Here is a 71,903-nt window from a genome sequence, read left to right on the forward strand (position 1 = left end):
TGCACATTTTTGGTGCTGTTTGTTGGTGTGACAGTTGCTTTTGACAAGAAAAGGTGCAAGGAACTTGGGTTAGCAATGGTGTGTGTTGTGGTGGCAGGGGCCATGGCATTGGCTGTGTTTGTGTCCATTACAGTTACTGGGCATGCAGGCTATGGAGGTGTTGGCCTGAACCCAGCAAAATGCTTGGGCCCTGCATTGTTGGAAGGAGGGATATTGTGGCATGGGCATTGGGTTTTCTGGGTTGGCCCCTTTTTGGCTTGCATTGTTTACAAGGGTTACTATACAAACTTGCCTAGGGAGTAGTAAGGAGGATTTGGTATGACATTTGGAGCTAGGATAGATGGGGCTTGTTTTGGGGAAGATGGCAATCCTACTTAATTATCTTCTAAGAAAAACTTTAGGTAATGTAATTTGAGTAGTCGTGGAGTGAATAAGAATCTCTTACAATTGGTTGCTCGAATTGTATGTAATTCGAACGGCTGTTACAGAGAGGAGGAGTCCACTTGTCCGGCTGAGGCAACTCTCCTCCTTTTGGGAGTGTAGCCATTTGTTGGGAATTTAATCTTCATGTAACTTGTAAAATAATGATGTTAGGGGTTCGGGGTTCGTGCACCTATTATCATAATAATAATAATGGGCACATAAAAATAGTGATGAATGATGATGGTTCTAAAACTGCCAAATTCTTACTGAGTATTTTTATCTATATGAAATTTTATATTTTAACAGATTCGTTTGAAAACGAGGGCTTTCTGGTTAAGTGGCTTTTTTGGGTGAGGAAAATGGCATTGCAAGTAGTCAAAACCTCAAAAAATTTATTAACGCGACATTCCTATGCAAGTATGGGGGGTGGTCGGCCGCCCTCAGGGACAGAACAAGAAAATTTTATTCCAATTCTTTTTTTTTTCTCGGTTCTTTAGAATTTATTTATTAAGAAAAAACTATTTTGATTGTTTTTTATGAACTAAAGACTACCGTAAGGACTAAAAAAGTGGGCATTTGAAAGTAAGGGCCAGCCGTAAGGGCCAAAAATAAAAAAAAAAACTTAATGGGTAGGCTCAAAAATAAATTAAGAATATGACTTTATTGAATAAGGCCGAAAAATTAAAAAATAGGACCAAATTGGGCCAAGTTTGGCCCTATTTTACTTCTTCTTTTCTTTTCTTTTTTTTTTTTTTAAAAAAAAACTTATAAATATTTTTTCCTTAATTTTTTTTGGGGGGAGGCTGGCCTATGCTGGTCCCCCTAGTTCCGTCATTGGCCACCTTAATCATATTTCTTAGGATAATTGCACTACTTCTAAAGTTATTAGGGGTGGTCGCAACCGCCCTCGACGTTGGTTTTGGTGGTTGCAACCTCCAATCTCACAACGGGTGACAAAGATAATGGTTCGAGAAGGGGTAAAGTATCCCCTGTACAGTATCCACCCAAATATTATATATACACCATACATACAAAGCTGTCTTGCCCACTCTTGAACAAAAATTGCTCATGTGATTTGAGTGCTGACATCATATATTTAAATGCCTTAGGCCTTAGCTTATGGACCTTGACGTAAGTAATTCAAATGACCTATTTTTATATTAAAACAAAAAAGTAAAGGAAAAAAAAAAAAAAAACCATGACAAAATAAAAACGTGTCAATTGTCGAAAGTAAAACCTGACGTGAGTATAAAAGGTGTTGGAAAATTAAAATGACTTTCAATACTTGTCAAAAGTAAAAGTCTACCTAGCTTGCCTTTGTCATAAAAAAATAAAAAAATAAAAAATAATAAAGGCTACAAACAATAAAGAAAGTATACAACGATTTCAAAATAACTAAATAGATTAAAGCTATGCAAGTCACATTTATATGTTTTAAACAATAGATAAATTTTATTAAATTTTGTTAGTTATATTTTCTAATATTTTTAATCAAATTTTGTTTAACCCAATTTTTTAACCTTGCCCTTATGTAAACCAAAATTCAGATTCCATCACTTGTCGTGACCACCAAATGGGGTGTCGCCACCACCCCACGTGATGATTGGGGGTGATGCCAATCAAGAGAAGATGTGCAAATTTTTTAGCTGAGGTGACACCCTCACATCTAGACATAAGGAAAGAGCGTAAAATAAGAGTATGCCTAGCATTTAGGGGTAAAAAGACAGTTATAGTTAGTGGTTATTGGTTAAAACTATTAACTATAACTGCTTAGGTGGTTAGTGAAATTCACTAACAGCTTCTGCTAACCGCCTAAGCGGTTAATCGGTAGTTAGTGGTTAATAATCCTAATAACCGCTAACCGTTTTTTAAAAGAAAAAATTTAAAATAAATGTTAAAAAAATTAAAAATTAAAAGAAAAAAACCAAAGCTATATTGTTTTTATGGTAATACGATACTACCCTACTACATACGACATCGTTTCTAGATTTTTATATATTTTTATATATATTTAAACATAAAAACATACATGTACACACACATATAAGCAATTGGCGGTTAGCAGTTAACGGTTAGCGGTTTTTTCTAACTGCCTTCAAAAGCAGTTAACAGTTAATGCGATTAGCGATTAGTGGACGGTTAATAACCGCCCGCCTTTTCACCCCTAGGTCCCCTAGCTACTAGCATTACTCTTTGGCTAAAGCCACACCCGAGTTGCCATTTATTCATTTAGTGGCCTTTGGTAAAGGCCAATATACTCCATGGGAGTAATATATATATACCTGATATAGTTTTTTTTTTTTTTTTTGGTCATTTTCTTGAGCTAATCTAATTGCCAAGATGTCTTCCTCTCAATTTATGTATACGTTAATTACTAAATTATTAAGTAAAAATATTGTCCTTTGGCCGGGCTTTATACAAGGTGGCCGGATGCATGTAGGTTAATTTCTATGACCAAACCATCTCAACATCCTGCATTATTTATCTCTATTATTTCTCCACTATTTTCTCTCTATTTTATTTTATTCTTTAGGTTACTATACATGTACAACAATTACTCACTAATTATTTAATTAATTAATGATAATATATTTATATATACTTTGAAAATTATGATGTTCTTCTGACAAGGAACTTTAATTTGAATTGAATATGAAAAAACTGGTTATGGTGACTCTTGACAAATTTTGGTGGCTTTTGGAGGATTTTCATGTACATATTGATCCTTTGCTCAAGAAAATGAAAATTATGATGTGATCTTTATAACAATCAATTAGCTGAGCGGCCGGAAAGGTCACATTAAACAATTGAAGGGGTATATATATAGAACACAAGCTCGAAAGGGTGGTCCTCAAGAAGTAGCTCAACCGAAATGGGACTACACTTAATGAAGCAGAAGTTACTAGTTCGAATTTCCCTCCCCCTCTTATATGGACATATAAAAAATAAAAAATAAAAGCTCGAAAGGAAAAAGAAAAAGAAAAAGAAAGAAAGAAAGAAAAAACTGAATTTAATTTATCCAAAAGCTAGCTAGGCAAATTAAACTGAATTTAATTTATTTGTACGAAGAAATGTAACAAAATTCAGAAAATTTCAATGAGATAGATTCCTCTCTCTAGGGAAGAAAGATTCTTCTAGATTATAATTGAAGACTATAAATGTTGCTTTGATCTTACCACTTAGTTCCAAGCAAGCTAGTAAAGATATTGCTTCCTATACACTGTAAGCCTTTTAGGTTTCCATTTTTTTCTTCTTTTTTTTTTTTTTAGTGAATTTTTTTCATAATTTTTTGTTTCACACCCAATTTTTCCTTTACCAACATATTACATTTCTTCATATTTTTTAGCCAAATTATCACATTTATTAACACAATTGGTATTTCTGCTGGGATTATCTCATGTAGTCGGGTTGCTTCATGTGAGAAAAGAACTTATTAACCCATATCATTTCTTTTCTTGTTTTTTGTTTTTTTTTTTGGCCCTGTGTCAAGCTAACTCAGATTAGCCTTTATGGCAAGAAGATATTGGCGGTGATGTTCATGTTCACCCACGTGTCACGGTTTCCATTAGAAAAAGTAATAGAAAATGAACAGAGGGATCAATTTGATACAAGAGGTTATTACAAGGAGTTTTAAGTTAACTTATCTATTCCAAGTATCATTTGATATAAACATAAACCTCATAGATTAATTTAATAATTTTCCCTTCATGTTGTTGTAATAATTTACGATACCAAGGTGCAGCAGTGTACATATTGACTCTAGTTTTGATGGGTGCAAGGTGATTATTAATAATTATATTAATTTATTTTAGAGTTTATTACCTTTAATCCCCTCAACTATCACTCATTTACATATTGCTCTCATGAACTACCATTTGTCATACTCAACCCTTTTTAATTAATTATCAATTGTTAGCAAAAAGCCTTATTATTACCAAAAAAAAAAAAAAAAACAAATGTGCGCGTCACATGTGCACTTTTCGGGCTAGTTTAACAATCTCGAGTTCTTGTGTGTGTGCCAATAATTGATAGTTGGAGGGGGTTGAGTATGAAATGTGATAGTTCGTAAGAGCAATGTGTAAATAAGTGGTAGTTGAGGGGGGATTAAATGTAATTAACCCTTTATGTAATCATAGAATGAAGTATTCTAAGACAGGCATCCTTGTTTATGTATAATGAATATTCTTGCAAGCAAACCTTATTTGATCATATGGTATGAGTTATTCTAAGACAGGCATCCTTGTTTTAGAGTTATCCTTCATTTCGACTTCCACGCCCTCAATCATGAGAAAATCAGTTGGATAAATTATATGCTCTCATTGTCTTCTGGGTAACGCCAGAAACATGCATCATGGTCATTTCCAAAAAGCATGGGTGGAAGCAGCCAAGTTTTGCGTTGGCAGTATTTTCCTATTCTACTATAAGTTTTGGATGAAAGATTTTTGACTTGATAGATCTCTTCACTTCCTCTAGAACTTAGGTCATGGCTCGTAGGTTTAGTTGCCAGGTGATACAAATTTTGGGTAGAACTCATATTTGAAAACTGGTTTGCAAAAGGAGGGTGTCCAAGAGTTTATATATATACATACGGTTAAATCTATGTGGGACACAAGGATCGTAACATACTACCATACTTCTGCAATCGATGTCCATCGCGGCTCACTCTATCGACAATATTGACTTGATGATAGTCATTTCTCTTTTGGTGGCTCTACTCACCTATTAGTATTTGAATCCAATTCATAGGCTGCCCGAGTCGCCCCCTCGGTGACTCAAACTCCTGAAGTAGTGTTTGACCTTAGTGTTTGACCTGATGATAGCTATTTCTCTTTTAATGTTTTGTTTCTTGTTTTATGTTTTGTTTTTGAAAAAGTCAATGTATCATAAACTACTTCAAATTGACAAATACTGACAAGCCTCTTTTCAAACTTTTAATAATTAAGAAAATATATATCCTTTAAATTACTAAAAAAAAAAAAAAATGAATGTCTGAATAACAAAAATACTCTTAACAAGAAAAACAAAGAAATTTTAAAATTTCTGAAAAAAAAAAACGAAAAACGAAAAATACCTAGGGTGCATGGCAGGGCATGCCACCAAACAAGAACTTCAATTCGTCATAGCATTTGATCTATTTTTTCTCCTCTTCTCTCTCTCTCTCTCTTATTTTTTTGAGAAAATTGCTTCAATTAAAAATTTATGGAAAACAATGTTAATTACGTAATAGTTTGAGCCAAATATGTAGACCTTTTTTTTAAAATTTTTTTTTTTTTAACCACGCTGCTGGTGACATCTACACGTACCCTGTTGGTTTCCATTAAAAAAATACTAAGAGTGGTGATTTTTGGCACACCGGCGTGCTTGAACAGTAAGCATGCTGGTGTTGTGGTGATTTTTGGCACACCGGTGTGTTTGAACAGTAAGCATGCTGGTGTTAAAATATTATTTTATTTTATTTTATTTTATTTACTGTTTAAATATTATTTTAATACCGGCGTGCTTACTGTTCAAGCACGCCGGTGTGCCAAAAATCACTACTCAAATACGTACTAATAATAGAAAGTAAGCAGAAAGAGGTTATCACAAGAAGTTTCAAGATAATTTTTTAATATAAAGATAAACCTCAAAGATTAGTTTGATAATTATATATGCCTTCATATTGGTATAATATTTACGATATCAAGGAGCATCAGTGTAGAGATTGGCAACAGGCATCCTTGTTAATGTAAAATGAATGTCCTTAATTGATCATAGTATAAAATATTATTCTAAGACAGGCACCACTTCCATGCAAAAACATGTGGATCGATGTTCCAGCTTGTTCGATAATTGACTAAACTTTTAATTTATTCTAATATGTATTAGAATATTATTAGAATATTATTCTAATATTCTTGCAAAATTTAAGCTGGTTTTGTCATCATGGCCACTTACAAAAACATGGGTGGAAGCAGCCAAGTTTGGCGTTGGCATTAGTCTCCCATTCTCTATAAGTTTCCATGAAAGATTCTTTGAATTGGTACTTACGTACGTAGTTCTATCTCTTCACCCCATCACTTCAAAAAACGAAAGAAAAAGAAAAAGACAAAGAAGTGATCATCTCTTCACTTTCTCTACAAGTCATGGATATGGTTGTCAATGGACAAGCTGATCACGATCAGGAATTTCCAACATCATTCGAGAAATGTGAAGCACAAAATGTTACAAGGAACTCTTTCAGAACAAAGTTTCTTGTTTCCATAGGTGCCCATGAATATTTCTCCCCTGAAGTAAGCTTCTTTTGTTGTTGTTTTTGTGTTCAGATATATATAGTTGTTTGGTCCTTAATTAATTCCTGTTAAATTTCTCAAGGGCTACCGGGTTGTGAAAAAAAATGGTAATAAAGTTGTTAAACATGATTTACATCCCTTAATTTTATATATTTTATGTGGAATAGAGATAGACTTTAGGGGAAACTCAACTTACCTCTTAAACTATGTACGTAGTATTCCATCCAATTTGCAATGTTCCTCCAAACTTCAAAAATTTGCAATGTATACTACCAATTAATAACTCAAGAACCACTTAGGGTGTGGTCCAGTGGCGGAGCCACATGGTACCTTGGGGGTACCGTGGCACCCCCAAGGATTTAATTTTTTTTATTATTATTTTAAACCCACAGCACCCTCAAACTTAACACACATCACATGTTTGATGTAATATCTCAATGATGTGTAGTTGGTCAAATTTTCCTTGTTTTTCTTGGAGTGATTATGGCCAGAGACTGTAAAGTGTAGTTCTAAACACTTTTTTTTTTTTTGTATTTTTATCTTTTTGATATAGTGTCGACATGTTACATTTCTAATATATCAATTTCAGCACATATTTATGAACTTTTATAGATATTTTGTGTGATGTATATATTGTGTGAATTACCAAATTTTTAGGGTGAAGAAAATTTTTAGGACGCAAAAAAATTTTTAGCGGTACCCCCAATATAAAATGGTTGGCTCCGCCATTTGTGTGGTCTAATGGCATTCAGGTTGTATCAATGGGGGCTAAATCCCAAAGTCAAATCCCACCATGGGAAGCACTTGGGATTATTGGCTTATCTATTGGTTTGGGTGCTGCTAGAGTCGTTGATGGGGTTGATATTAAGTTATGACTCGATCAGTCTTGAGAGAATGGCTACGATTCTCATTATCTATGCCCCTTTTTAGTGATACTCAGCGATCATGTACTACTATGATCATACTCAGGTAGAGGCGTAGAGTAGTTATTATGGTAGCCTATCCTTAATTCCTATTTTAATTAGAAAAAAAAAATTAATAACTCGAGTTTCTTTTTTTTTTTTTGAATTTTTTATTTGGAATCCCCCTAGTATTACTATTGGCCCAAGGATCAGTCATCCAAATATGATCTCCAATTACATTCATCATCTCTAATTATTTCACTTATATGTGTTATGCCAATACTTTATTATCTCATGGAGAAAATATATGACAGCCCCTAACTAAACTACCACCGCATTTTCATTTACGCTTTCAAACTTTAAAAAGTAACATCGAGACTCTCTGAACTGTTGCAACGTGTTAAATTAGACACTTCTACCCATCTCACTGCTTCTGAAAGAATGGGATATATATATATATTGTGTGTGTGTGTGTCAGAATATATGCTTTCGCACTGTCTTCTAAGTAACACTAGAAACATCATAGCAGCTTCCAAAAGCAAATAACTTTGATACAAGACATAGGAAATCTATCACGGTGAGAAGCCAAAAAAAAAGAAAAAAAAGAAAATTATAAATACAGAGATTTACGTGGTTCAACATAAAGGCTTGTTAATTTGTACGTATAATTAATATGCTTGCAAGCAAAAGCTTAGTGTTACCCTTCATTTCATTTCGGCTTCCTCGCCTCATTTTGGATAAAGCGTATAACTCTATCTACATATATATGCTTTCACACTGTCGTTTAGGCAAAACCACAAACATCATGTGGTCACTTCCAAAAACCATGGGTGGAAGCAGCCAAGTTTTATCGTTGGTAGTATTCTCCCATTCTCTTCTATAAGTTTCCATGAAAGATTTTTGAATTGATAGCTCTATCTTTCCACCACTTCTTCCTCGATCTACAACTAATTAATATAATTAAAGGTCATGGATCATATGGTTAATATTCCGGCAGGACAAGCCGATCAGGAATTACCCAAATCATTTGTTTTTTATTTGGTTTTCCCCGGCCAACCTGGCCAGGAATTTGCAAGATCATTTGAGAAATGTGAGGCACGAAGTTTTGAGAAATTTGAAGAACCAAGGAATTCCATAGGAACAAAATTTCTTGCTTCCATTGGTGCCCATGAATATTTGTCCCCAGAGGTAACCTTCTTTTTTGTTTTTGTGTTTGCATGTAGTAGTTAAATAATTAAATTCATCATTTTTCATCAATTTAAGTTTTTGAGATAAGTAATGATTTAATTTGGTATCAGAGTAAGAGGGTTTTTGAGTTCAAACCCTAATTCTACAATTTACCCTTATTTCAGCTAAATATTATACGTATTAGGTCTTATTTGTTAAGAGAGAGTTTGAATTCACACGGGAATGTTAAAAATATTAATTAAACCCACCTACATGTATGCGAGGGCTGGGAGAGCATTCAAGATAAGTGACGATTTAACAATATAACGTTACATTTTTCTAAGCCTTTAATTTTCTATATGTAATCATGTGAAATGGAGATAGACTTTACTATTGGCCCGAAGATCATTCATTTACATGTTTATACCACAATTATTCCACAATGTTGATGTAAACACTCTCAACGAACTCTTAATTTTTTTGTTTTTTTTAACAAGAACTAGTAAAACGTTTAGTTGGAACTGCTATTTCTTGGTTACGAGATAATTATAAGATAAAATATGATCTCCAATTATAGACCTTATCTCTAAATTGTTTCATTTATATATGTTATGCCAATATTTAATTGCTTGATATATATATATATACATTTGATTTCAGATGTGGAGGGGAGCCCTCACAGAATTAATAGCAACTGCCTTCCTTGTGTTCACCCTAACCTCTTCTGTCATCGCATGCTTGGACTCACAGGAGGTTGATCCCATGCTTCTTGTCCCATTTGTTGTCTTCATTATATTCTTCCTCTTCCTCATTATGACAATTCCCATTTCTGGCGGCCACATGAACCCAATCTTATCATTCATAGCCTGGCTCGAGGGTCATGCAACTTTTGCTCGAGCCTCCATCTATGTCATAGCGCAGTGTCTTGGCTCAATAATGGGTTTTCTTATAATGAGAAATGTGATGGACCACCAAACAGCAAGCAAGTATTTCTTAGGTGGGTGCACGATTGATAGCAATGGAGCTGCATCTGCAATAAGCCGAAAGGGTGCGTTGATTTTGGAGTTTTCTTGCACATTTTTGCTGCTGTTTGTTGGTGTGACAGTGGCTTTTGACAAGAAAAGGTGCAAGGAGCTTGGGTTAGCAATGGTGTGTGGTGTGGTGGCAGGGGCCATGGCATTGGCTGTGTTTGTGTCCATTACAGTTACTGGGCATGCAGGCTATGGAGGTGTTGGCCTGAACCCTGCAAAGTGCTTGGGCCCTGCATTGTTGGAAGGAGGGATATTGTGGCATGGGCATTGGGTTTTCTGGGTTGGCCCCTTTTTGGCTTGCATTGTTTATAAGGGTTACTCTATAAATTTGCCTAAGGAGTAGTAAGGAGGATTTGGTATGACATTTGGGGCTAGGTTAGTTGGGGCTTGTTTTGGGGAAGATGGCAATCCTACTTGACTATCTTCTAAGGAAAACTTTAGGTAATGTAATTTCAATAGGGTCGTGGAGTGAATAAGAATCTCTTACAATTGGTTGCTCCAATCGTATGTAATTCGAACGGCTGAGAGAAGTCCACTTGTCCGGTTGAGACAGCTCTCCTCCTGTTGGGAGTCTAGCCAATTGTTGGGAATTTCAATTTTCATGTAACTTGTAAAATAATGATGTTAGGAGTTTGGAGTTCGTGCACCTATTATCATAATAATAATAATGGGCACATAAAAATACTGTTGAATGATGATGGTTCTAAAACTGCCAAAATCTTACTGAGTATTTTTATCTATATGAATTCTATATTTTAACAGAAATTCGTTTGAAAACGAGGACTTTTTGGTTAAGTGGCTTTTTTGGGTGAGGAAAATGGCATTGCAAGTACGTCAATATCTCAAAAAGATTTATTAACGCGACATTCCTATATATGCATGGTAAGGGGGGTCAGCCATCCTCGGATACGAAACTAGAAAATTTTATGGGAGGGGCTAGCCAAATTATATATATATATATATATATATATATATATATATATATATATATATATTGGTTGTTTTTTATGAACCAAAGACAGTAAGGGCTAAAAAAGTGAGCATTTGAAAGCAAGGACCAAAAATAAAAAAAAATAAAAACTTAATGAGTATGGCCAAAAAAAATTAAGAATAAGGCCAAAATTTTTTATTGGATAAGGTCAGAAAATTTAAAAATATGACCAAATTGAGCCAAATCTGGCCTTGTTGTTATTTTTTTTATTTTTTAAATTATACATTTTTTTTTCCTTATTTTTGGGGGAGTTTGGCCTATGCGGGTCCCTCCTAGTTCTGTCATTGGCCACCGCCAATCTTTAAATCAAATTTTTTAAGATAATTACACTACTTCTAAAGTTATTAGGGTGGTCGCGACTACCCTTGATGTCCATGTTGGTGGTGGTTGCAACCTCCAATCTTGCAACGGTGACAAAGAGAATGGGTCGATAAGGGGTAAAGTATCCCCTATCCACCAAAGTATTATACATACACCATACACACAAAGCTGTCTTCCCCACTCTTGAACAACAATTGCTCATTTGATTTGAGTGCTGACATCATATATTTAAATGCCTTAGGCCTTAGCTTATGGACCTTGACGTAAGTAATTCAAATGACCTATTTTTATATAAAAACAAAAAAGTAAAGAAAAGAAAAAAATAAAAATAAAAACCATGACAAAATAAAAACGTGTCAATTGTCAAAAGTAAAACCTGACGTGAGTATAAAAGGTGTTGGAAAATTAAAATTACTTTCAATACTTGTCAAAAGTAAAAGTCTACCTAGCTTGCCTTTGTCATAAAAAATAAAAAATAAAGGCTACAAACAATAAAGAAAGTATACAACGATTTCAAAATAACTAAATAAATTAAAGCTATGCAACTCACATTTATATGTTTTAAACAATAGATAAATTTTATTAAATTTTGTTAGTTATATTTTCTAATATTTTTAATCAAATTTTGTTTAACCCAATTTTTTAACCTTGCCCTTATGTAAACCAAAATTTCAAATTCCATCACTTGTCGTGACCACCAAATCGGGTGTTGCCACCACCCCACGTGATGATTGGGGGTGATGCCAATCAAGAGATGATGTGCAAATTTTTTAGCTGAGGTGACACCCTCACATCTAGACATAAGGAAATAGCGTAAAATAAGAGTATGCCTAGCATTTAGGGGTAAAAAGGCGATTATGGTTCGTGGTTATTGGCTAAAACCGCTAACTGTAACTGCCTAAGTGGTTAGTAAAATTCACTAACAGTCTCCGCTAACCACCTAAGCAGTTAATCGGTAGTTAGCGGTAAATAATCATAATAATTGCTAACCATTTTTTAAAAGAAAAAATTTTAAATAAATGTTAAAAAAATTAAAAATTAAAAGAAAAAAACCGAAACTACCCTACTACATACGACATCGTTTATAGATTTTTATATATATTTAAACATAAAAACGACGTCATCTCATGTATATGTACACACATATATATATAAGCAGTTGGCGGTTAGTAGTTAACGGTTAGTGTTTTTTCTTAACTGTCTTCAAAAGCGGTTAACGATTAATGTAATTAGCGGTTAGTGAATGGTTAATAACCGCCCGCCTTTTCACCCCTAGCTACTAGCATTACACTTTGGCTAAAACCACACCCGAGCTGCCATTTATTCATTTAGTGGCCTTTGGTAAAGGCCACCATGGGAGTAATATATATATATAGTTTTTTTTTTTTTTGGTCATTTTCTTGAGCTAATCTAATTGCCAAGATGTCTTCCTCTCACTTTATGTATACGTTAATTACTAAATTATTAAGTAAAAATATTGTCCCTTGGGCTTTATACAAGGTGGCCGGATGCATGTAGGTTAATTTCTATGACCAAACCATCTCAATATCCTGCATTAGTTATCTCTTTTATTTCTCCACTATTTTCTCTCAATTTTATTTTATTCTTTAGGTTACTATACCTGTACAACAATTACTCACTAATTATTCAATTAATTAATGATAATATATTTATATATACTTTGAAAATTATGATGTTCTTCTGACAAGGAACTTTAATTTGAATTGAATATGAAAAAACTGGTTATGGTGACTCTTGACAAATTTTGGTGGCTTTTGGAGAATTTTCATGTACATATTGATCCTTTGCTCAAGAAAATGAAAATTATGATGTGATCTTTATAACAATCAATTAGCTGAGCGGCCGAAAAAGTCACATTAAACAATTGAAGGGGTATATATATAGAACATAAGCTCGAAAAGGTAGTCCTCAAGAGGTAGTTCAATCGAGATAGGACCACGTCTAATGAAGCGAAAGTTACTAATTCGAATCTCCTTCACCCTCTTATATAAATGGACATATCAAAATATATATATATATATATATATATATATATATATAAAAATGCTCAAAAGGGTGAAAAAGAAAAAGAAAGAAATGAAAAAAAAAAAAAAAAAAAACTGAATTTAATTTATGCAATAGCTAGCAAGGCAAATTAAACTGAATTTAATTTATTTGTACGAAAAGAAATGTAACAAAATTCAAAAAATTTCAATGAGATAGATTCCTCTCTCTAGGGCAGAAAGATTCTTCTAGATTATAATTGAAGACTATAAATGTAGCTTTGATCTTACCACTTAGTTCCAAGCAAGCTAGTAAAGATATTGCTTCCTATACACTGTAAGCCTTTTAGGTTTCCATTTTCCTTTTTTTTTTTATTATTATTTTTTTTTTCTCTTTTCTTCTTTTTTTTTTTTTCAGTGAATTTTTTTCATAATTTTTTTTTTTGTTTCACACCCAATTTTTCCTTTACCAACATATTACATTTCTTCATATTTTTTTTATCACATTTATTAACACAATTGGTATTTTTGCTGGGATTATCTCATGTAGTAGGGTTGCTTCATGTGAGAGCATGCTCGGGCTCTATATTCTCGTGCAGGTATTTGGGCAACTCGAGTATGTGAGGTCTGGACTGCAACAGGACAACCCTATTACACAATATCTAAATTCCTCTTTTGTACACTTGAATAATTTTATTTTTATTTTTATTTTTTTCCTTTTTTCGAAAGGAAAACTTTCTTACCTTTTCCTTGTCTAGGACTATTCCAGCCATGGATATTGATTTATCCCTTAATGGCCATGAAGGTGACTCAGATTTCTCAAGATCATGTAAGAAAGTAGGACAAAACTCCATATGGACAGCTTTTCTTGCCTCCATTAGTGCCCATGAAATTAACTCATCCGAGGTAAGCTTGATTTAGTTATCAAAAGTCGACGTATCTAACGGTATACATGATTTCACATTATTTAAACTTTTTAAAAAAGACATACTAACATTGACTTCGTATACATCGTTAGATACACTATAACTTTAAATCCTGATCACCGTAACATGAATATTATCCATTTCACCCAGACAAACCTTAAGACTCCTTTGTCATATGTTTTTAGGAAAACTTCACTTTAAACTCCTAAACTACCACGTGTTTTGAGAAGGCCTCTCTAAATTTTAAAAACTTTCAATTTCACCTCATGAACTTTCAATTTGATGCAATGTACCCCCCTCCATCAATTTTTAAACGTTAAAAGTGATAAAATGACCATTATACTCTTGATCTTTTTATAAAATTCTAAATTTACGCTTAATTTCAAATTATTTATTTTTTCCTTTTTTTTTTAATTACGAAAATTGAAGGGTGATTTGATCTTTTTAAGGGTTACCGTTAAATTGACGGAGTGGGTAAATTACATCAAATTGATAGTTGGAGGGGGTGAAATAACAAATTTTTGAAATTTGAGGAGTCTTATCAAAACGCGTAGTGTTATGTTTTTTTTTAATGCTGCATATATATATATATATATATATATATGTCCTGTTTTGGTTAGTTAATGAATCTAAGTTGTTGCATGTTTCAGCTGTGGAGGGCAGCAGTAACAGAGACAGTGACAACTGCCTTCCTCATGTTCACACTGGTTGTTTCCATCGTCTCATGCACAGAATCTCACCATCCCGATCCCCAGCTGCTCATCCCTGGTGTCGTCTTCCTCATTGCCTTCTTCTTCCTCCTGGCAATATTACCTCTATCCAGCTGCCATGTGAACCCATTAATCTCCTTCATTGCGGCGCTCAAAGGTGTGATAGCCCCCGTGCGTGCGTGCGTGCGTGCGTATATATGTTGGGGCAATGCGTCGGCTCCATAATAGGATTTCTGTTGATCAAGAGCGTGATGAGCCCTGATGCAGTAGCCAAGTATTCGTTAGGCGGCTGCAGAATCAATGCAAACGGGGATGGGATAAGCCTGGGAACAGCGCTAATGTTGGAATTTGTGTGCACTTTTTTGTTCCTCTTGCTTGCCATGACGGTGGTGTTCGACTCTAAAAGGCACAAGGAGCTTGGAATGCCCATGATTTGTGCTGTCATAGCAGCGTCCAGGGCAATAGCTGTTTATGTGTCCATTGTGGTCACCGGAAAGCCGTGCTACGCCGGTGCCGGACTGAACCCCGCAAGGTGTTTGGGGCCGGCGCTGCTGCAGCATGGAGAGTTGTGGTATGGGCATTGGGTGTTCTGGCTTGGACCCTTTTTTGCTTGCATTCTTTATCATGGTTTCTCTGCTACCTTGCCCAAGCCGGGGGGTTGATCATTTCAGTGATGGTTAATTACTTAATTATGTGGTTTTCGTTTGATGTGTTGAACTGAACTAACGAGTAACGCTATATTTGCCCAATAAAATGAAGGTGTAGTACTATGTAACATTATTAAAAATAAATTAATTAAAAGTTGATTGAAATAGTTGTGGAATAAAAAAAATGCTTACTTATCCCAAAAAGTTAATTAATATTCCACATCTATTATATGTAAAGCTGAGATAAACGGATTAGCACAATGAAAGTAGGGATGGATATCCATTGACAACTAGTAATCATTACACAACTTAAAGACTCCATTAAACGGCACGATACACAACTTAATTATGCTACTAATCATACCCTAACAAAATTCTATTGTTATTTTTTTGACCCTTGATATATTTATTTAGACAGCTAGGAAGATGGCTGCAAAAGTGTAGAAGCAGAGGCAAGGGGCTCGTGCACCACTGAATTTGTAGAAACTGAAATGGGGTTGCCCTCTAGTTGCAACATGATGCTCCCCAGGATTTCAGTCAATACTTTCTTGAACTCATCTTCTTTAACCATCTTCCCCGCATCCGCATCCATCATCTTAAACACATCGCCAACCACCTTGTCCATCTGTTATTTTAACACCAAATACATCAAATATTTAATTGAATTGAGAGGTGAGATAAAATTCAAATGCAGAACATTTGCTCTAATATCATATTAAAGCACCGATTGTCTCAAAAACTTAAGCCGGTAGAAAATTTGATTTAATCATTTAGTTAAGATTCTAACAAATCAACTATATATATTACTAGAGCTAACAATTTTTTACATAACTCGTAAACCCGACACAAAATTATAAGGTTAGGGTTTTTTATTAACGAGTTCGGGTTATAAACGTGGTAACCCGCTTCACCCATTTATCAAATTATATATTTTATACAATATATGTTGAAATAGATCAAATGGGTCGTATTCAAGTTGAAACGGGTCAAGCAGATTGTGTCGGGTTAGGTCAAATAGGTTAAACAAATCGCGTTCAGGTTTAAACGGGTCAAATGAGTCAAGTGGGTTTCGTCAGGTCAATCATGGGTCGTGTTTGGGTTTAAGGATCTGACTTGTTTAGCTAAACAGGTTGGGTTTGGGTTTACACTTATCGGGCTGGCAAGGACAAGCGGGCCACCCTGAACCCGACTTGCCAACCCGTTTTGCCTGCCCTTTTTACACATACATTAATCCTTCAAAGTACTTTATTCAAGGAATCAATGAACATATGAAATTTTGATGTTTATGCATAATAAATTTTGATTCAAGTAAATTCTGCTGAATTTGGAGACTGAAGATAAGTGTTAGCTGTGAGATAGCAGCATACCTCTTCAACTGCACCAATTGGAGGTAGACCAGCCGATGGGGCAACAACATCCAGAGCCACTCGCAGATACTCCTTAGGCAATTTTCCTGTACGATCCTTTGGCACAGTCTCTAGAGCTGCATTCAATAGCTGCATTGCACAGTAGATTGTATTATGCAGTTCCCATTAGGAATCTTATGTCAAAAAATATTGGAAAATTGTTTTCATATATAGTAGAAGAAAAGAGGGAATGTTTATGGTATAAAAAAAAAAAAAAACCTTGTCTAATTCAAACTTGTTGGATAATAATCTCTTAACGCCACTTCCATCAAAGGTATTTTCACTATGGGCAACAATCACAGGCTGCTCTTTGAGATGTTGAGCCACAAACTCAGCTACTTTCTTAAACTCCACCAAGAATGTTTCTTGGGAGACTGGCTTGTCCAAATCATGGCCAGCACAGGATTGCAATGCTGGCTGCACAATGTTTTCCATAACCTACACAAGAAAAAGAAAACAGAAAATGGAAAAGAAGAAATCGGTTCATGGCCAGCATAATTAATTAACGGCATGCCACGTCAGCCCAAAATGTGCGATTGCAAAAGAATCAATTACCCAAGAATCCGAAGAAGGGGGCATCCCTTGATCCACACTAAGTTTTTCCAAAGCCTTGATTATATGGTCACGGACGGATGATCCATCATTCGAGTCTATCTGCGAAAATAGCGACACCATCTCTGCTTCAAAACTTGGTCCCATGATGAATTCAAGCAGATCTTCCCCATCAATCCGGAGAATCACAACAGGATCTCGCTTCAATCCGGCAGCCATGCCTAACAGAATGTCCGAAAGAACCTCTTTGAACTCGGTCTTGCTCACTGTTTCTTGTTTGCCATGTGTGAATTCATTCAAGACCTGAATAACATAAGCTCTATTTTGAATACTTTGATCTTACTAGGTTTCAACTGTTACTGTTGGAAGAAGTTTAATGGTAATTCTAATCGAATTTGAGCACTTGATCGGCAAGGAAAATGCATATATAGGGTACTACAGCTTTTACCACAAGTCACTTACAAACTAATGTGCCAATTTCCTAATAGTGAAAAGTAAATTTAATTGTTTAGGGGTTGACGTGATAAGTATCACATAAACTGTCACGTCAGTTTGTAAGAAACTTGTAACAAAAGTTGTAGTACAATTTAGATTGAATGTTATTAATGCCCTCCATGTGGCTAGAGCCCACCATATAAATGCTAGTCCACACTGGAATACATTGGCAGAGAACATGACAATAATTCGATCAAAAGACAGGTAAATTAAAGACAGATCTTTCTAGGTTCCTAGTATTTACCCAGATCAAAAACACAAAGTTATTTTCAGTTTTAGGTCGTATTAGAATACTTTTTCAAATAAAAGAAAAAGACAAAAAATACCGTCTAAAACTAAAATGGTTAATAATCATTAATTAATTAATCATGTTAGAGTAAAGTCTAAGAAAGGGTATAGTTAATTTCCACAGCATTCGTCACAAGATTCCTCACAGAAAAGGATAGAAAAGGAACAAAAGTAGGTTGGAAAAGAGAAGCTCAACTGAAAGTAAAGTCCCACATGACCGACAAAGTTGAATCATAGGTTGGATGTTTCCCGAGCTATCTAGATTTGGAAACGTTGAAAATTAATGTTTTTCCCTATATATAGATAACTCCAAGAAGGCAAGTTCATCCATCACCTTCTTGAAACTTCCATCACCAATAAACAAATTAATATTAATACTCGTATAAAAACATATATAATCAAAACATAAATTAAGGTTAATTATTAGCCATATTCTTTTCTGTGGTGGTGGAGGTGGCGGCCAGAGACATAGGAGTGGGTGCAACTTGCTGGTCCAAAACACAAAGATTAATATTACATACCTAGATGAACACAAAAGACAGACATTGAAGGATGATGAAAACAAACATATATATATATATATATATATTAAGATCTTAATTTACTGAGGATAATGGATTGGTACAACTTTAGAATACTACAGAAACGTGATGATCAAGAGCTAGCCAACTACCTAGCTCTAAAAGTCAAAGCAATATTCTTGCAATCTTATCTTCTGCGCAAGCTGGTTTAATTGGAGCTCCCTTTCTTTAATTCCACAGATAACAAGAACTTTAATTACTATTTAAAAATGGTCTCTCAGAAAATAAGACTAAAAACAAAAGGCAGTAGCTTTATCACAGAAAAAGCTGACAAATCTCACCGCCTGCTTGTAGATAAACGAGCTAGCTAGTGATAATAAATGTTGTTTATTATCTCTGCTAATTTCGAAGGAATAGGAGAGAGATCAGAGTCATTTTTATAATCAAAATATACATAATGTCGTGACATTGTGAATATATAATATAGTTTATATACAATGATCACCTCATTAACCGTATACATAATAGCATCAAATAACATTAATATATCTACCTTTAAATAAAATTTTAAACATATATAAAATCACACCCATTAGAATATTGATTATAATTAATCAACTATTTTACGTTTTTTAGAATAAGTGACTTATCATCAATTTTTTTTTCTTATTTCGAGATATTTTGGGATAAATATTATTTACCATTAATACCTAACTCTATAAGGTCTGAGGAACCATTTCTTTTCTTTTCTCGAAAAGATTAAACCATCAAACTGCTATACCACTGATATATGCTTACAATAAAAAATAATCTTAACTAACTTTTACTGTCACATCATCAACAAAAAATAAAAAATAAATAAATAAGAGAAATGAGACCAAACTATATTTAGTAAATTGTTATACGATTATCGCAACAGAATTTTCCAAATCGGGAAAGATTGGGAGGAAGAAGAGAAAAGAGAGAGAAACCTCAGAATAAATGTGATCGGAATCAGCAGAAGAGCCCTGAGCAGGCAAACCCAAAGCAGCACCAATATCAGCAACAGCAGGCTTAAGTTCCTTCACAGAGAGCTTGCCATCTCTATCCCTGTCCAGCTCCTGGAACTTATGGTCCACGAAGTTGCTAAACACCTCCTCGTTCCCAACCAACTCCATTATATCCGAACCGTCCATAACCTGTCCGTGTTCTACGCTTTTCTTCTTTGAATTACTACTCTCCATTCTTCCTTCCTTCTTTTTTCTCAGCTTCTTGTGAGTCTTGTGAGCTTTGTCTCTGCGTCTCGTGAGCCCGACACGAGTTAAAGTGATCACCAAAGGTTTGCTTTGGCCTTTGGATGATGATGATAAGAGGCTGCCTTTGCTTGATTTTCAATATTGGCCTTAATAACTATGAGAGAGAGAGAGATCCATGGGGGGTGTTTTTAAGCAGTGTGGGAAACGTAAGGCATGTTTGATTTCCTTTTCAAACAGTGCTTTTGACCTTTGTAAAAAAGTTGAATAAGATAAAATGAAATACATTTATTTTCTTCTTAATCATGAGTCATTTTCTCATGGGATAAAATTAAATTAAAAAGTCTTTTTTTATTAATACGTGCAATTAAAGAAGCTTGATTTATAAAATTTGGGACGAAAAGGCCTGTTTGGGATTACATTTGATATGTCTAAAAATGTATTTAACACTCAAAAAATGTTTAAAAAAAAAAAAAACTCGTTTGTAAAAAAATTAAAAGTGTTTTTAAGGATCTAAAAAATTTAAAAATGGCTAAAAAAGACTTTTAGTAAATGCTTAAAAATAAAGTTTTTGCTCAAAAGCGTTTTTTGACTTAAAAGTTCTATTTTTCAAACGTAATTCCAAACAAACTCTAAATCCCTATATTATTTATTATTATTTTTTTTTTTTAAAGTGTAATGAAAATGTAAATGTTGACAATATGTCATTATTCATAAAAGGTGAAAAGTGCTAGCTTGTTAATGTATTTCTTTTTTATTTATTTAAATATGTATTTTGATGTGATGTGAATTAAATAATACATGCTTTATTACTCTAAAAAAATTAATTAAATTGCAATTTTAACTCCCTAAAATTATTTATAAAATTCAATCTTACCGAGAGAAAAACTAATTTGAGACTGATTTTACGGGATGCCACGATCTTCCCAACTCAAAGTCACCGTCCGTGTTATGCAGTACTTTAGTGTCACAAAGTGTTTATTAAATTACTCTAATACTATTCGTAATGATTTATAAAAAGTAACGGTCAAAATTGCGTTATTTTTTTAAAAAGAACAATTTTTTTAATTACAAATTAAATTGCTTTATATACCTTTGAGCCTGTGTGAAGCTAAACATAAGTTAAAGAGGCTATTATATTATAATACCGCAAAAATAACAGTCTTCGAAAAAAAAAAACAATTCTTCCAAAACATGTTTTCCACGTTATTTCCTATTTCCATCGAAAAACAAACCCCAGCCAAATGGTCGAAGCAAACGCGGCCTTAGAGCGACAGAGTGGTGGCCAGTGAGGTGTGTGTTTTTGGGACACGTGGGGCGGTGTGGGAAACACGAGAAAAAAGTTTTGCTACGATCACCAGAGTCCAACTTTCCTTTACTACTGTCGGCTCGTATGTGCGCGACACGTGGGCTGCCAGAGAGACTATCCCCGTACGTTTTTTTGGCTACGTGGCCCTCGGCCAATAAATTAGGGACGACTTGATTGGATAAGACGTTGGCTTCAGCGGTAATAAAGGTTGCTGTTCGCCTGTCATTTAGGTATTGTCCACTTCAAATCTTCTTTGCGATCGTATGGTTGTAACTGTTCCACCCGCCAAGAGGCCTTTTTCTTTTTGTCAACATATAGGAATTACTAATAAATAAAAATTAAAAAGTTTTTTTTCAAAAGAAAATAAGTTATACATCATTTTCCATCTCTCATCTCTCAATCATTCTTTTTGGCAAATTTACTATTAAATTTGTAAAATCTATACGTAAGTCTCATAAATTTAATGATAAATTCACTCATCAACAAATTAAAAAAAAAAAAAAAATTATTCATCAACGGTACAAAGATATATAAAAAATTATAGCCTCTCCTATTAAGATGTGGTGTAAAATTCATTTTTACTACAATCAATAGAAATTTGACATATTAGGTAAAAACGTCAAATATAATAAAAATGAAAATACCATATATTTAATTCAAATAAATCACATGAACTTTTTCACTAATTCTAATCCAACGCTCACCGCTCGCCACTCATCATCGAACCCTTAACACCAAAGTCTTCAAAACCAATCAAAACGGTGAATCCGATGGTTTTATCAATGAATATTTTGTTAAGAGAAGAAAAATTATTTGGTATGAAGAGTTATGTTATTTTTTGGTGTTTCAAGCTGAGATGTCTGCTTCTTATTGGAAGACGTAAAATACTTAGTTTACATCACGACCTGATTGAAGTTATTAATATAAAGAATAAGATAGAGAATGATTTTTATCATTTTATCTATTTTTCATATCATTGGGTTGTTGTCTTCATTTATATACTTTTTAAGTTTAAGGAGATAAAAAATAGTGAGACCCTTTTAGCATAATATTTTAATTAAAATTAGAAGTGAATTATAGAGGTAGAATTTAAATTCAAGACTCTCATATTATTTTAAATCACCCCATAATATGTTAAAAATAATGAATTCAATTGTTTAATTAATATTATTACAAGTAAAAAATTTTATGTGAAAAGAAAATAGGAAAGAAATCTAACAGATGAAAGAGTATAGAAAAATTATCTTTGAAGAGAACCAAGGAGAATATAGGATAAGGTCTAACGAGCCCAGCCCAAAAGGCTTATGGGCCTGAAGGTGGGCTCGATCCTGGCAAAGGGACCCAGGCTCATCAAAAGGACGCCCACATGGGAACATTTCCCGTCACCGTGATGAGCCTCAAGTAATTTTGAGCCCTTGGATTTAGTGGAGCTAGCTTTGATTTTCCGCCAATAGAAATGATTGGATGATGATATTAAATAGGGATGTTAGTAGGATTGGTTTGACGGATTTGTTAAACCTTCCTAGGACAAGTTTTGAGATTTCCTAAAAGATTTATTCGTACTAATTAATAATAATAATACTAAAAAAAATGCTAGGTCTTTCATAACCACTCCATTTAATATTAAACACTTGAAAATATTTTGTTTATTTAATTTATTCATGCTTTATACTTCACCTAATTTGTTTGGCTGGACTGCCTAATAAATCATTTTAATTACTTTTGCTGGCCATCCAATCAGAATTAGCAATCCTCACTTCCCTTTTCTTTTTCTTTTTTAATTATTATAAGTACATAGAACACATAACAAGAAAGCTAAAAAGGCCTAAAGATCAACAAACCAAATCCAAAGAGAATTTGTAAGAAAAAAATCTAGTCGCGACCTAATATGTTGTTGTGTGGGTACAAAAGTTTGTACTTCTATTGAATTTTTGGACGTGACCATAGTAGCACCTACTCGCTAGGAGCCGCACATGAAGGGCCTAGACAATGGGAACCGCGAGGCATCATTGGGAACCAAAGTGACTAATACTAATTAGGCATATGTGGAGATTCTCCATTATTGAAATTCAAACCCACGCCCTAGTGCATGTCCAACCACTTTGAGGATTTTCTTGGACCATTGAACCACCACCCTTTATGGTTGATCACTTCCTCTTTGGTTACTCTTAAAAGTACCCTATTCCCTAAGTCTTGCTTCTTTTGCCAAAAAAAAAAAAAAAAAAAATCTCCTTAAAGTTTCATAAAACTTTTAGAAAAAGTCTAAACGTCAATCTTCTGTTTTTCTCTCCAACAACTTTCTTAACCATTGGATCTATAGGACTCATATTGTATCACATCATGATGTAATTTTTTTTTTTTTTTTTTTGTAAAATTTGTTTATAAACCTAGCATTTTTTTTTTAAAAAAAAAAGTTGTATCGGAAAGGATAAATGATAGTTCTCAAGTTTTTATTATAAATTTAGTTAACTATTGCAGCTTGCTATGAGTGCTACAATTTTTCAATTAAACACTGGTTAATCATATTATAGTAAAAACTGTAATACTTCAAATATTTTTTAATTAAGTTTTTGAATTTAAAAAAAAAAAAAAAAAAAAGATTTAGACCCCACAATCGCATCATGTACCTGTAAAAACTGTTTTTGGTGTTTACATTTACCAAATCATTTGTCTTGACCATAAATTGAAACACATGATTTTGAAATATTTCTTGGAGTGATTCACAATAATTCTGTCGACCATTTCAAAAGTTTTGATTGAATCTAGCTCCGGCCAAATGGGTAAAGCAAACTAAAGTTGATTTGTTTAGAAAATCGTGTCATTATGTTTGTTGGCAAATTTCCCAAAAGCTAACTAGATGTGTCATTAGCAAGGCAATCACATCAACAATGACAAATTTGGTCCTCTCATGACACTTGATTAATCATAAATCTATGAATTAGAAAGAAACATAATTGGAAGAAAAAAAAAAAAAACTCTAAAATAATTGGTAGTTATCATTTATATACTTCAACTAATTAAGACATTAACTACCCCATATTCATCTTCTGAAAAATCTATGGCAGTTTTTGCCAATGGCCTAGGCCGGTACTGTACCAGGGCCAGTACTGTAGCACTTTTTTAGGAATATGTGTTTGATTGGTTTTAGTGAAAATGTTTTGTGGAAAAAAGTAAAAAAAATATATTTTATATGAAAAAATGTAAAAAATTTGTTTTGTAGTGATTTTTTTATTTGAATAATAATAATAAAAATGATTGATGTGGTATTAAAAGTAAGAATGTTGGGATTAATTTTGAAGTGAAAGGATTTTTTTTTTTGGGATTGAGAAAGGGCATGTTACAGTACCAGCCCATGCCATTGGCAAACACTACTTATGTTATTGTTATAAAGTATGATATACATTATACTCACTTGGCCAACACAGGTCGAGAATGCGGGCTCATTGGTGTTACCATAGCTAAAGATCTTCCATACCTTTATTTTTATATGCATTATAATTGATGTAAATAGCAGGACCACGTAGAATATGTGAGTATTCCGTCCATCAACCCTTGTATAAATTGGTCGGGGCGTTACTGTTGATGTCGTGTGAACTTATTGGGGCATGCTATCTTCATTTCCATCTATCTTATTGAGACACAAAACACCCATTCTTCAGCTGCTAAACTTCTCTTGGTTGCATTTACAGTAATTGTCTTGTGGGTTTGTCCATGTTTCTCTTTCTGATTGCTGCAGAAGTGATCATAGAGAGGCTTGTGACAAAGGTTAATCCATAACATTATCAGAAGCAAAATGTTAAGAGTCAGACTTCAAAAACAGCTTAAGGGATCACTAAGACTAAATACTAGATTATTGTCCTTATAAGATCAACTTCTATATATAAGCAGTGTAGCCAAAAAAAAAAAAAAAAAAAAAAAAAATGGAACTTATATTCTCTTTTTTTAATGGGTAAGATTACAAACAAGATAGACATAGAGTGGTGGAGGACCCCAACAAGCTCTCCAACACAGTTGATACAATGCTAAGTAAGAACAATAATAAACCGAAAATGGACTAAATAAATAATCCGGCTCAATAGCTTTTTTACCCATCGACCCAAAATCGGACCGCCAAAACACACAATTTGTCATAGGCACCCATGCGGTGGCAACGAGGAATTTTAATTGTCATGATAAAAAAGATTGCATTGAGATCAACTAAACTAGATACTCTGACATTTCTCTTATAAAAATATAAAAATACGTTGAAAAAGAATCTTGAGAGGTGGAGTTTATGATAAAAGATGTTCTACTTTTTTAGCTTTTGGTAAAAAAAAAAAAAAAAAATATTGTGTGGAATATATATATTTGGTTGAATGAAAATAAATAAAAATCCCTAAGAACAAAAAGGTTGAACATCGAAAATCAATCACTACAAAATTAGGGACGGGCCTGGGTCGGGTTCTGGCCCACAAGGTCTGTCCCTGAGTTTGTTTAACTTATTCACATTAATTTATTCTTGTCCAATAGAGCTCAATTTGTTTTAAATCGAATGGATTCTTGCTACGAATCGAAACGAGAGAGTTATTAGAATTATATGTGACCCCTACATAATATTTTCAGTTAAGCGATTATAAATATTAAAGTATATATATTACAATCTAAAGTGCAATCACATAAAAGTAACGTTTTTCATGACCCGCAAGCTTAACATGAATTAAATATAAAATTAACGAGTTAAAGTTGAAGGGTTTAACCTGTTTAATTAAATAAAGTGTATTGACACGACTTGCATTCGCAATGCGACATTTATGAATGTTAATTTTTTAACCTGTTTAATTAAATAAAGTGTATTGACACGACTTGCATTCGCAATGCGACATTTATGAATGTTAATTTTTTATATGAACTCAATACAAAATTAACAGGATAAGGTTAAAAGATTCAACTCATTTTATTAAATAAGCCAGTAAAAAAATTTAGAAGTAACTCATATAGTCTTATACACATACCTTAACACTGCTTAAATTGTCCTAAATAAGTAGCTTAATCAGTTAAATACTGCGTCTTATGAAGCAGAAGTCATTAGATCGGATCTGTTTCTCTGTTTTCCTATCCTTGTGTAGACGTTTAAAAAAAAAAAAACACCACGGAAATTTGACAGGTGAACATGAATTAGACTTTAAGGGTTTGTTTGGTAATGGGGATGGGGATGGGCCAAATACTGTTCATCACCATTTTCCAAAAAAATCAACATAAAAACATTCTAACTTTTTTACTTTTAATATCAAATCATTCACTTTTTATTATTATTCAAATAAAAAAATCACTACAGAACAAAACTTTTTCACTTTTCTATACTACTTTTTCATTTTTTTTATACCAAACATTCTTATTTTTTTTCACATCAATATATATCAACTACAGTATTTAGGCCATCCCATTTGCCAAACACCCCTAATAGTATGTACAAATAATAAAATAATAATAATAATAAAAAAAACAATGGGGCTTAAGGATGAAACAAAGACCGTTAGGATGGCCAAGAACCATGCCGCGTCAGCAACATTTGGATCAGCAAAAAGAACAAATCGAACCGAAGCCTCACTCACTCGCTTACTCACGCTCTTCTTCCTCTTCTTCCCCTATCCAAATCCTATGTACGTGAATCCATGGACGTGACTCTCTCTTCGAAGCCCCAAGCGCTACTCCTAATCCCATGCACTCCACTCACTTCTTCTTTCTCTTCCAATCTCATCCGCCGAGACTTCCTTGGCTGCTCCCGCGCTCTCAGGCCGCCGGCCGGCACTCTTCGTTCCCGGAGGAAACAACGTAAGCTAGGCCTTCGCGTCCACTCCCCGCGCTTTATCTTCAGAGCTTCTCTGGAGTCTCACTCCTCGGTCTTCATCGTCGTCGTCGCCGTAGTCACCTTCTCTGCCGTCTCTGTCGTCCTCTTCAATCGCTATAGAAGAAAGAAGAACGATGGAGAGGTCGGTGAACTGAGAATTGTACATTTCGAGGACTCAATTCTTTGAATTCTTTGCCTTATAATCCTTGTCGATGACAAATTTATCTAGTCTCTCTGTTAAGTATGGGAAAATGTGTGCAATAGTTTATTAGAAGAGCTGGAACTTTAAGTAGTACTTACCACAAAAGGAACTTTGAATATTAAGGATATAAATCAATGATTACCCAAAAAAAGAGACAGAAATCTAATAATCTATAGTTTTTGAAATGAAAATTACCTTAATTGCCTTTTTTACTTATCTGGATAGTGTACTAGTCTATTAGTTATTTGTTGCTATATATGATCATCTGTAGCGTAGAATTTTTTAGCTATTTTTCCATCACATCCCTTTGTCCAAAAGTGTATTTTTTTGTTGGGTTTTGAAGAAGATTTTATTGGATCGAGTAATTATGGAAATTAATTGATTGAGCATCTGAATATAGTTAGGATTTTATTATTTGGGTGAGTTATAAAAAAAAAAAAAAATCATTAGCTAAATGGCCTGGCCTGTGCTCATTTTATGCTGATTACAGGTGTCGGGGCCTCCAAATTTTGCGTTATTGGAACTAGGACAAGATGTTATGAACTGGGTCTTTGGAGGTCTTCATAAGGGGAAAGAAAGAAACAGGTTAAGGGATAAAATCGGAGACAGCAGCCATGCTTCTGAAGATGAAGAGGCTCCATTGCTGTTTCAGAACTCTGCTTTGATTGATGAAGAGGCTCTTGTCACTAAAACATTACCACTACCTGGTTCTGATGTTCTCACATCTAGTATTAGTGATTCTTCGAATACAAATGGACCTGTTTTTGACTCTTGTGCGGTACAACCTTTTACTTTTGCTAAAGAAATGACTGCATTACAAGTGGAAGGGCCTGAAGAGGAAATTGCTTCTGATTTAGAGTTGCCCACACTGATGGATAATATTGAGCTTAATGGTTCTTCTGTTAACATAAATAATTCACCTGCAGAAGTGAATGCATATGACAAAGCAAATGATGAACATGGTGAAGAGGGCAAAACCATCAGCGATAGTGTCTTTATTGGAGAATCAGTTAGAGAAGAGCTTTACATGTTTTATGAGGCAAATGAGTCAGTGGCAAAATCTACGGAAAGTTCAAGCACTTTAAAATCGTTTTCTCATCATGCCTCTGTTCTGAATAGCAATAAATATTCTTCATTAATGAGGAGCTCTGCACTAAGAGGAGCAGAATTATCAGCACAGGTTTCTCTTCAGACTGCAGGTAATGCCATAGATAATATACACAAGTTTATCATTTCTGTGAATGGTTTTTCTTTGAGCATTAAGTTTCTTCTCTGTTTCACTTTCTTCCATGTCGTAGATAGTCCAGGATTTATTACTTTCCTCAGTATGCTAACTTTATATAAAGGATGTTTGTTGATTCAGAATATGTGCAAGGAAAAGTACCAATTGCAAGTCATAAAGAAGGCCTTCCCCACAGGAGAAGAGATTCTGGAAAAGGCAATGGATTTCCAGGAGACAGGGAGATTAGACATATGCCTCAAAAAAATTATAAAAATTTTCCTCAGTTCCCTCACTCAAGCAGGATGCAAGTCACTGACAAAAAGCATCCTTCAGAACAACTTAGTGCTTACAATGGACTGCTAAAAGTGGGGAGGTAACCAAATATTCTGTTCAACATTTTTTACTTGTCATTGACAAAGAAACTTCTTGGAATACTATTTTCTAATCACAAGTTTGATTTGAAATGTATAAACAAGGATAGTGTCTATACCAGCTTTTCTCTGTTCGTTAGTCATTTTTAAAATCTAAGTGCTATCGTCTTTTATATGGGTCTAATAGGTTAACTGAGTGTGTAGAATTGCTTGAGGATATGGAAAGAAGTGGTTTGTTGGATATGAACAAGGTAAACTGGTAGCTGTATCCTCTTAGCAACTTAACCGTTTCTTAATATTCAGTTATTGAATTTTGAATGTCTCTAATTCATTGAATTCTTTGGTTTCAGGTTTATCATGTAAAGTTTTTTGAGAAGTGTAAAAGTCAAAAGGCTGTTTCGGAAGCTTTTCGTTACACAAAGCTGATTCCAAATCCAACGTTGAGTACGTTTAATATGCTTATGTCAGTGTGTGGGAGTTCTCAAGATTCAGAGGGTAATTTTCTTTATTATCATCCTTTATTTTGCACTGTAGTCGTTCATTGTTTCTTATCCAAATGCTTTGAATTCATGATGTGTGTTTTATGCATTTAGGAGCTTTCCGAGTTCTGCGACTTGTCCAGGAGGCTGGACTGAAAGCTGATTGCAAACTTTACACTACTCTGATATCAACTTGTGCTAAAAGTGGGAAAGTTGATGCAATGTTTGAAGTATGGTATCTTCCCTCTTGGTTTCTTTTAGTTCAGACTACTATCAATACATAGGATCTTTAACTAGGGTTGCCTCATTGGATTTCCTACCTCACCTTTTGTCATTTTTAAGAAGCTGCTGTGAATACAATAAACTGTTATCTTCATCTTAGTCATATGATATTCGTGCTTATCACCAGCTAGGGCTGGCAATCACTATCTAGAAGGAAAAACTATTTGCCTATTTGTCTTTGCTACTTGTGAAACTTGAAGCTGAAATCCTACTGTCAGTAATTAAATTTTTTCTAAACTCGGAATGAGTGTGAAAAGTGTTAGAGAGCAGGTGAGAGAAGTCGAGATATTTGACTGGCCTGAACAAAGGAATGCTACTCCACCCTATCTTCCATTTCAATGTGTCTTTCCCAAAATCTTTTGTATGCCTTTTCCTGTTAAGAAGTAAGGAAAGTAAGCAGGGAAATATCCTCTGGTTTAGATTTTGTTTTTGAATAAAATGTTATCATATTTCTTATTCTAGGCTTGCCACATTCATTAAATTCATCCAAGTTTTCTACCTAGGTGTTTCACAAAATGGTTAATGCGGGAGTAGAACCAAATGTTCACACATATGGAGCCCTTATTGATGGTTGTGCCAGAGCTGGACAAGTGGCTAAGGCATTTGGTGCTTATGGGATATTGAGATCTAAGGTAAGATTGTAGAAATAGTTTATCTGTTTTCATTATTGCTGATGTGAGTCTATTAAGTTGTTGTTACTTCTCAGTAGTTATTTGAAAGGATGTGGTGGCATGTTCTTGTTTATTTCATGCTAAATGAATCTTGTATGCAGTAGAATGTGAAGCCAGACCGAGTAGTATTCAATGCGCTTATTACTGCATGCGGTCAATCAGGGGCAGTGGATCGTGCTTTTGATGTGTTAGCAGAAATGGGGGCTGAGACACAGCCAATAGATCCTGATCATGTCACTATAGGTGCTTTAATAAAGGCATGTGCAAATGCTGGTCAGGTGCGATTGTTTGTTCTTTTTTACTTTTATTTTTAATTACACGAACCATTTGGTCATTCTCTTTGCAGTTATTAGGCATGTGTGTCACCTTCCATCATTTTTTTAATTAACATTTAGTAATCCTTTTCTATTATAGGTTGAAAGGGCACGAGAAGTATATAAGATGATTCATCAATATAACATTAAGGGCACTCCAGATGTTTACACCATTGCTGTTAATTGTTGCAGCCAAACTGGTGATTGGGAATTTGCTTGCAGTGTGTACGATGACATGACTAGGAATGGTGTAGTCCCTGATGAGGTACTTTGTTTGTGTTACTTTTTTCACCTGACAATCTGACATGTATACATGTGCACTGCTGTTTTGTGTTGAGATTGTAATCTGTTAACAGTGGTGAAGTGATTACAACATCAGTAACTTCTTCAAATTTAGTTACTCTGTTTGATTTAGGGTCTGGAGAAGAAAGGAAAGAAACTATACAGCAGAGTTCCCTCCTTTTCTTTTTAGATTGTAGAAGAGGGCAGAGCAATGTATATCTCAATTTGCCATTTGGTGTTTGCATTTCTCTGTTGTTCACAAAACTGCTTTGCATTCAAAATGTGGAGACTGCTTACTCATTTTTTGGTCCTTTCATGCAGATGTTTCTCAGTGCATTAATAGATGCTGCAGGCCATGCTGGAAGGCTGGATGCTGCCTTTGAAATCTTACAAAAAGTCAGGGCTCAAGGAATACAGATTGGAATTGTATCATATAGCTCTTTGATGGGAGCATGTAGCAATGTATGTCTCTTCTAGTAGTTCTGCAATAACATTTATAAAGCGACAGTAAAAAAATTTCCCAATCCTTGATTCAGGCCAAAAACTGGCAGAAAGCATTGGAGCTATATGAGGATCTCAAATCTATGAAAACGAAGCAAACTATTTCAACAGTGAATGCTTTGATCACGGCCCTGTGTATGTCTATATCTATTGTTTTTTTTTCAAGATAATCTGATTATAAGCATGATGAGGATTTTCTAGAAATTGCCTAATGAAACTTCATTGCAGGTGATGGGGATCAACTACCAAAGGCTATGGAAGTTCTATCTGAGATGAAGGAACTTGGATTGTCCCCTAACAGCATCACATATTCCATACTTCTAGTGGCGAGTGAAAAGTAAGTGTTCTAGAGTTTCTTAAATTTATCTGACAATCTCCCATTTTACATTTACATTTTGTTGATGATCTGAAAGCTCTTCAATTGTTAACATTTGTTATGTTGCAACCTTTTTTATAGAAAGGATGATCTAGAAGCAGGCCTCATGCTCCTTTCTCAAGCCAAAAAGGATGGGATAATCCATAACCTCGTTATGAGGGGATGCATAGTTGGTAAGTTCACAGGGTTTGCTATTTTCTTGGTCCTATGTTGTTTCCCCTCAATTAAATCTTTACGTTATTTTTACATCTCATTTGAAATATGTAGATTCTTTTGTTTTAATTTTTTTTTGAAATGGAATTTGAAGTGATCTTATCTGCTTCGATAAATTTTAGGAATTTGGTATGAGGCAATAGCTTTGCTTACTATTTCAATTGTTTGCAAGGAGTCCTTTTCTAATCTTACTGCTTCATTCTTAAAATGTTCATATATCTTCAAATTTGATGCAAAACAAATTGGGTGTTTCTTCTTGATGTCAAAAGCTCTCCAAATAATTAAAATAATGTTGAAGGTATTGGCAAAAGATAGTATGTATGGTAAAGTTTGGATATTCTGTTGTATTATGGCTTCCTCTCATTAGCTCTTTCCTGGTTATTGTTGACATCATTTAGCAGTCCACCTAATCATTTCTTGGAGCATTTTCATGGAGTAAATAGAACAATGAGATGCTGACTTCATAGAGCCATAAGTACTGACTGTGCAGGATCTTCCATTTGATTTAAAGGGGGTGTAATTTACAACTTGAAAGTATTTTTCCAGATTGATTGCTAAAAAAGATTGAGCAGAATGATTCCTTAGGATGTGTAGAACCATATATTTTCTGAAAATAAGGATATAGGTTTTCCGGTGTTGGTTCCAGAATCTGGATTTGGAGTTGTGCTCTTTTTAGATACCCTTGAAGAGAATGTGGGTTAACCAACTCGTCATGAGTTCAGTTAATATTTGTGACATACAAGCCATAATATTGTTTGTAGCTTCTTTCAAATGACTTTGAGATCTAATGGAAGAGGTCACAGATTCCAGTTATTTCTGGCTCAATCTTATTCGTATTTTCAATGATTAAAAAAATTTAATTTTTGAAGTACAGTCTGTCTTCTGGTTGATTAATTTTAATAATCATTTAAATTTCATCTCTTCAAAGGTATGTGCTTACGGGGATTTGAGAAGGCTTGTACACTTGGTGAACCTGTTTTGTCTTTTGACTCAGGACAACCACATGTTGACAATAAATGGTATGCGAGTCTTTTTTACTACTGCAAATATTCTGTTAGCAAGTGCTTGAATCACGGGCAATCAAAAAGCAACATATATATGGTATAAACTGTAGTGAGTGATCATGAGGTGGACATATAAGAAATGCTCTTCATTGTCTTTCTGCATTTTCAATTTCATCCAAGTTGTAATTGTAGTAGTTATCTATAATGCTTGTGCCTATCATGGAACTGTTGCTTTAACACTAATGCAGTGCCTGAGTAATTTCTATTATACTGCACCTTTTCCTCCTCTTTCTTCAGGACTTCGGTGGCCTTAATGGTGTACCGTGAAACAATTGAAGCTGGTGTAATGCCTACAATTGAAGTTTTATCACAAGTTCTGGGATGCCTGCAACTCCCCTGTGATGCGTCCTTGAAAGATAAACTCATTGAGAATCTGGGAGTGAGTGGTGACACTTCAAGATGCTCAAACCTCTGTTCATTAATAGATGGGTTTGGAGAATATGACCCTCGTGCTTTTTCATTAATTGAGGTCAGTAGTAGCTGTTATTGATTCTATGCTTATACCAAACTCGTGCTTATTATGAAAACTTCCTAGGAGACCATCTGACATTGTTATCAAATTATAGGAAGCTGCTTCACTTGGAATTGTTCCATGTGTATCCTTTAAAGGAAGTCCTATTGTTGTTGATGTAAGAAACTTGCAGACTCATACTGCTGAGGTGAGCTTGTCTCTCTAACATTGCAGAAAATATATTTATGGTGATCATTTCTGCTACACAAGTTCTGAATCATCATTAGAGAAGTATGATGTTCATTGACACTTCTTAATGAGTGAGGGAATACTGTGACTCTATGAACCATTGAAACTTTTTGGTTTATTATATTTTGGTGGGAAACCTTTCACTTTGAGCAACGAGACCTGCCTTTTAGATACTTTCTTTTTTTCTTTTTATTAATGGTTACAATTGTCTATTCATGTGTCTATTGCTTCTTACTTATTTATGCCTTCCTTTCGTGCTACATAACATGTGATACTGACCTTGAATATGTTAGCACTGAATCTTAACATCTATACTGCATCTCTCTCTCTCTCTCTCTCTCTCTCTCTCATGCACACACAAATTATAAGCAAGATACATGTGCTATGATAGTTCATGAATTTGAATTACTGAAATTCTTTTAAAAATTTGCCAGATCTACCTCTTGACTGTTTTGAAAGGTCTCAAGCATCGGCTTGCTGCTGGTAATAACATCTAAACTTTTTTACTTTCCTTTTCCAGATTTGACCTATGAGATGGTTGTAGTCCAGAAGGTAATCTAACCAAATGAATTTGTGAAAAGTATCAGAAATTAAAAATTAAATTTTTATGAGTAGAGAAGTTTTTGTGAATGTCAGCTTTTCTTTATGCCTTTTGTTAATTACTCTGCAAGTAGTTCACCATTTCATTTTCTCAAACATCATAGCAATACATTTATTTCCATTGAAATATTTGTAATTTGAGTTAATATGAGACAATTGAACTTGCAGTGATATACATTATAGGTAAAGAAAATAAGTTAAGTACTTCACTGAAATATGCTATGCACCTTGGTGTGTCAGATTTGTTTCCATATCAGCAAATGGCCGATATTGCTTTGTCAAGTTTACATGAAACTTGAGTTGGATCATGACGTTGTTGTGTTAAGTTGCAAACTTGGCCAAGATAAACTAACTATGACTTTACAATGTTGTGTTTGGTGTCCCATACAAACATCTCAAAGTGGGGAGCGGCTACCTTTTTATTCTAATGTTATCTTGGTAGTTCCCCTTTATTGTTTTCTGTTTGAAGAAATATGCTAAAATATTTCATCTCTCTAATCCTATGAACAATTTGGATGTTGAACTTTGAAATAACATCTTATCATACATAGCCATAAAATTTATTGTTCTTGCCCCAAAATTTTGCAGGTGCAAAGTTACCGAACTTAAATGTTTTGCTGTCTGTGGATAAGACAAATTTTATGTCTCCAAAGGGGGAGAGGACAATCAATCTTGCAGGAAGGTGAGAAGAGCTTGTTAGTAATTACAATTATTTTTCGTTTTGACTTAAGTATCTTGTATCTAGGTTAAGCATCTTTTGACATATGTGATTTGTTAAATTGGATTTGTGCAGAAAAGTATGAGGTTATAGCCAAGATAGCATAACTTGCGCTACAAATAACTAAACCCAGCATCGAGCAATATAGCTATTGGGTTTGAAAAACCAAATAATAGCCATCATAGCACTCTACACTTATTAACTGTTACATTTTAAATAAATAATCAGATTCAATTATCTATTCTAAATCCAAAGTGCTCAGTTCCACATCTACTTTATTTGGTCACTCTTAAAAAATTGGCGACATCTTCTAGGTATTTTAGAGAATAAGCGCAAATTCATGGGAATTGTTACATATGTTTGAAGAGACAAATAATCTCAGAGCAAAAGAAGTTATGTGTGATAATTATCTAAGTTTATGGTGCAAATTGTGGTTAACAGGATATATTTGGATAGTTGACATTTTCTTTATTTTTTAAATAAAAAATTAAGCAGAACATGTCACTTAGCAAAGAATTTGTAATAAATCTCTTATTTGTCTGTAATAAAGATCACGGGGTTTTTAACTAGCTCAAATTGCCATCCCTATCTTGGATATCATCACATGATGTTCTGACTGCCACATGGTGTTATGATAACACCCAAATGGTGCTCATCCTCACTTTTGCAGAATAGTTTGTATTTCACTTGCTATTGTGGAGCGAGTTGTCAATGCCACATCTGAAAAGTATCATTTTAGAAAATGTAGATCACAAAGGAGTCACTTGCCATCACCTTGGAACACAAATTATACTGATCCTATTCTCCAAAGACAATGGTAGTTGGTAGCTCTTTAGGACCCTGTTCATGCCATATTTTCTTTATTACAGCCTAAATATAAAGATTCTTAGTGATCTTTCAATATGATCTAGGTCCCTTAATTTGATGGTATGTGAAGTGCAAATGTGGTTTTTCCTCTGTAGGCTTATGTGATCATTAGTGCTTTAGTGATTTTTGTCTTTTGCATCCTTCCCTCACACTTGGGTTGCATCCAAGTTGCACTTTTTAAATACATTACTTTATCCAAAATACTAGTGTTTTTCTTTGTGCTCCTTGCTATCGGAACTGCTATTTGTCTTGATTGACTTGTCTTTGTATTATTACCATGGCAGGGCTAGCCAGGCAGTTACAGCATTACTTAGAAGACTTGGATTAGAGTACCAAGGGAATGAATCATACGGAAAAATTAGAATTAATGGGCTAACCCTGAGAAGATGGTTTCAGCCAAAGCTCACTTCTCCATTCAGTGGGAAACCAGGAGATGGGAGCTCATCCCAGTCACGACTAGGAAAAGGGATCATCCATCAGCAGCGCGACATTCGAACTGGAAATCTGTCTATGGATTAAGGAGGCAATATGTACTCATTCCTATCAGGTGACAGCTTCACAGTATCTTGTGCAACTACACTGCCAGAAGCTGATGCTCTTTAACAGTTTTGTAATGACTCTCCTAACCCTTACTTACCACTCCATTCTTTGAAGATAGACACGTCAATATCTGTAAGCACCTTCTGTCCACAGACTAGGGAAGAATGTGAGCGGAGGAAAATAAAGTGAATATACCTTCTTTGGTTCAATCAATTCATGCAAAGTGAAGAGATAGCCTTTGATTTCAAGCAATTCATGCAAAATGAAGAGCAAGGTGGCGCACTGTGAGCATGTTGTCCATTTTGAGATGCATTGCATTACAAGGTCGTGATCTTTGATTTCAAAACCAATTCATGGAAGGAGAAGGGACAGGTGTGGAGCTCTCTTTAGCATGCTTGTTCATTTTGAAACTAAAGAGCTGTTACATTATAATGTTATAATTGTCTAAAGCAGATGTAATTTGTCTGCACCTATTATAGGCTGTTGAAAAAAGCCTTGTTATTTGGAAGATCTATCTTTGTCGGCACTGCTCTCTATCAATTTCATTTTGGGGTGCTAAATTTTGTTTTAGACAAAAGTTTCCTCTAAACTAAGTTGGAAAAAATTTCTGAAATTCTGTTTGTTAAATTCTTCTAACCGAGTTTAGAGGAAACCATTGCCATGTTGTTTCGGGATGCAAAGTCGATTATGCAACATTTTCATTTCGCTAGGTGAGTATATTGACCCACCTTTCCCTACATCATTATCTAGTCCTTAGGCATAATAATTAGGGAGCCATTGAGGTTTTCAACTGTGAAAAACCTATATACGACTCCAAACTACACCTATTCAACTGCCTAGATGTATCACTTAGAAGCAACAGAATAAGATCTCACTTAACAGTTAACAATCAACCAAATACAGATATGTAATGAAATTTAAGAACACAGATATTTGGTTACGAAGAGGAAACCATTTAGAGAACTCTCTAAATGCAAAACCTCTCCGGGATAGCTAAACCCAGGAAATCAATCCACTATAAGAAGAATAAGGAATACAAAAAGAATTACAAAATCTTTGCAATTTACTCTCCCTTGCACATGACAAGCGACCCACTTAACTTCTACCGTAGTAGTCCTTTCCAGAACATCTTGCACAATTATTCTATAAGATTTCCTTTCACCGGAATTCCGATTGGCTTCACGTATTTAATCTTCACTCACATAAACTAGAACAATATCTCTTTCTAAGCTCTTTGTTTTAGCTCTCAAAATACATACATATAATAGGCAAAACAGTTTGTTTAAATAGAGAATAAAACAATAATTCAGCAGCCATGTCCGGACAGTGATAAGTGGGTGTCCGGACATGGCTAGGGTTACATATGCGTAACCACGTGGTGTCCGGACACCCAAGTCATGTGTCCGGACATGCCATGCAAAATGGTCTTGCTAGAAATTGGGTCCGGACCTAGCTTCTGACAGTCCGGACCTACCTCTCAAATGTAGCTTGCTGGAAATTGGGTCCGGACCTAACTTCTGACAGTCCGGACCTACCTCTCAAATGTAGCTTGCTGGAAATTGGGTTCGGACCCAGCTTCTGGCGATCCGAACCTCCCCTTAAAAAACAGCTTGCTGGATGTAGTGTCCGGACCCAACTTCTGATGGTCTGGACAGGCCCTTCACATTTGACTTGTTGGATATTGTGTCCGGACCCGGCTTCTAACGGTCCGGACAGGCCCTTCAAAATGTGTTGTCTAGAAATTGGGTCTGGACCTGGCTTCTGGCGGTTCGGACAGGGCCTTCTAGAATCCTGCTTTCTGGACATGCTGAGGTGCTCATTTTCAACAACTTACATGCAAACCGAATGTGCCAAAACCTAAACTAACAAACTGGAAGAGGAATTGAAAGAAAAGTTCTCAATAAGACTAGTGTATTCTAAAATAGAGCTCTGGTAATTCTTAAATTCTTTCTTTTGAATTATCTAGTGATTGTTGATGGGTGGCGGGTGGAGGATGGTGGTGGATGCAGGAATCGGGGCGGAGGGGAGCGGTGGTGGAGGACTTGGGAGCAGATTTTAAGAATTGCACTAAAAGTATTGCAGGGGATCAATATCCGCAGGCCTTATCCACACCAATCCTGACCTATGGTGCATCAGCCTCACATGTTACATTAAAGTCAGTATCAGTGAAAAAAGTCAGGTTGCTTTTGTGCCAGAACTTGACATGATACCTGATGACACCCTAGACCTCGTAAGAGAAAAAAAAAAAAAAAAATCCATGTGAAGTTGTCTGCAAATGAGATATCAATGTTATATGAGCTGCTATACATGATTGAGAACAGATTTTTCATTCTATGTTTTATTGTTTTTTTTTCTCCTGTTCAATATAATGATAAATTAGAATCTGGGTTACTACAAATTTAATTACAAGCCCTTTTAAAATTTGACGTGGCAGTTTATAATTAGTGAAATTAAATTTGACTTGTCAATTTAATTAGTTAGTGGTTGAGTTATTGTCAACTATAAACTTTTAATTGTTTCACCAATTATAGACTCTTAAGCTAATTTGTAAAGAAATTATAGTAAAACCGATAGTATCCTAAGCATTTTTCCAAATTGGAATACATGAGTTAATCCTCTGCACTTCTCTGTTCCTTCCCAGAATTTTAATATAGAAGTACTTTCTTATATTCCAATTATAGTGAAGTAGCGTGCACATGTTGAATGCTATCTTATCAGAACATATGCTTGAAAATTACCAAGGAACACAATAAGATATTTTACACTTGACTCTTTTTTTTTTTCTTTTTTTTTTGAAAATTTGATCTTCTCCATTTTACCACATAAGTCTCTACAATTCTGAAAAAAAGAAAAGAAAAAAAGAAATAGTTCTCTACATTTCTAGATGATGTAAATATTGAGTTCTATGTTGAAACAATGTCACAAGTGTGAGTGATTAATATAGCGTATTTAGACTCAAACTCACATGTTTAAGCTTTTGGATGGATTAGTGATGTTCCAACATGATATGTAAAACAATCCCTTGAAGTTAGAGTGCAATTCAATGTAAAACAATCTCAAAAAAGCTATAGAATCTGTTGGTGTGGAGTTATAGAAGACTTCAAATTCAAGAACTTCATTAATTTCTGGATGACGTTGTCCTGGGAGAGCAATTTACTCTTGCCCTGACCACTCATTTACATTACTAGGGGAAAAAAAATGTTCAAAATTGTGAAGAAAACTGCTGTGTTCTCCATTTCTCATGAGGCATGCAGCTGAGAAGTGAGATCAATGAAGGCGTCTTCTCTGCAGGGAATTGTTAGACCACCCATTGGATGATTGAACCCAAACTCTTCCTCAGCTCGGCTAAGCAAGTGTTGGAATGAAGGGTGGTTCAAGAAAGATATTGGAACCACAAACCTCTTTCTTTGAACCTCGCCCACATAGACTGCAATGTGGCCTCTGGGAACATCCGACTGGTTTCTGGTATTCTGCAGTCTGAGAAGTTGCTTGGCATTGGCAATCATGGATGATGGCATACGTGTAATACCCATGACTGATATAGTACTAGAGCTTAATTGTATGATTGGAAGGTGTAGGAGCAGGATTTTGTTCAAGTTTTTGACTGACTTCTTTGGAGTTTGAAGGCTTCTCTGGTGTTTGTATTTATAGAGATATCAGAAACTGGTGGGAGTGATTTCAGGAAAATGGCCGTTGGGGTTGCTGAGAGGGCCTACCTTATGAAACTCTCACATGGCTTTGCTCAGTCTCAGTTATACTTATAGCTGCAACTCTCTCTCTCTGCCTCATGTTACTTATCCACCAACTTTTATGGTGCAGAAGACCCACTTGTGTGTTGGAATTGACAGGCCAACCAAAAACCCAGGCTGGTTTCACTGTTTTTCTGAGCTTTTCTGCTTCAAAACAGATGGCCGTACATTGGAAACAAACGGCAACACACCCATGTGATTATACTTTTGTACAACAGAAAAGCTATCACATGCAGCACAGAGGTAGAGAATGACATGGGCGATGGACCCAATACTAGTGCCAACTTCAGATTATTAAATATACTAGGGGCCTATCATTCATCAAGATATCGACTTATATCACTTCAAAACAACTAGTCGAGCTACAATTAAAATTTTTTTATAATTATTTACAAACTCATAACCAATGTTTGATTTAGTATCGATGAATACCTTTATAATTTACTAATTAATTTAAGGCCGATAATTTTTGTCATGACTCGCGAGTCAAAGATGAAATTAACAGGTTAAGGTATAATCATGGGTCGGGTTAAAGTTGACCTATATTGTCTTATATGTATGTACTCATGCTTCGACATGATTTATCTAAACCCAACACGTGATATTTATGGCTGATAATTTTTGACACAATCCAATAAAAAATCGACCTATATAATTTTATGTCTGTACTTCAACATGACCTAAACCGACATGTTGGAAGTCCCACATTGCCTGGGTATTAAGGAGATGTGTCATTTATAAGAGTGAAGGGAAATCTCAACTCTTAAGCTAGCTTTTGGGTTGAGTTAGGCTCAAGACTCATTTCTGATATGGTAGAGCCTGGTTCAATTGTCTGTGGTTCACCATCTCCCATTGTTGCACGTGTTGGTTTGGATGTCCTCTGGCCACACGTGCCTAGTCCAATTGGTTGTAGCCCACCGTTACCCATTGTCGCACGTGTTGGCTTGAATGTCCTCTCGCCATACGTGAGAGAATGTGTTGGAAGTTTTACATTGCTTGAGTATTAAAGAAATTTGCCATTTATAAGGTGAGGAGATTGGCCTAAGACCCATTTCTGATACGACATACGAGGACGAAAAGCATCCATCATCACTTGTTAATATCTTCAGTACTCCACAGGCTCCACACACTAATTTTCTTCTGCAATAAGAAACCGCACATTTTCTGGTACAGTTGGTGTACGTATGAGTGGTATATATGGCATGTATACAACAACATATTCTATGCACTATGCAATCAGCTGTTTGGCGTTTTCTACAAGTTGGGGCTTCCCGATAGGGTTGCGACTTGCGACGGTATGTGCCGCCTAATCTGATACAACTGTCGTGCGGATTACGGAAATTCATTAGCATCTTGTACTTTTCTACTCTTGACTTCCACCTGCAACTGACCACGCTACTAGCACTTATCTTCAATAGTACTTCAACTGTCGTGGTCTAATTGCATCTGTCACCGACCACAAGAACTTCAGGACCCGGCAGCTGTGAATGAGGATAAAGAAGATTAAAACCAAAGTTATAGGAGTTATATAGTAATAATGAACAGTTACGTGAGATATAAATCGCTTGAAATAAAAGAGTTTGTAACGTGTAATGGAGAAGTTTGAAGGTCTAGACAGTGGCGGATATAGAAATTCGTATTAAGAGGGGCAGGAGAAGGAGAATGAGAATTTCGTATTAGGAGGGGTGGGAGAATGAGGAGTATGGATTAGGATAAAAAAACTAAAAAAACTTACCTTTAAAATTTTTTTTGGGGGGGCGTGTGTCCCTGCGCTGCCCCCCTTTGGGTCCGCCACTGAGTCTAGAGTCTTAGTAAGTGTTACGTAAGTGTACTTGTAACGAACCGATGAGTTAGGGCTTGTTTGAGTGTAAAATTGAGGGTTACTCTAAAAGTCGGTTTGAAGTAGAAAAAAATACTCGTTTGATAAAAAAAATTAAAAAAACGCTTTTAAGAGTAAAAAAAAATAAAAAAAATTGCAAAAATGTACTTTTGACAAAAGCTTAAAAATGAAGTTTTTGCCAAAAAGTACTTTTCAACATAAAAACTGTATTTCTCAAACACAAAATCTCAAACATGCTCTTAGCCTATATAGTTTTATACACATGTTTTGACACAATTCGAATCTAATACGCTACATTTAAGATTGATAATTTTTGACACGAATTACGAACTTGATACAAACCAAATACAAAATTAGTTAAATAGGTAAGGTTAAGGTTGACTCTTATATCGTCTTAAGTTATACTTATGTCTTAACATGGCCAAACCCGACATGTGAAGACGAACTTACACTTGTATTCAATCTCAGCACTGATTTGTTTTCAGCTAGTCCCATAGTTAATGATCTGCAAGCAGATATATATGATGACTATGAGCATCCCCAAGTTCTGCCATAGATTTGACTAACAAGACCATAGTTATACACCGCATGTGGTCGACTCATATAATCAACATTGACGGCGGCCTATCCGGTCTTTTACTAAATTCATTTTATATATATATATATACACGTAAATAGACTTTGTATCCCAGAAAATTAGCTGGAAAGAGCAGATAATTCAGCATTATATAGAGAAACAAAGACAAATTAATTATATATCGAGCAGAGCAGTCATAGAGAATATGTCTATGGCAATGGAAAATCATATTTTAAATTATGATCATGAGTGCATAATCTTCACTAAATATTGTTAATTTGGCCAATTATGATTACTGTTAAGTACAATATGCCTTATATATGTGAGCTATAAGCGGAAGACTAAGTAACCACAATCAAAAGCGTCTACGTCTTCTGACCAAAAGATAAAACAAGCCTCTTAAGAAAGATAAAATTCCGCAAAGTATTTAAGAGAAAATTTTCTGATTTAACAATAATTCAAGAGTGAGTTTTATAGAAAAGAAATACTTGTAATAAAGTAAACATAATTCTAGTAAGGAAAGTAAATCTAATCTCAGTAAGGAAAGTAAATATACTTACAGTAGGGAAATGATTATAAAATATAATAAAACTCTTTCTTTTTTTTTCTTTTTTAATTTAGCCTTGAGTGGCATGCCGCGCGTCCTACATCAATATGCCCGCGAAGTTCGGTTCGAATGGTTGACTCACTTGGTTAATACCACGAGATTTCGAGTCTTCACTCGACCGATACACAGTTCATGTAAACAAAGTTGTGTATCTGGCGTTTACTTAATAGAAATGGATCACGAACTAACCTTACTTTAAAAGGGTCCTTATATATATATATTCACAATCATTCAAGACAAATCAAATTCTTGCTCTTATCAATATTCTATTAGCATTATTTTTGGTTTTAAGGAACCCTCCAATCACAAAAGACAATTAATGATCCTTTACTCATTTACATATCTATAAGAAGAAAAAAAGGCTCAAAAATACAATATTAAGGCTATTAGCTCCTGGAGCTATTCAAACGAGAAGCAAGATGAATAAAATCTTCCTCTGCACATGGAATTATAAGCCCTCCCATTTGATGATCAAAACCAAACTCCTCCGCTGCCTTACTCAACAAGTCCTGAAACAGAGGATTCTTCAAGTAGGATATTGGAACCACAAACCGCTTCTTCCTCCCCTCCTCTCCCACATAAACTGCAAAATGCCCTTTTGGAACATCTGCCACCGTCGACCTTTTAGACGGCGGCGGCCGCCTTCGGATAACTTGCTTAGCATGAAGAACCATCGAGATCTGAAGAACACCCATTGCAGCAAAGACACAGAATTTTTGCAGAGAATTTCTGTTGTTGTTGAAAAATGATGTTTCTTTAAGAGTGATTGGTGGGTATTTATAGGAGATGGTGGTTTGGTTGCATGGAGGATGAAGATGTACAATGTACAATGTACTTCCGTGGTGGGATTTAGGAGTGTGATTATGTCAGAAACCCAACTTGGTTCTGAAGGGTCCACATCTGAGTCGAAAATAGCAAATTTGCCCACCGTTTTCCACACACAAAACGTCAGTCGTTCAATGAGTACTTAGCTCTAGATCCAAGAATTCATCCAATTGTTTTTTTTTTCTTCTCCTCTCTACCTTACCCACATTTCATTTTTGACTACAATTTTGTTCACATTTAATTGATTAGTATTTGGTTTGAAAAGTGTCATGTAGACTTACGAGCTGACAAAGTATATTACGTTGCGTTGTCCCGTGAGAGAAAATTAAATTGGACTATCTGACTATTACATAAGTTACAATCAAATTTAATTGTTTAATGATTGACATGGTAATTGTCATATGTACTATATATCGTATCATTTTGTAAGAAAATTATAATAAAAAAAACATTGTTACACATACACAACAAAATTTTCCAACTTTCTCTTTACAAACAAACTTGACACTTACATGAATTTTCTCAAGTTAGCAACTTAACACTTACATGGCCACAATGTAACACCGACTAACACTGTATGTTTTAAGTGGTTTTTCTTTTATTTTCTTATGTGGCTAATATGAAAAATTTCTTTAAACACATCATGTCAATTGGTATCACTACAAAAAACAGGCATTTTGCTTCGTCTTTTAAATAACACAGAACGACAGATAAGTGATGAGAACAAGACCTTAAACATGGGGTCGAGAATTCAATTTCGCTATATCGCTTATGAGGGAAGGGAACCAATGCCGAATCTCGTCCTTTTAGTGTAAACGTCATAAATTAGTTTGTGTCGTTTATGATATGGATGTGATAAATGAGTGTAAAGAGTACATTACTCTAATGAAATGAATAGTATCTCGATCTAACATTTTTTTATAGTAAAAACTAGAGTAATCTTATAACATCACTCCTTAATAATTTTCATTTTTTACTTGAACTAGTGAAAATTGCATTACTCTAGAATCAAAGCATCTACGTGTGAAATTATATCTCCTGTATTTTAAAACTCATATAAATAAGATGAGTCAGTTGGTGTACATTTGCCTCTGAAATTATTGCCCAGATACACGGCAACTACCAAATGCTTCCTAGTTCCTGCCAATTGGTCTGTGACACTCAATAGTTCGTATGCCTAAAAGTCTTCTTTATTCATGGCCAAACCAGAATAAAAGAAATTAAGGAGAAACGACACTCTTTAAACTATCTAATCCCTTTACTTAACTCTTTTAATTATGATTTTTTTGCTAAATTCAGCTGAAAATGGGTCATGTGCAATCGATGCACGTGACCTAAAATGACACAGGTTTTTTTAAACATGTGAGAAGCATATGCTATTATAGGAAGTTGGATTGTAGGAATTCCTACAACCTAGTTCGTAAAAAATTTTTGTATTAGACGGAGATGAACAATTTTATAATGCAGATTAGATTTCACAGCATGTAACAGTGTATGTGTTGTCTACTTTACCACGCCATTTAAATTTTTTAAATAATATAGCACTATATATCACTACAAAAAAATAATTTTTTCCTTACTAGAGTTTTCTGACGTGTCATGGTGTTTGACACGTAAGAAAACTTTTCTGACGTGGTATTTCTGACATGTGTTGAATGTCAGAAACATAGGAGTCAGTAAATTTTTTTTACTGATGTGTTACTACTTAGCACGTCAGAAAAGTTTCTGACGTGAAAGAAGTCCCACGTCAAAAAAAAAAAAAAAAAATTATGACTTGGGACTTTTTCCACGTCAGAAACTTTTCTGGCGTGGGACTTCTCCCACGTCATAAAAATTATTCTGATGTGGAAGAAATCCCACGTTAGAAAATTAAGTCTTTTTTTTTTTTTTTTCATTTGTTTGTTGAATTTACGATTGATTTTTTGTTTGAAAGGCCAACTTTGAAAGGCCTTTCACATTTGTTTGAAATGCCAATTTATAGGACATTTTGGAGTTGACCTAATACACATTTAACGAACTATTTATTCATGAAATGACATTAATCATCCATAAAAAATGAACCATCCATCAAAACAAGTATTACATAATTTCCAATACACAATACATATTAACACAAATTTATCCCCCTTGTTTGTTCTGTTTGCTTGCATTTCTTCTTCTATTTATTTGGGTCACGACTTGGTCTGCAAGTTATTAACGATGTGTCACTACCTCATAAAGCGAAGAGAAATTATATAGTGCAATAAAAAGACTATTTTTTGCCCATAAAAGTCTTAGGTGGCAAGAGGTTATAGGCTCCATCCATAGTTGCTGTGGCTCCACTCACTAATGGACCTATGGCCTCTTGTCACCTAAGACTTTTATGAGTCAAAACTAAAATTTTTTTATTGCACTATAGCATCTCTCTAAAGCGAAGGTACATATACTTGACCATTGGTGCAACGCCACGTTTATTTTTTCTTCTTTAACTAATATACAAAGTTAAAAGCTTTAATCACCTCTAATAATTTTTACAACTCAAAAAATAGTTAAATTTATAATTATTTACGATTTGTTGACACATGTCAAAATATGAATTAAGACGTTAAACATTTTTTAGTGGTTGATGTAGCTCTAATCATTTGTTGACTTATTATCAAGTTGTAAAAGAGTTGTAGGTATAGCATTACTCTTATAATTTTTATTATAAAATTCTTATCATGTGACAGTTACTAAATTGGCCATTAAATTGTAGAGTGTTACATGATAGTTCACTTGGAACTCACTACATTTACAAATTGACATAGCATTTTACGTGATAGTTATCACAGTACTAGATATTAAAATATAGGCTACCACATAACACTTATTTCTTGAATCTACTTGCTGGGTTGGAAATTGGGTTAAGTAGGACAAAAAAGGTCTACATCGGTATCTAGCAGCTTATGTTAGAAGAGAATTAGAATCTCACCCAGATAAATAAAGAGCTCAAATGTCCAAACAAATAGAGTTTGAATGCTTTCTCAATTGAGCATCGACCCCATCTATGGAAAAGATTCATCTCCATAATGTATCTCTCTTTCTTTTCAACCCAAAAAAACCGATTGCTTATGTGGGGGAAAAAGACAGAAAAAGAAAAAGAAAAGAAGAAAGGAAAGTAAGAAAAAGAAGTATAACAAAGAACATTAACGGCTGGCTTCCAACTAAAGATTCCCACGATTTGAAAAAGTTGTTGGTTTCTTTCACAAGAAGCAAGCCTTTTATATTTATTTGCACTGAAGAAATTCTATGATCATCAGTGAGCAATATATTTTGAAATTGCATCAGGTAAACCTTCTTCTAAATATTAGTCCTAAACTTTAAATCTTATTTTATATTTTATATTTTTATTTTATATTTTTTCCTGGCATTTGAAGAAATTGACATGTTGATTGTAAATGTAATCAACTTTTTTGATTAGAGATGTTTCTGATATCCTCTTTACCCTTTCCTTTGTATTGCCCCCCAAAAAAAGAAGAAGGAAGTTTCGATGTCTATTTCTTCAACATTTTTTTTTAATCTTATTTTCTGTTCATGGAAGGGAATGGATGAGTTAACAACTAGATCTAACACAGCCTTGGATGGGTTGCTTTGCAAGCAATCTAGAGCAAAGTATAATGCTATTCTTTATATTTATTATCATACTTATTTCAAATTAGATCTCGCAATCTTAACCTGTTAATTTTATAGAGTTCGTGTAAGGTTCATGGATCGTGTAAAAAATTTTTGGCCCTTATTTCTCATGTTGGGTTTGAGTTATATTGAGACATTATTACAATCCTATATAAGTTAACCATAATTCGATCCATTTAATTAAACCAAGTAGACACCTCAACCATAATTTGCTACTTTCATGTTGGATTCATATCGGATTTATAAACGGTCAAAAATTGTTAATCATACTTGTTGGGTCATGGATCAACCTCTTAAATCCCCAGCAAGCCTTGGGCCCAAACTAAGCATGGAAAGATCAAAGCCCAGAGAGGTCTCGGGCAATTAGGCCCGAGACCCATAAAATCCGAGACCTATGGAGCTGAGACCTTTAAGTCCGAGATTAGTATCTTGGGGCACACAGGTCTCGATACCAAGGACAACTCAGATATCTTGGGAAATACAACTCTTAATAGATAAGTGATCATATCCCAACATTCAAAAAGCTATTAAATCTATTTAAAATGCGAATCAGATATGTCATCCGCAGATCGCATACAAATATTCAAATTGGGTGATACCCACAACCACCAAATCCTATGATCTTAGTCTCCTAAGATCTCGGAAAGGATAACAGCTCAAATCCCTTGTTAGCAACTACACAATAGAAACTTAGGAAAGAGTAAGTCATTGGTTAGGGGACTTCCACTACTTCATGCCTATAAAAGACAGATTATTTCCTCACATTTAGGTAAGCGCAACTTTGGCTCTTAAGCTTTTCTTTGTTGCTTATTCTCTCTCTCTCAAATTCTAACTTAGACATCGGAGTGTCTCCGCCGGCTCACCCTCTGTCTCTTCGATCCCTTTGTTTTTTCTTTATTGTGCAGTCAAAGTTCTTTCTTGTCATCTGACTCGGACTTAGGTGTGCCACATCTCCAGCAGGAAAACTGTGAATCAACAGCTTGGCGCCGTCAATGGTGAACCTCACCAATCTAATGATTAATTTATTGAATTTGTAAAAAAAAAAAAAAAATTTGGAAGAATTTAAGAAATGGCGGGGCTTTTTCACATTTTCAAATCACGAATATGTTTTGAAAACGTATTATTTAAAGGCCGACTACATTTCTTTCTTTCTAGGTTGTTGAATTTCTATTGGAAGGCTAATGCATGATCATGTAGTGGAAGTTGATAAAATCTCGAGATGGGGTTTTTCAAAATCTTGTTTCTTGAGTAAATCTCCAGAAGTGGAATATTAATATTGAATCATATGATATGATAAGAGTGCTGCAACTGTGTAGTTTGTGCTTGTTGCAAATTAAGTAATCCAATTGCATTTCATGTCCTGATATTTTCAGTGTAATTATAATGACCATATTTTCAATGCTTTGCACCGCTAGCTTGCTAAAGAGCTTGATGAAGAAGCCTAGGTGAGAATGAAGAACGTCACTGCTGCCATCAAGACGAAGAAATAGCGCCAGAACAAAGTGGTGGCACAACACCACTCCCACCCCCACCGTCCCCAATACTAGCACCACCGGCATGTTCGCTCACCCTGATGGACGCACTGAGAACGATTGGGAGGCCATATCTTATCCTTGATATGGATGGACCAAGGTATGCATGAAACTCTAGTGTTTGATGTTCTACTATTACTTATTTTCATATGCTAATATATATGCATTTTACTCTTGTAACAGGAATTCAGTGGACATTAACCTAACTCCAATGCTTGGAGATAATCCTAATAGGAGATTCCACTAGCAGCTAATTATGTAAATTTTTACTGTTTTGAGGCTTGGATTAAATTTGTTTTGTATAATCAAGAAATCAAAACCAATGCCATCTCTGTAATTACAAACAATTAAATTTCATATGCTTTGGAAAAGAAAAAGAAAAAGAAAAAGAAAATAAAAGGTACATATGATATCTTATATTCACTAGTACATATTAGATATCATATGCATTTTAAGTAATCTTTAAGTTTCTTCCCCTAAGGAACATTATTTAGCTGTGGCACTCATCTTGAATAGAGCTAATATGACTTAGGCTCCGTTTACTTCGACGTATAATAGTTTCTGTTGGAAAATATTTTCAGGAAAATCATTTTCCCTGAAAATATTTTCTGTTGAAAACATTTTACGGCGTTTACCTTGCACACAGAAAATAATTTTTTTTTTTTTAAATATCTTTTTTTATATATTTTTTTTCTAATAAAGTTCCTACTGGGACTTGCACGGGATTTGTTCAAGACCTCGCAGGGACCTGCCCGGGACCCCGCCGGGATTTAACCGAGACCTCGTCGGGACCTGCCCGGGACCCACCTGGGACTTGCCCGGGACCCGCCCAGGACTTGACTGAGACTTGACTGGGACCTGATTGGGATTTGCTAGGGGCCTGCCCGGGAGTTGACTAGGACCCCGCTAGGACTTGATCGGGACCCTTCCGGGACTTGCCCGAGATCCTCCCGGGACTTACCCGGGATCCCGCTGGGACTTGACTAGAACCCGCCTGAGACTTGCTCGGGACTCCACCGGGACCTGCCTAGGACTTGACCGGGACCCCGACGGGACTTGACCAGGACCCGCCCAGGACCCGACCGGGCAAGTTCTGGGAGGGTCTTGGGCAGGTTCGGTCAAATCTAGGGTGGGTCCCAGCGGGGTCCCAGGCAAGTCACGGTGGGTCTCGATCAAGTTTGAGCGGGTCCCGGGAAGGTGCCGATTAGGTCCGGTCAAGTCCTGAGCAGGTTTCGGTTAAGTCCAGGGCAAGTCCCAGGCGGGTCCTGCCGGGGTCCCGGTCAGGTCCCAGGCGGGTCCTGGTCAGGTCTAGGGCGAGTCCCGTTCAGTTTCCGGGTGGGTCTTGGTCAAGTTCCGGGGGGGTCCCAGTCAAGTCTTGGGTAGGTCCCGACAGGGTCTTGGGCGGGTCCCGGTCAGGTCCAGGGCAGGTCTCGGGCAAGTCTCGGGTGGGTCCAGGGCAAGTCCTGGTCAAGTCTTGGGTGGGGCCAGGTCAAGTCCAAGCGGGTCCCGGGTGGGTCTCGGTCAGGTGCCGGTCAAGTCCCGGATGGGTCCCGCCGAGGTCCTGGGCAAGTCACGAGTGGGTCCCGGTCAGGTCCCAGGCGGTTCCCAGTCAAGTCCTGGTCGGGCCGATCAGTTCCCGGGTGGGTCACGGTCAAATCCTGGGCGAGTCCCGGTCACGTCCCAGGCAAGTCCCGATCAGGTCCCGGGTGGATCTCGGTCAGGTCCCGAGCGGGTTCCCGGTCAAGTCCCGGTGAGGTTCTGGGTGGGTCTTGGCAAGGTCCATCGATTTAAGAATGAGATGCTCATAGTCGGAAAATGGTTTACGGTTTTCAAAATCGTAAACCATTTTCCGAAAATTAAAGAAGAATTTTTGGTTAAAAAGAAAATATTTCCGTTGACCAATATTTTACGCTGAAGTAAACACTGAAAAATGCATAAATCATTTTCTAGAAACCATTTTACGTCGAAGTAAATGGAGCCTTATTATAGTTAGCTGTACAAATTGATGATCACGCATGCTATTGCCGCAGTCCATTAGTTTCACTTTTCTGAAGGAAGTAAGCATACTAATAGTGGTTATTAGTATGTCAATTTTATCTTTAGATAACGTACACAGTTATGTCTTGCACATTTGATCCATTATGTAAGTGTATATTACATATCTGATGAAGCACGAGTGATAATTAAAATCTTTGCTTCTTCTTGTTGTGCAAATTTTAATATACTCGCAAGTGCACGAATCGTTCGCAATATAATGTTTTGCAAGTGCGAGGTCGAACTTACAGGAAATTGTGTTTTTAAAGAACAAATTATAACTAAACTAATTTTATCCTAACCTAGTTCCAAAAAAAAAAAAGTTTGAATTTTGATTTTTGAAAATTAAAGGATAAACATAAACTAAATAAAATAAAACAAAAGATAAAGACTAAGGTTTAGGAATCCACACTCACCGAATCATAACAACATACTCCATGTTCATCAATATTTATCCGAAGTTCTCACAATTAAAATCTTAGATACGTTTTACTAGCTTCAACAGTTAATCAAAACCATCTCATGTATCCATTCATTGCACAAATCACAAAAGGAATCCAATATCAATTAAATCATCAGATGTATCCGTAAATCATAAAAGATATCCAATTGTAATTGAAACACCTAATGTATCTGTAGAACAAATCACAAGGGATATCCAATTTTTAGGCAAATAAAATCAAGCAATCAATTGTACTGAATTATCTCAAATCATCAAGTGTATCCTTGAATCACAAAAGATATCCAAGAATCATTCAATGCAATTGAAAAGAAGTAAAACAGTTGAAATATAAAACTCAATAAAATCAGATAAATAAAGACTTACATAAAAGTGATGTTGTTCAAAGTGATGTCGTTCTTCATCGATGAGGCTTCATCTCCAACCTTAGTTGGGAATTTAGCTCCACATAAAAATAAAATCTAAACCTAAACCTAAACCTAAAGAAAAACTAAACTAAAGAGAAAAGCTGTAGAATTTTGTTCTCTGGACTTGTGTATCTTTTCTTGAATGAAAAGAGGTCTATTATAGGCTTAGGGAAGTCCTAGAAGCCCTAGTAAACCTAGATAATTCGGAGGTCTGTCTCCTAGTCAAAATAGAAGTCTGAAATCGGAATAGGATTCGTCCAGATTTGTGTCATTTTATTGAGGGGCAATTTTGGCATAGTAACCGTTCGAACTAGGAAAATCGTATTTCACAATTAACTGTAGTATTTTGAGTTAGCTTTCCAATTCCACTTGAATCATCTCAATCCGATACTTGAGTGAAAAGTTATGGTCAAAATACTGAGACATGTGCAGAATTTGAATTTGAATCCATTCCGAAATTTTATCAAATCTGAAATTTAATCCAATCTGATCTTTAATCTAATTCAACCTTTTCTTGGATATGGTTAAACTTAACCACATCATCTAGGTCTTTTTAAAGTATGCTCTCTTCTAAACTTTGCATTTTTTCATTTAAAGTTGTAGTTTTTCTTCAACGACCTACAAAATACTAAAAACACAAAACTAACACAAAACATTAAATAACGACACATCTAAATAATTAACTAATGTAAATAAAGGGGTCCAAATATGCAATATTTGGCACTCATCAAATATTCCTAAGTGCAAAAAATGGAGAGGTCTTTCGTAGTCCCTGGGGAAGGGCTTGTAAGAGAGGAGGAAGAGGACCGTTAGAAAAGGTCCCCTTTCTCTTTTTATTCTTAAGTGCAAAAAATGGTGAACACATGTTACATCATGATAAATGGGTGATGGCATATTGTAAATAAGTGTAAGAAGGTGAAGCCCATAGTGAGATATTTTTTCCCCAACACCTACCACTTTCCTACACCCTTAGGCTGTCAATTGAGAATTTGAGAGAGAGTGAAGGCCCCTTATAAGGCCTACGGCCTACTGAGCAAGTCTCAACCTATCCGAGAAGAATGTGTGTGTGTGTTTTTTTTTCTCTTTCAATTTTTGTTATATTGATTTGGGCAAGGTGGTTGTGATTTTTTATTGGGCATTTTAAGACAGTATATGGAACAAAATGAATTTGCATCATTAATCACAAGCACATGACAATTGTGGTACTATATTTGAGATGATCTGTCACATTTGCTCGTTGAATTTGTTTTGGAGTTTGTGGTATGTTGTGCAAATTTTAATATATTCGCAAGTGCATGAATTGTTTGTAGTTTAATAGATTGCAAGTGCGAGGTTGACCCTATAGAGAATTGTATTTTTGAAAGAACAACTTTTATCTAAACTAATTTTATCCTAAAATAGTTCCAAAAGGTTTTTGATTTTGGGTTTTTAAAACTAAACGACAACATAAACTAAATAAAGTAAAACAAAAAATAAAGGTATTAAGGTTTGAGAATTCACACTTACCAAATCATAACAACATACTTTATGTTCATTAATATTAATCCGAAGTTCTCACAAATTAAATCTTATGTATGTTTTACAATACTTCAAAAGATTAATCAAAACCATCCAATGTATCTATTCATTGCACAAATCACAAAAGGAATCCAAATTTAATTGAAACATCAGATGTATCCGAAGAACAAATTACAAGGGATATCCAATTTTTAAACAAATAAAACCAAGCAGTCAATTATGTAAAGTTATCTTAAATCATCAAATATATCCTTGAATCACAACAAGATATCCAAGAATTATTCCACACATTGAAAAGAAGTAAAACAATTGAAATTAAGCTCAATAAAATCTGAATAATAAAAACTTACATAAAAGTAATGTTGCTATTCATTGGTGAGGTTTCATCCCCAACCTTAGTTGGGAATTTAACTCCATATAAATAAAACTAAAATCTAAATCTAAACTAAACTAAAGAGAAAAACTGTAGAATTTTGTTCTCTGCAATTGTCTATTTTCTTGAATGCAAAGAGGTCTATCTATAAGCTTAGAGAAGTCCTAGAAGCCCTAATAAACCTAGATAATTCGGAGGTATGTCTCCCAGTCCTAATTGAAGTATGAAATCGGAATATGATTCGTCCAAATTTGTGTTCTTTTATTGTGGGGCAATTTTGGCATACTAACCATCCGAATTAGGAAAATCCTATTTCATAACTAATTGTAGTATTTTGAGTTAGCTTTCCAATGCCGCTTAAATCACTTCAATCCGATATTTTAACGGAAAGTTATTGTCAAAATACTGAGATGTGTACAAAATCTGATTTTGAATCCAATCCGATTTTGACTCCGATTAAAGAAATTTCGATTTAATTATCTTCTTGATTGGGTTAAACTTAACCACATCATCTAGGTCTTCTCAAAGTGTGATTTCTTCCAAACTTTGTATTTTTCTCTTTAAAACTGTAGTTTTTCTTCAACAACTTACAAAACTCTAAAAATACCAAACTAACACAAAACATTAAATAACGACACAACTAAATGATTAACTAATATAAATAAAAGGGTCCAAATTAATATGCATTATTTGGCACTTATCACTTTTTTTTTTTTTTTTTTCTTCTTTTCTTCTTCTGAGCAATAAAAGGAAAGGAGACTTCTTTTAGTTCTTTTAACTTTTGTTCTTATCCAGATGGAAAGGCGGGAAAGGGCGATCAGTGTAATTTTTTTCCTTGGGCGTGACCATCGGGGTTCCCACCCTCTGTGAAATGTTCGGTTTGAGCCATAGCTACTGTCAGGGAAGGCGAGTCTGTCACCACATCTAAAAATAAAAAATAAAAATTAAAAAAAAAACTTTTGCTCTAATCCAACTAGAGACAGAAATGAGAACAAGAATTTGAGTGTAAGGATATACTGCCCCTTCATTGAATCATTATGAACTCAAATTCTTGTTCTCATTTCTGTCTCTAGTTGGATAAGAGCAAAAGGTTTTTTTTTTTTTTTTCCAAATTTTTGTAGTATCTAAAGAAAAATTCAATCCTAAGCATTATTTGGTAATAAGTGTGATCATGCTCGATCGCTCATTGTCTAAGCAAATTACGCTGTCGTTTAAGGTTCCAAATAGTAATGGGATCTATTGGGGTTTCCGATTTCAAAATTTATGATTTTTAAAAATAGCGATTTTAAAACGTGTGATTTTTAAAAACGCAGTTAAATGTTCGTGACGAAGGACGGGAGGAGAACAACAAAAAATAGATCAATAAAGCCATGTTGATTAGAGTCCACTAATTAACAATGGGGTTTTGGTAGAGTCTTACAACCAAGGAGAGATGAATCATTCCTCCAACAAAACATCTGTTTATCATTAATCATAATTTGCTCTAGGTTACAAAAGACGGCTTAAGTTGATTCTGACAGAAATCATAATCCTAAATTGATTGACTTTTAGGCCAAGCCCACTATTAAATTACAAAACAACTCTAACCCTTTTTTACAATTTGATTTACAATCACACTTTTTATTTACAAAATCGTAGTGCCAAAAAATTATAGGAGATCGTCTTGGGTATGTATCCTGTCTCTACCAACACTCTAAATGATGGAAGCATATGCATATATATAATGCATAGGTGACACAGATTTTGTGATGGACAACACCTTACTTTATTTCCGCGAGGATCTATTTGCATTTTATGCATGCCAACTTAATTTGTATCATATATTGTTTTAGTAATGGACCACACAAAAATATCCTTATTGTACGTATAGGCCAGGATACTTTTTGTTTTTTTTTTTTTTCATTTTTTTTCTTTGTTATTTTTAAGTGAGTAAAACTTGTATAATGGTCAGGCTTATTTTATAGTTGAATGAGATACGTGAAACCGAAAAATAAAAATATAGTAGGTATAAAATCGAGAAATAATTATAATTGATTTACAACAATTATGGGGAGTCGGGTATGAAAAGGAAATATTGCATAATATTCTCAAAAATTATCATAATAATTTTATAATATTATAATAATATTCTATATTCTACATTCCCTCAAATTTAAGGTGCTAGTTTGAGTATTGTAATGGGAATATAAATGCATCTAGGAGACTCTTGGTGAACACATCAACCAGCTGTCGATCAAATGATGCAAATGACCGTTAATTCTAGCTCAGAAAAATAATAATAATAATAATAAAACTCACTGTAATTCTTTATAAAATTAGTTAGTAATTTGTTTTTTTCTTTTATATGCCGTTAAATACTATAAAATCTAATATAAATTATAAAATAATTCTTCATCATTATACTTGAAATTGAGCCACGAACAACTTTGAGGAGCCCGAAGGCTTTTAATAGCTTTTTGGAAGACATCCCATTTGCTACGAGGTCGTTTTGATCATTGGGCCTATCCATAGACTTTGCCCAACAGGCTACTTGTCGTAACAATTTTCGGCCCAATCCCAAGTTTGATGATGAACAGAATCAATAGTCAATTAGGAAAAGAGGAATACTAGGCTTACAAACACATTTTTTTTTTTTTTTTTTTTTAAAAAAAAAAAAAATTACAAATTGATGTGGCACAACATGATTAGTCAGATTAGATATGAGATAAATTCAAATTTTGAGAAACTTAATCATATTGTGCCACGCCAGTTTGTAAAAAGTTTTTTTACAAAATGAGTTTGTAAGCCTAGCATTTTCCCATTTAAAATGACGAGAATCTTTGTAAGTTCTCACCATTTTTTCCTAGTAATGCAAAATTTTTGCAATTGGGATTTGGAGGTGTTTTTCCTGCTAATTAATTACCTGCTATATGTCTCACAAGCTTCTGTGGTTTCTCTCTAAATAACTTATTGGAATTCATTTTCCTTTTCTCATGGCTAGTGGCAGCCTGGCAGGTGTTGCCACATTGTGTTTGCACCCACAGAGATCTAGAAATTTAGTTAAAAGAACCATAATGGAGTAGAAATCTAATGTGAATAATATATTTTCAAGTAACAATTACATGACATTGTACAAATGGTTTTGGTAAGAACCCACAATACAAAATTCATGAGACTGGCTTGGCTGTCTCTCTCTCTCTCTCCAATAATCTGTATTTATGATGAGGAATTTAGAGCTGAAGTTAAACTGATGAAGTATTCTTCACTGCATGGAATAGTGAGACCACCCATGGGATGGTCATACCCAAATTCTTCCTCAGCCAGGTTTAGCAAGTCTTGGAATAAAGGATAGTTCAAGTAAGCAATAGGAATCACAAACCTCTTCTTGAATTCTCCAACATAAACTACAAAGTGGCCTTTTGGGACATCAATGATTGTGGCTGAGACCATTCTGATTCTTGCTGACAGAGTTCTCTGCAGCTTTTGCTTTGCATGTGCTATCCCCATCAATCGGATCCCCATGTTTTGAATGGAAAAGAGAAGAATTAACAAAAATGCACCTAGAAAGGTTGATTGGATGACAGGAAAGCTTAAGTCTTTGAGTTGAGATGGCTTCTTAGTACCTGAAATTGAACTTATATATAGGCAGGGTACTGGTCAAGCCTTAAACTGGCTGAAAATTGAAATAGTGAGAGAGCTTGATTGAAGGATGTTGAGAGACATGTCAGGTGAAGTTATTGTTGAATGTTCACATGGCTTGCCTTGTCTCATGCAAGAGATCATGACCTACCATTTTGAGTGGGGAGAAGAAAAGGAGAGTTTCAACTTGTGAAGTCATATTATACATGGTCTATGGGCTAAGTTTAATTTGAATGAACAAAGCACTAGTTTTACATTTGGGGACTACTTTTGGCGTAAAGGACTTGTCTTGATTAGAGAGGATCTTGAGATTCATTTCGCATGTTCAAATAAGCATTGAACTTAGTCTTGTGTCTTTCAGTGACTTTTTTGTGCCAACTAGCCAACCAACCTCAGGGGTCACTTTGATGAATTCAGCCCCCCCAACATTTATCCAAAACAATGTCTCGATCAACTTGCGAATTGCCTGTTTTAGATAAGCTAATCTTGAACAACTAGCCACTCATTCTCTTAGACTCGTCATGAACAACTAACTTGATGAATTTAAAGAAGTTTCAAGAAGCTTTTAAACTGAGGGCAGCAGAAAGTTAAAAAAAAAAAGGGAAAAATTACAGTTTACCCCTTTTAAAGTTGACAGCGTTTTTTAATTCGAACACTAAAGTTTCAATTTTTGTAATCCACCCCTCAGTTTCAAATTTTTGCAATTTGACTAATTGTATTCAAAACTTCTCATATTGCCTATAATTTTTAATTTTTAATTTTTTATAAAACATTAAAAAAAAAAAATCGCGGTGGCTAGCCATCTGGCCATTTTTGCACCCCCCCAAATTTGTTTTTATTATTAAAAATAAAAATTAGGGGCAATATGAAAATTTTGGGATAATATTGGTCGAATTGAAAAAAAAATTGAAACTTTGAGAGCAAAACGACTGCTGAAAAAAAGTCTAACTATTGCATTTGGTAAAAGTAGAAACTGTTGGAAGCTCAACAAATAAAAAACGTAAGAGAGTTTTTCTAAATGGTAGAAGTTGTAAGTTCTTTTAATTAATAACCGACGTTAGTTTTCTAAACTCATGTATTTATTCAATTCTCAACTGAAGTCTTAACTTAGAAATAAGTTTTTGTTATTTATTACAATAAATATGGAAAAGTAAAAGCCTTGTAAGTTAGTCTTTGAATGCCTCTATTTATAGGCTTCGTCGTAAGATTTATTTTCATACAAGTGAAATATGAAGAATTCCTCCACTCTCCTCTAGTCTAATTTTGTTATTTGTCTTTTGTAATAAAAGAGACAAATAGAGAGGTAACTAGTTTGTAAACTAGTTGTTTTATCTTTCAAATTGGTATCATAGCTCAGTTGTGCCAATTCCCATTTTTGTCCCTTCTAGAAATGGGTTCCAACATAGTCCAGCACAAATTCCTAGATTATCAAAAGATAAATATGGGTCATGGTCTATCCAAATGAGAGACTTGTCTGGGTTTCAAGATCTGTGGGAAGTCATTACCGACAGATTTACAAAACCAATTGAGGAGGAGGAAGCTGAATACACAGAAGATGAGAAGAAGACTCTTAAGGAGCAAAGGAAGAAGGACAAAAAGGCCACGTTTCTACTCTATCAAGCACGAGTCTACCTTTGAGAAAGTTGCTGAAGCATTGACAAGTAAACAAGCATGGGAGATTCTAGCTTCCATCTTCAAAGGAGACGAACGGGTGAAACAAGTCTGTCTCCAATCATTATAGGGTGAGTTTGAGACTCTTCACATGAATGATGGAGAATCGGTGTCTGATTATTTCTCATGATTGCTGGTAATCGTGAATGGTTTAAAATGAAATAATGAGAAGGTCGATGACATCTGAGTCATCGAAAAAGTACTTCGATCCCTTTCCTCTAAATTTGAACATGTGGCTGTAGCTATTGAAGAGTCTAAGGACTTGGAGAAGCTAACAATTGAGGAGTTGTTGGGTTCATTACAAGTACATGAGCAAAGGATGCAGAAGAATGCTAATTCTGGTGTATTAGATTAAGCACTAGAGTCAAAACTGACTCTAAATGATCAAGGCAAATTCATGCCCAACCGTGGTCGTGGTAGAGGCCCGGTGTGACGACCCGCTTGATAAAACATGACTAATTTTTTTTTTTTTTTCAAAAGCATTACCTACAACGAAGCGAATTGTCACAGTGGCATGGCAATACCACAGTATGCTATGAACCCATGCATTAACCTGATTGACAGTATAATATGCCACACAGAGCTACATGCATCATTAAAGATTTGTCAGAGTTCATATCTTTGCAGCGGAAAATAAATAGTGTTAGACATATGTATCACATCAGAGCTGATTAATACATCTAAGTGATTAAAGCTTACATACAAAATAATGGCTTTCAAAAGTGTCATATACGACACGAGCCATATACAAAATAACAATGCCTAAGCATATACATGAATGCTCTACAAAAGTGGACTATCAACTAGTCTAACAAAATAAATGCCCAATGTATCCAGGCCTCAGACACCGTGGTAGCCTAGATACATGGCCACAGGATCATCATCTATTGTCTCTGCACCTGCATCAACAACATCGTCTGCACCATGGGAATCACCACTACCCATGATATAGGCGAAATTATGAGCCCGCCGTCTCCATAAAATAGAGACGCTCAACAGTATAAAACTTACTAGTTTTATCAAAAATAACAATTGAACTTTGTTCACACTTACAAGATACATAGTTCAACGATAAAATTTAAGTAAATCATCATGCAATGTCTAGCCATAACAATATACATATATGTTCCGTCCCATACTAGTCACATATGCATATTGATACGTCTAGTGTAAAAATTATACAAATCCAATCATCATCATCATACAATCATATGCTATGCATGCTTATACTCATGCTCATCATCTTATACTAGTTCCATTGTGAGGCCAACTCTCAGTAGTGAGACAATACTCAATCACCACCAGAGTCATACATGAGGCCCACTCAACGGTAGTGAGACCATACTCAATCACCACCGGAGTCATACATGTGGCCAACTCACCGGTAGTGAGACCATACTCAATCACCACTAGAGTTATACATGAGGCCAACTCTCGGTAGTGAGACAATACTCAATCACCACCGAAGATGTCACCCCGTTTTTCATTACGCATTGGGCCAACTTCACGGTAGTGAGACCACACTCAATCACCACCGGAGTTGTCACCCCGATTTTCATTATGCATTGGGCCAACTTCACGGTAGTGAGACCACACTCAATCACCACCGGAGTTGTCACCCCGATTTCCATTATGCATTGGGCCAACTTCATGGTAGTGCGACCACACTCAATCACCACCGGAGTTGTCACTCCGTTTTCCATTATGGATGGAGCCAGCTCTACGATAGTGAGACCACACTCAATCACCACTAGAGTTGAACCCCGTTTTTGTTATGCATGGGCCAGCTCTACGATAGTGAGACTATACTCAATTACCACCAGAGTTGAACCCCGTTTCCGTTACATTGCTCATGCCATGATCATGCTTATGTTGACGAATCATTGAACTCATGTGCTATCATAACTCATATCATAAAATCATAGAATCATGTCATAAATCATGTAAACCAACCAATGCTCCTAACAACATAATCATCTCATTATTTTGCAAACCCATAAAGCTCATAGAAACATTTCATCAAACATTCAACCAACATATCTCATAGAACATCATCAATAGTCATAGTATCTTAAACAACATTCATCAATCGTTCAACCAAAACATCTTTTATACTTTAAAAATAGTATATTTTTGCCCAGTAAGTAAAATACTTACCTTGTTCGCTTGAGTACCCTCCGGTGAACTCTTGACTCAATTGCGATACACCTAAGCATTTACAACATAAACACATAATTGAGCTTTATTCTTAGCTTAACAACTCATACTCTATAAAGATACTTGAGCACTACAAGTATCACGCTCCATTAGTTAACCCAATAATTATTATTCTACGACCCTATCATACTTATCTACTTACTACTTATCACATTAAATACTTATTTACTCCCTTATCATACCTAAGATGTATATATCCATTCTCATGTCGTTTACCCAAATTTATAATACTCATAAACACTTACAAAAATTACCATGATTCTAATATGACATTAGAACCTAAACTCATATTCATCAATTTCTATTAAACCCATGAAAGCCTAGGGTTTATTAACACTTTAAATGTAATTAACCCATATAAATAGCATTCCTAGCGTTTACATACCAAAAGCCCCAATTTAATTCAAACTATATAAAATTATAGTTTATGTCCATACTTTACCAATAAGTAAAAATTGGAGTTTTAACCCATTAATTAAATAACTCAAAATTTGAATAATGCATAGCAATCCACTACACACAAAAACCCCAAGCTAATTTTAGGAATTAGGCTTCTAATTAAAATTTCCCAATTTTTGGACCTAATTAGAAATTTCCCAATAAACATGCTTTCAAGCTTGATATTCAATGGGTAGAACAAAACCTTAAAAGAGAAACTAAAGATTCAACCATATAACAAAATCACCAAAATTCCTTTCAAGAACCCTAATTTTCGGACCCAAATCAAAGCCTCACAAATCCACACAATTTCTAGCTTCTAATCTCATGGGTAACACGAAAATTACAAGGAAAGACTAAAGATTTTACCTCTCAAGCACCCATGGCCGAAACCCCCTTCAAATTCGTCACTTTCATTTTCTTTTCTTTTTTTTCTTTCTTCTTCTCCTTCTTCTTTCTCTTTCTTTCTCCGAGCCAGCAGTTCCCCTCTCTCTCTCAATCTGCAGCTCTTTCTCTCCCAATCTAGGCCGTGTGTGTGGGTGTGTCGAAGGAGAAAGAGTGAGGGAGAATGGGGAAAAAGGAAGGGGGGGGGGGGTGATGTAGGACATGTGTGTCCCCACCCCCAAGAATAAATAGTTTACTTTTAATCCTTTCCCTACTAGGAGTATATTTACTTTTCCTATTAGAATTATGTTTACTTTCCCTACTAGGATTATGTTTACTTTCCTACTAAGATTAGATTTACTTTCTCTACTAGAAGTAGGTTTACTTTTTCTCCAAGGATTTCTCTTCTATAAATAGGCTTGCCTATTATGTAAAACTCAATCAATTGAATTATAATCAAATCAGAGAATTCTCTCTTAAATACTCTGCGGAGTTTTATTTTTAGCCTGCGGGCTTGTTTTATCTTTTTTTTGGGTAGAAGACGAAGACGCTTCTCCTTGCAGAATCAAAGACGCTGCTCTTTGATTAGTTACCTTAGTCTTCCGCTACGTCAGTTGGTATCAGAGCAGGCTTTATCCTGATCATGACCAATCAGCGCAACGGTGACGATTCCCTTAACGACGCTGCTCGTGACAGGGAGGCTCCTTGGAGAGCCGAATTCCAAGAGCTCCAGCAGATCCAGCAAACGATGCAACATGAGATACGACAGGAGATGTACCAGATGCGGGAGATGATAGAGCGCATGCACATAGGTCCTAATCGTAATCACAGGGACAATGATGCCCATGATGACGATGGGATCCGAGTAAGGCCTATTCCTCATCAACCACTTGCACCTATAAACCGACCACCGGCCTATGACGATCCTAGTGACGATGAAGACTTCGCTGAAGGAGTATTCGGACGAGACATTGAGGTAGATCGAAGGGGAGAATTACGTAGAGGAGTCGGTCGTGGTGGCACAGGCTTAAGAGGTTATGAGCGCGGTAGAGCTGGCCATATGGGGAATGTCTATGACGGCGCTGGCTACCGGGATGCATATGGAGAGCAACCCAGACGTCAGGATCTTGGTAGGGAGGAATCCCACGAATACCGAATGAAGATTGATCTCCCATCATTCAACGGCCATCTTCAAATCGAAGATTTCTTAGATTGGGTGATGGAAGTAGAGAGGTTCTTTGATTATATGAGTATTCGCGAGGATCGCAAGGTGAAGTTAGTGGCATACAAGTTCAAGGGAGGAGCTTCTGTTTGGTGGGAAAAATTACAGATTTCCCGAGCCCGACAAGGGAAGGGACCTGTAACTTCATGGTTGAAGATGAAGCGGCTACTCAAAGCACGTTTTTTACCACCGGACTTTGAGCAACGGCTATTCCAACAATACCAAGAGTGTCGACAAGGAGGTCGGACCATCCAGGCATATGCTGATGATTTCTATCGCCTATCTGCTTGAAATGATCTCATGGAGACAGAGGATCAACAAGTTGCAAGGTTTATTGGTGGACTGCGTGTGGCAATACAAGATAAGGTTTCTATGCATCCTGTCTTTACTTTGAATGAGGCAGTTAGTTTGGCAACCCGAGCAGAGAAGCAACTAGAGAGGCCTAAAGCAACAACCTGGGAGCGAAACCCGAGCGATTCGACGAGACCAACGCAGGGTCGGGGAAAACAACCTCTAGTCCCGACTGTCACACCAAGTCAACCAGTGACTTCCACGGGAAAAGGAGCCAGTAGCAGTTCAAGCACCTCGAGACAACCAGCCAACAATCCATACGCACGGCCCAATCTAGACAAATGTTTCAAATGCAACCAACCGGGACATAGGTCGCATCAATGTCCCCGGAGGCAGATGGTAAACTTGATCGAACCGGAGCCAGAGGGAGGGTCCGAGAATGGAGATATTGATACACCCGAGTATGAAGAAGAGGAGTTGGCTGACGCTGATGAGGGAATCCCACTTTCCCGATCCTTAGTAATTCAACGTTTACTCTTGACACCGAGGCAAGATGATCAATCTCAAAGGCACAAGATTTTTCGTACTCGCTGCACAGTCAACCAAAGAGTATGTGATGTGATTATTGATAGTGGTAGCGGGGAGAACGTAGTGTCGAAGGAGATGGTTTCAAAGTTGGGTTTGAAAACTGAGAAGCACCCAACTCCATATAAGATCGGATGGATCAAGCGGGGAACCGAGACACTAGTAACCGAGAGATGTCGTTTCACATTTTCGATCGGTAAGCATTACTCGGATTCTATTTTGTGTGATGTTGTCGAGATGGATGCATGCCACTTAATCCTGGGAAGACCGTGGCAGTTTGACGTGAATGCCCAGCAGCAAGGAAGAGCCAATGTCTACACTATCTTTTGGGATGGTTGGAAGATAACATTTCGACCTTTACAGGAAGTCGAAAATTCTACTTATTCTAAGGGAAAGCCGGTCCTCCTATCCACTGGATCAGAATTTATAGAAGAAGTTAAGGAGGCCCGAGACATCATAGCATTGGTGACCAAGGGAACCCCAGGCTCCGTCTCACAAGAAGTTCCTGAGATAATGCGACCGATGTTAGAAGAATTCCAAGACATCATGCCTGAAGAGATGCCCGAGGGACTGCCGCCCATGAGAGATATCCAGCACTATATTGACTTAGTGCCGGGAGCAAGTCTCCCGAACTTGCCACATTATCGAATAAGCCCAAAGGAGAATGCTATTTTGCAAGAGCAGGTAGAGGGGTTAATTCGGAAGGGACACTTGCGAGAGAGTATGAGTCCATGCGCAGTACCGGCCCTACTTGTACCGAAGAAAGATGGGAGTTGGCGAATGTGCGTGGATAGCCGGGCAATAAACAAGATCACGGTCAAGTATCGGTTTCCAATTCCCCGAATAGGTGACATGTTTGATATGCTATCTGGGGCTAAGATTTTTTCGAAGATTGACTTGAGGAGTGGATATCACCAAATCCGTATACGACCGGGAGATGAATGGAAAACTGCGTTCAAGACTAAAGAGGGGCTTTATGAGTGGATGGTGATGCCTTTCGGCCTTTCGAATGCACCAAGCACTTTCATGCGACTCATGAATCAGGTACTGAAACCTTTTATCGGAAAATTTGTCGTTGTCTATTTCGATGATATTCTTATCTATAGTCGCAACCCGGTGGATCACATGGATCACGTGAGGAAAGTGTTGGAGGTTCTCCGTGAAAATAAGTTGTTTATCAACTTAAAGAAGTGTAGTTTCATGATGGATCAGTTACTCTTCCTCGGATTTGTAGTCGGTACCGATGGAATCCAAGTGGATGAAGAGAAGGTGAGAGCAATCCGAGAATGGCCCACACCCAAGTCAGTGGGAGAAGTAAGAAGTTTCCATGGGTTAGCAACTTTCTATAGAAGGTTCGTTCGGAATTTCAGCAGTATTGTAGCACCGATCACCGAGTGTATGAAGAAAGGAAAATTCAATTGGGGTGAAGAAGTTGAGCGAAGTTTCTCAATCATCAAAGAAAAGCTATGCACAGCACCTGTACTTGCCTTACCTGACTTTGACAAGCTGTTTGAAGTTGAATGTGACGCATCAATCGTCGAGATAGGAGCTGTGTTATCTCAAGAAGGGAAGCCCGTAGAATTTTTTAGTGAGAAACTCGGAGAAGCAAGACAGAAGTGGTCAACATATGAGTTGGAGCTTTATGCTGTCTTGAGAGCCCTCAAGGTGTGGGAGCACTACCTGATCCAACGAGAGTTTGTCCTCTATACTGACCATCAAGCATTAAAGTTCATCAATAGTCAAAAGAATTTGAATCGGATGCATGCTCGGTGGGTTTCTTACATCCAACGGTTCACTTTTTCTCTCAAGCATAAGTCGGGAAAACTAAATCGTGTAGCTGACGCTTTAAGCCGTCGAGCTACCCTGCTGATCACCATGAAAGCTGAAGTGACTGGATTCGAGTGCCTAAAGGAGTTATATGAGGAAGATGAAGATTTTGGTAAAACCTGGAAGCATTGCAAGGCGGGGCAACCAATTTCTGAGATACATATTCAGGAGGGGTATTTATTTCGTGGGAATCGGCTGTGCATTCCGAGGAGTTCCTTACGGGAACAAATAATCCGAGAATTACATGCTGGAGGTTTGGGTGGTCATCTGGGAAGAGACAAGACTATTGCTCTGGTAGAGGAACGGTATTACTGGCCGCAACTGAAGAAAGAAGTAGGTAATTTTGTCCGACGATGCCAGACTTGTCAGGTCGCCAAGGGGCAAACCCAAAATACGGGATTATACATGCCTCTACCAATACCAGAAGCACCGTGGGAAGATGTATCCATGGATTTTGTATTGGGTCTCCCGAGAACCCAACGAGGAGCAGATTCTATAATGGTAATTGTGGATAGATTTTCCAAAATGGCTCACTTTGTTGCTTGCAAGAAAACATCTGACGCAGTTCAAGTGGCCAATCTATTCTTCCGAGAGGTGGTTCGATTGCATGGAGTCCCAAAGTCTATCACTTCTGACCGAGACACCAAGTTCTTGTCTCACTTTTGGCGAACATTATGGAGGCGGTTCGACACAGCATTGAACTTTAGTAGCACGAGCCATCCGCAGACGGATGGGCAGACAGAAGTTGTTAATCGAACTCTAGGTAATTTACTTCGATGTATTGCAGGTGACAAACCGAAGCAGTGGGACCTGGCTTTAGCTCAGGCTGAGTTTGCCTACAATAACATGGTGAATCGATCTACTGGGAAGGCACCATTTGAAGTCGTCTATGGAAGAACTCTGAGACTTGCAGTAGATCTTGCAACTTTACCTAAGCTACCCGGTGCAAGTGTGGCAGCGGAGCATTTAGCAGAACGGGTGAAAGCTACCCAAGAGGGAGTTCGTCAGCATCTGGAAGAATCCTATGCTAAGTACAAGACGGCAGCAGACAAGGGTCGGCGATCGAAGATTTTTCAAGAAGGAGATCTTGTGATGGTGTATCTACGCAAGGGGCGACTGCCAACTGGTACTTCTGGAAAGCTGAGGAATAAGAAGTATGGTCCATGCAAGGTACTAAAAAAGATTAACGACAATGCATATGTCATCGATCTTCCAGAAGAAATGGCGATATCCTCAACATTCAACGTGGCAGACATTTTTGAATATTTTCCACCAGAGGAGTCAGAACTTAACTCGAGGACGAGTTCTTTTCAAGAAGGGGAGACTGATGTAGGACATGTGTGTCCCCACCCCCAAGAATAAATAGTTTACTTTTAATCCTTTCCCTACTAGGAGTATATTTACTTTTTCTAATTAGAATTATGTTTACTTTCCCTACTAGGATTATGTTTACTTTCCTACTAAGATTAGATTTACTTTCTCTACTAGAAGTAGGTTTACTTTTTCTCCAAGGATTTCTCTTCTATAAATAGGCTTGCCTATTATGTAAAACTCAATCAATTGAATTATAATCAAATCAGAGAATTCTCTCTCAAATACTCTGCGGAGTTTTATTTTTTTCTTAGCCTGCGGGCTTGTTTTTATCTTTTTGGGTAGAAGACGAAGACGCTTCTCCTTGCAGAATCAAAGACGCTGCTCTTTGATTAGTTACCTTAGTCTTCCGCTACGTCAAATTGAATGGACAAAATGTAGTTCTTGAATTGTAAATTGGCCTTCCTTTTAGTCGATTAAAATAAGGCCAGGAAAGATGACATACAGACGATCATCTATGAGCTGTCAATTGCATTATTTTTTAGCTTATCATTCAAGTTGGAGTCCTGCTTCTGTATTAATGCTTGAATTGTCATGATGTTCTGACTAACTGACATGTATGTTTTCTGACAGTTCTTCTTAGAATTGATGAAAGTGCCACGGGTGGAGTCAAAGCTGAGAGTTTTCTCCTTTAAGATACAATTCCATTCTCAGGTTAGATGACTATTTATTTTATTGTTTTTCCTCATGCTTTCTGTTGTTGTTGTTCTTGATGTTACGTCAGCCCTTATCTTTTATTTCTTTCAGGTTTCTGACCTTAGAAATAATTTGAATGTTGTCAATTCTGCATCTGAAGAGGTGAGTTACATTTTCATATTACGTTCTCTTCTGTCTTCAAAAGTATTTTCAGTACGGTTCCATCTCTTACACCATTTTCACAATTGTGCTTATCAGATCAGGAATTCGGCCAAGTTGAAAAGAATCATGCAAACCATCCTTTCTCTGGGTAATGCTTTGAACCATGGAACTGCAAGAGGTGAGCTCAAATTTCCTTGGTAGTACTTGTGCCTCATCTTAAAGTATATGAATTTTAGACATACAATGTTTCACTGTATACAAGAAATTAGCGATAATGCCACTTGAGTTGCTAATGGTTATCGTAATATAGGTTTGCCATATGTAAAGGTATAAAGAAAATTTAGAACTTCAAGCCAAAAAAAAAGATATATCTTTCCTAGGCAGATTGCTATACTTATTAAAGTGCGTTGAAGTTTTAGTCTGTGTTGAAACCTGATGTGAGTGTGACCATATTCTGGGTCTGATGTAAATGTAAAAGGAAAAAACTGGGAAATTGGTGTATCTTCAATTTGTTGGCCTTATGACTGGGCGGCATATATTTGTCTGTTTTCATACTGAAACCTGGCTGATCTACCCAAGGATTTATTCTAGTTTGATATTAAGTAGTACCAACCAATGTCTCCATCCTTTGGTTGATTGGAGTTGGACCTGCAACCTCATGGGTGCCATTGGGTCATTTCAAATCCGGACCGACTTTTCCATTTATTTATGGATTTTCTGACTGCTATAGATTAATGTGTATATATGGGGCATATGTGTGTTTGTTGACATTTATCTTTATCTGTTGTGTGCTAGCTTTTCTCTACAAGCTCCAGTTGTCAGGGTTTGCTTTAACTATGCTGTACAATCATTCTTTGGAGCACCAATGCCTCTTGCTTTCTTCTTGCAGTACATCTATTAACAATATTGCTGCAGGTTCTGCTATTGGATTTCGATTGGATAGTCTCCTTAAACTCACTGATACACGGGCCCGGAACAAGAAGATGACACTCATGCATTATCTTTGTAAGGTAGAATATTTTTCGTTTTAGCCACTTCTGATGTTGTTGTTTGTTTTTTTCTTCCTGTCAAGCTTGTCTCATTAACTTAAAAAAGTTAAATACATGTGCACTTGTCACTTTGATTTTTTTTTCCCATTACATGAGCTTTCACTTTAAGTTCCCACAGGAAACAAAGGTGTCTGTGGTGTGATGTAAGACCAGAGGGTTCTTTTATTTATTTTATTTTTACTTTTATCTTTTATGATCATCATTTGGCGTGTCTTCAAAAATTCATATATATTTGACTATGTATCTGATGCATTCATTTAATCTGGAGTTATGGACATTAGTAGGTGTAGAGGCCTGACTTCCTACATTCTATTGAGATTCTCTCTCTTTCTCTCTCTTGGCATAAAGTGGTACTCCCCCCAAATGGAGGTCATTTTTGTCCAGCCTCTGCCTCCTAAATGTCGGGGGGCGAATTGGGCAGAAGATTCAAAAGAGATCCGATCTTCTTCGTTATAGCCTCATCTTCACAATCCTCGTTTGACTTTGGCCTCCACGCATTGAATCAACTAGAGAAGAAGGATGACGACACAGTAGAGACAAAGAAAGATAGAGAGAGTCTCAAATGGTGCAGGAGAGGGAAGGAAGTGATTTTGGGTTTGCATCAGGGAAGCTTATCGGGGCCCTATAAAATGACACTTTTTTCTTTTGAAAAAAATCTCTAAACAAAAAACGACGTCGTATGTCCTCAATTGAAATCATTAAACATAAGAGGAGTACTATATATCCCAAAAGTTAATTTCCAAATGATGTATCACTATTTCATAAGATTTATCATTTTAGAAAGTGTGTTACCAACTCATGGGATGGTGACACATCATTTGGGAATCAACTTTTGGGAAGAAAATTTGGGATGTGTAGCATTTCTCTAAACATAAAATGATGTTATTTTATGAATTATATTTAAAAAGATAAAGTCGGGGCCGGTTGGAATTCCGTCAGAAACTAACTAATTGAATCTTTTGTTTATGGATGAATTGAGTCAATGGTGGAGGAGGGTTAGGACAAGGCATGTCTAAGGTTGGAAGTTTATTATGCAGAAGAAAATATTAATAAACTATTAATTGAAATACATGCATAACATATGCCTCTATGCATTCGGGGAAAGGATTTTAAGGAAAGTTTAAAGCATGTACTTGGTAGAAATAACTATGGTCATTGTTGGAATTCAGTACATAATATCTGACATTATATCAGTCTCTCTGAACGAGCTCACCATTGAATTATTTTGAAGAGAAAGAAATGTTGTAATTCTTGCACAATGTGGATCTATTTTCAATTTGTTGTTGGCTGTCATTTTTTTTTTGATAAGTAATAACCAGTCTAATTAAAGGCTGCCATTTTTCTTTTGATAAATAATTAATTTCATTAAAGAGCGTAGAGGGGTGCAAACTTATTACACATGATGTATACAAAGAAAGTCCCCCTTACCTCTTAAAATAAGAACAAAAATCAACAACAATTAGAAAATTAAGATTATACACCATAGTCCAACTAAAAAGCTATTTGACCATGTTGTTTTTGAGTTCTTCCCTTGTCTTCTCACAATCTTCAAAACATCTAGCATTCCGCTCTCTTCATATACTCCACATTAAGCACAATGAGGTTATCCTCCACATATCTAGAGCTGAGAATCTACCCACCTGACCTCGCCAACAATCTAACACCTGCACTGCTCTTGTAGGCATAACCCAATGATCTGAATAGGGTAAAGATCGCATTCCGTAATTTTCTTGCCACTTCACAATGGAGTAAGAGATAATCAATAGATTTTCCGCTCCTACATCCAATGCCATTCCAAAGCTATGACTCTTCTCTTTCTCAGATTATCCATTGTCAAAATCTTCCCATGAGCTGCTTTCTACATAAAAAAACTCACTCTCAATGGGACTTTTAACTTTCCAAACACTTCTCCAAGGAGTGGTTAGTTTGACTTTTGATCTTTGCTGAAGTAGCTTCTCCCTCATTTTGTCCATTTTGAATTATGGAGCGGTTAAATATTCAACGAAAAAAAAAATGGTATAAAGTCTTTGTCTGGGTTTAGTCTCAAGTTGATTTTACTAATTCATTTGGCGAAACTCAACTAAAGAAAGTCTTAATCTCAATCAATTGTGTTCTGCACTACATGGACCCTTTTGCACCATCCAGTCATATATATGGTCACCTTTTCTTACAAGGTTTCTTGGGATCTTTCAGTAGTTGATTAATCCCTGGGTACATCTTTTATAGTCATATTCTTCCCTCGTCACTGTCTACATCATTACGGTTTCATTTTACCCTATTTGCTTCTCCAGCTCCAATCAGCAAAAAAAAAAAAAAAAATTGGGATTTTTGCACACTTTTGTTTAGGAAAATTCATTTATTCTTCTTAATAATCAATTTCTGCTTGACAAGCTGTAGGTGCTTGCTGAAAAGTTGCCAGAACTTCTAGATTTTCCAA

General features: G+C 35.8%; 8 protein-coding genes across 10 annotated transcripts in view; 4 read left to right on the forward strand and 4 right to left on the reverse strand.

Moving 5' to 3' along the window:
* LOC132170111 (aquaporin PIP2-7-like) overlaps positions 1–303 on the forward strand; it is a 714-nt gene extending 411 nt beyond the window's left edge. Inside the window, exon 1 of the mRNA XM_059581018.1 lies at positions 1–303. This exon is cut by the window's left edge and continues 411 nt beyond it. Within this exon, the coding sequence (XP_059437001.1) occupies positions 1–303 (303 nt within the window).
* Positions 304–9,421: 9,118 nt separating this feature from the next.
* On the forward strand, positions 9,422–10,135 carry LOC132177460 (aquaporin PIP2-7-like). The gene has a single exon (XM_059589796.1). It carries the CDS (start codon positions 9,422–9,424, stop codon positions 10,133–10,135), a length of 714 nt encoding a protein of 237 aa, XP_059445779.1.
* A 3,743-nt stretch (positions 10,136–13,878) lies between these two features.
* LOC132170122 (uncharacterized) lies at positions 13,879–15,405 on the forward strand. The gene is given in 3 exon segments (XM_059581027.1): positions 13,879–14,013; positions 14,684–14,908; positions 14,911–15,405. Coding segments are annotated over 3 exon segments (855 nt in total).
* Positions 15,406–15,642: 237 nt separating this feature from the next.
* On the reverse strand, positions 15,643–20,043 carry LOC132167315 (uncharacterized). Its single transcript, XM_059578239.1, has 5 exons — positions 19,624–20,043; positions 17,352–17,651; positions 17,016–17,234; positions 16,758–16,886; positions 15,643–16,015 (listed from the first exon to the last, which is right to left on the reverse strand). Exons 1-5 carry the CDS (start codon positions 19,873–19,875, stop codon positions 15,809–15,811), a joined length of 1,107 nt encoding a protein of 368 aa, XP_059434222.1. The 5' UTR covers positions 19,876–20,043; the 3' UTR covers positions 15,643–15,808.
* Positions 20,044–26,773: 6,730 nt separating this feature from the next.
* Positions 26,774–36,932, forward strand: LOC132186904 (pentatricopeptide repeat-containing protein MRL1, chloroplastic). 3 transcript variants are annotated; one of them, XM_059601023.1, is made up of 19 exons: positions 26,775–27,180; positions 27,713–28,421; positions 28,586–28,817; positions 29,003–29,066; positions 29,166–29,310; positions 29,409–29,524; positions 30,080–30,208; positions 30,352–30,525; positions 30,662–30,826; positions 31,165–31,305; positions 31,380–31,479; positions 31,573–31,681; positions 31,802–31,893; positions 32,862–32,952; positions 33,235–33,466; positions 33,564–33,656; positions 34,132–34,180; positions 34,886–34,979; positions 36,167–36,932. In XM_059601023.1, the coding sequence occupies exons 1-19, from the start codon at positions 26,845–26,847 to the stop codon at positions 36,399–36,401; spliced, it is 3,306 nt and encodes a 1,101-aa protein (XP_059457006.1). In that variant the 5' UTR covers positions 26,775–26,844; the 3' UTR covers positions 36,402–36,932. The 3 variants fall into 3 exon arrangements, 2 of the variants coding, with proteins under 2 accessions (XP_059457006.1, XP_059457013.1); XM_059601030.1 differs by having other exon boundaries at positions 26,775–27,162; XR_009440778.1 differs by lacking the exon at positions 34,132–34,180 and having other exon boundaries at positions 26,774–27,180; positions 36,167–36,255.
* A 2,585-nt stretch (positions 36,933–39,517) lies between these two features.
* Positions 39,518–40,208, reverse strand: LOC132182017 (auxin-responsive protein SAUR23-like). The gene has a single exon (XM_059595232.1). The coding sequence runs from the start codon at positions 39,953–39,955 to the stop codon at positions 39,662–39,664; it is 294 nt and encodes a 97-aa protein (XP_059451215.1). The 5' UTR covers positions 39,956–40,208; the 3' UTR covers positions 39,518–39,661.
* A 3,241-nt stretch (positions 40,209–43,449) lies between these two features.
* Positions 43,450–43,996, reverse strand: LOC132181923 (auxin-induced protein 15A-like). The gene has a single exon (XM_059595148.1). It carries the CDS (start codon positions 43,888–43,890, stop codon positions 43,582–43,584), a length of 309 nt encoding a protein of 102 aa, XP_059451131.1. The 5' UTR covers positions 43,891–43,996; the 3' UTR covers positions 43,450–43,581.
* A 13,194-nt stretch (positions 43,997–57,190) lies between these two features.
* Positions 57,191–57,496, reverse strand: LOC132170131 (auxin-induced protein 15A-like). The gene has a single exon (XM_059581035.1). It carries the CDS (start codon positions 57,494–57,496, stop codon positions 57,191–57,193), a length of 306 nt encoding a protein of 101 aa, XP_059437018.1.
* Positions 57,497–71,903: the final 14,407 nt, after the last annotated feature.

Source organism: Corylus avellana, chromosome ca1 (assembly GCF_901000735.1).
Source record: "Corylus avellana chromosome ca1, CavTom2PMs-1.0".
In the NCBI taxonomy this organism is placed as follows: Eukaryota; Viridiplantae; Streptophyta; class Magnoliopsida; order Fagales; family Betulaceae; genus Corylus; species Corylus avellana.

Coding starts and splice junctions, on each gene's coding strand:
- LOC132167315 (XM_059578239.1), bottom strand. CDS start 19,875: ATGGAGAGTAGTAATTCAAAGAAGAAAAGCGTAGAACACGGACAGGTT. Junction 17,652..19,623: donor CCGATCACATTTATTCTGAG/GTTTCTCTCTCT, acceptor TATGTTATTCAG/GTCTTGAATGAATTCACACA. Junction 16,887..17,015: donor ACAAGTTTGAATTAGACAAG/GTTTTTTTTTTT, acceptor TGTGCAATGCAG/CTATTGAATGCAGCTCTAGA.
- LOC132181923 (XM_059595148.1), bottom strand. CDS start 43,890: ATGGGTGTTCTTCAGATCTCGATGGTTCTTCATGCTAAGCAAGTTATC.
- LOC132177460 (XM_059589796.1), top strand. CDS start 9,422: ATGTGGAGGGGAGCCCTCACAGAATTAATAGCAACTGCCTTCCTTGTG.
- LOC132170131 (XM_059581035.1), bottom strand. CDS start 57,496: ATGGGGATCCGATTGATGGGGATAGCACATGCAAAGCAAAAGCTGCAG.
- LOC132186904 (XM_059601023.1), top strand. CDS start 26,845: ATGGACGTGACTCTCTCTTCGAAGCCCCAAGCGCTACTCCTAATCCCA. Junction 29,067..29,165: donor GTTTGTTGGATATGAACAAG/GTAAACTGGTAG, acceptor CTTTGGTTTCAG/GTTTATCATGTAAAGTTTTT. Junction 31,682..31,801: donor CTTCTAGTGGCGAGTGAAAA/GTAAGTGTTCTA, acceptor CCTTTTTTATAG/AAAGGATGATCTAGAAGCAG.
- LOC132182017 (XM_059595232.1), bottom strand. CDS start 39,955: ATGGGTATTACACGTATGCCATCATCCATGATTGCCAATGCCAAGCAA.